Source organism: Pimephales promelas, chromosome 20 (assembly GCF_988280905.1).
Source record: "Pimephales promelas chromosome 20, fPimPro1.hap1.1, whole genome shotgun sequence".
Taxonomy (NCBI): Eukaryota; Metazoa; Chordata; class Actinopteri; order Cypriniformes; family Leuciscidae; genus Pimephales; species Pimephales promelas.
This window is the reverse complement of record NC_142788.1, coordinates 15,190,427-15,262,515: the sequence shown is the minus strand read 5'-3', so window position 1 is coordinate 15,262,515 and position 72,089 is coordinate 15,190,427. Positions and strand designations below refer to the sequence as shown.

Genomic DNA, 72,089 nt, shown 5'->3' with positions numbered 1-72,089 from the left:
CATGGGTCAATTTCTTTAAATGGATTTATACATCATTTATTGGCTTATACATCATCTGAAAGCGGAATAGATACGCTTTCCATTGATGTATGGTTTGTTAGGATAGGAAAATCTGGTATCTGAGGGTGCATAAATTCGAAACATTGAGAAAATCGTCTTTAAAGTTGTCCATTTATGTTCACAAAAACAAATGTTTTATATATTTACGGTAGGAAATTTACAACATATTTTCATGGAACATGTTTTTTTACTTAAAATCTTAATGATTTTTGGCATTAAAGAAACTTTGACCCATGCAATGTATTGTTGGCTATATTGCCACAAGACATGTGACTGGTTTTGTGATCCAGAGTCACATATTTTAAAATTGTCCGAAAAAAAATGTCGCCACATGTACATTTGTGAGCCTGGGTTGAAAAAATATGTTTCTTAAGATGAAAACTCATATTTGAGCAGCATACCTTAAAAATGTTTAATGCAGCTCTATTATTATTATTACACTGTAAAAAGTTAACAGTTGTCTTAAAAAAAGTGAGGAAACCCATTGCCTTAAAATTAAGTAATAAACTTTGTAATTGAAACATTGGTAATCGAAAAAAGTTACCACTTTACTTGAAGGGGGGTGCATAAGACTGACATGACACCTTCATAACCATGACATGACATGTCTTGAATATGAAGTAAGGTTCATGCATGTTTATGACAACTGACATTAAGGGCCCTATTTTAACGATCTGAAACGCAAGTGTCAAAGCACAAGTAACTTTGTGGGCGGATCCCGGCGCTGTTGCTATTTTCCCGGCGGGATAAATGCCTCTTGCGCCTGGTGCAAATCTAAAAGGGGTTGGTCTGAAGTAGCTTCATTATTCATAGGTGTGGTTTGGGCGTAATCAGAGCGTCATATCACATTCCCTTTAAGAGCATGATGAACGAGGTGCGCTTGTTCTATGGCGCGATTAACGGCGCATTTACCAGACGCGCTTCAGCATCGGTTCACAGCCGAGGAGATCGATGTTCTCGTCAGGGCCGTAAAAGAAAGAGAAGTGACATTGGGGATGCGACAAACCCACCCAAATTAGCTTTGGTTAAACATTTAATGATAATTTGGGTAAATGTGTAAGCTTTATGCCTATTTTTCGTCATGGACACAACAATGATTTCCCTCATGTTTATATATTTTTCCTTATAATAATGTATCATTTGCAAAAAGTAAAATGTATCAGTGTAGATGAGAGAATCATCAACAGAGTATGTGCGTTGTTCACACTCTGTATTGTGGCCAAGCATGCGCACTTAAAATAGCATCTGAATGTACGCGCAACGCGCCACTGACTTCAGTGGCGCAATTGTTTTCTGGAACTGCAAAATAGCACCAGGGGTTGTTTGCGCCGAAACACGCCTCTTTTTCATTTCCCAGTTTACCGGCGTGTGTCTGTGGAGGGAAAAGTCCGCTTTGCGCTGGTACAAAATAGGAATGATAAATGCGTTTGTGTATAATGTCATTTGCGCCGGGGGCAAGATAGAGCCCAAAGTGTCATTGGCTCAATAATGACATTTTGAATGCAAATATGACATTGTTTACGATGTCTTTGTTATGACACCTTGACATAAACCATAACATCATAACCTGCAGTGTCTTTTTCATGACAACTTGACATAAAATTTAGTTAAACTGTCATGTGGTTGGCTTTGACATTGGCTGTCATGAGGCCATTATAACTGTCATGAATATTTTCCGTGACCTCAACTATAGTGGTACTAATTGAATTTGTCATTAAAATGTTATAACGGCTTCATGACAGCCAATGTCAAAAGCATCCACCTGATAGTTTAATGTAATGTTAACCAATAAAGCTGGGTGGTTTCTTAAGTTTGATAATTAATCTGCTATGTCATGTTTATGACCGGTTGTGTTGTCTTAGTAATGTCAAGTTGATAAAGACACTGACAGGTTATGATGTATTGGTTTATATATTTTATATATGCATAAAACTTTCTTTATATTCATAACATATGGTTATGAAGGTGTCATGTTAGTCTTATGCACACCCCTTCAAGTAAATTGTTACCTTGAAGAGTTAAGTTGACAATTCCACATAACTTGAAGTTTTTCGCATGTAGTTTACTTAATAATTTTAAGGCAATGGGTTTCCTCAATTTCTTTCCAAGTTGTCAACTGTTCACTTTTTACTTTTTTACAGTGTATTATTATTATATTATTTTTTTTTATGTGAAGTTGTTACATAGACTGAATTCTACCTGTCCTGTCCCTTAAAAATTAGGGAATTTTTTAAAATATTATATTTGACTTGAATACTGTTGATTGCCACATTCAACATTCAGTTGATTGAATGTGTATTGTATTCTTATATTATATTTAATTTATTTATTCTTTTATTTTATTTTTACTTTAGCCATACTCGTTGTTGAGCTGTGAATAAAACCAACTAACTTAGCACCTGAAAAAACATTTTGTACAGTTTATATTTTTTCTTATTTTTATTACCGTTACTGACACCTTATTTCTCCCTATCAATACAATTTGGGTAGAAATACTGTATTTACTAAGCTTGTCATTTTTGGTAATTTTTTCAAATCAAAAAATCATCCTAATAAAGTATTAGAAATTACATTGAGAGTTAGAGAAAGAGAGAGAAAAGTGAAGCATGCATCTATAAATTGACTCAATTTATATGCTAATTACATCTGTTTAAGTGTAACAGAGATAGCGAGAGTAGTTGCAGAGGATTAGTAAAATGCATTACCATAAAATAGTCACATCATGATACACGACTTCCTTCATTTCATTATTTGTCCACTCATATATTTTCGGAGTGAACACCGACACCAAGAGCTTCTAGCGATTCTTCTCTGGGTTGCACACGTAACAATGGATTCGGCAGACCACACACCTGACTGCACACAAAGAGATGGCAACCACCTCGCTCTCATGTGCTGCCAGGAAACATTTCTCTGTCAAACTCACATTATGTCATGTGAAATTAATCTGCAACTTTAAATATCTCCCGTGTAATTAAACACAGTGAGGCTCTCTGATTTGGGATTTTCTCTCACAAACTACGTCCCATGTCAAACTAAAGAAAGCCACATTATACCAGCATGAAAACTTTAAGTAAAAACACTAATGCGCAAATGCACACACATTAATGAAGAGCTGTGGGCAAAGTTCCAGAGCCATAAAGCCAGTTTATAGAGCTTTAAGTGAATGAGGGAGAAAGAAAGGAGGAAATATTTGCCAAAAGTTTTCCTTATAGACCACAAATAACAGACTGCAGATGCATTCATAAAGCCCTAGAATAAATAAAAAGAGTCTATATATGAGTGCAGGTATGATACTAATAAAAACGTATAATCTTTTACAAATACTAATTTGCTGAAAATTCTAATTTAATTAAGTGAGAAAAGGGATTTTTGGCATCACTCTGATTTAACAACAACAACAAACTTAGATTAGATGAAAGTTGATGTGTTCATAATGTTGAACCTAAGCAATGAAACTAATAATTACACACTAATACACACAAAAAAACTGACCTTTACTTTTTTAATAACCACCCATGTTAAACAGAATATAATAAATATAAATCATTTTAAATATAATAATTAGTGGTTCAACGGATCACAAAACTCGGTTTGGATCCTTTTACGTTTGAATCACAGATCGATTTAGGTGCCAAATGTACATTTTCTTTCCATTTATTAATTAAAGCATACTTTATGTACTTCAAAACCAGACAAGAACTACTAGCCCAACTTATAAAGTTCAAACATTATTAAAGACAAGTGAATACAATCGATACAACAACTAAATACAATAGAACAAAGTTACAAATAATATAAGGTTCTCACAGTAGTATTCAGGTACAGAGTTCAGCCATAGAGTTCACTTTATAAACTAAAAGTCACCGGGATTTTGCCAAGACATGTTCCTGGATCAGCATATTTTGTTATTCCTGAAACAACATTCTTGTCGGGAAGTTTAATCCTCCCAACCCTATCCATAAAACTAACCCTACCCTAGGTTATCCCTAAAATCAGAGGGAAATGATAGGTGGATGTAGAAGCACCATCCCTGGTTGTAAACCTAAACTTGACATAAAATGCCAACTTGTCCCTCAAATCTGATGGTTGATTGCAATGTTGTTCCAAGATCAGCATCCAAATTGGTGAAATCACCTTAACCAATAAATTATATAAAGATTACTCTGTGTTAAAGATGTGTTTTGTTGTTTGATTAACAATAATGATATAGACACCAGTGGTATTTTAGGCTGCTGTCACTTTAACTTGCTAAATGCTTTTTTTTTGCGCCGGAATGATTTAAAATCGCTTAAATGTGTAAATTGGCAAGACAAAACATGCAAGTGATAAACTTTCACTCTATGGTAAAACTTTGCAATTAATCTGCAAATCACATGCGTGTGGGGCCTATTTTGATTAATTTAACCCCTAATAATAGTATTAAACCTATCCTATAAAGTAAAACTAGTTTGTTGCTTAATAGTTTTCTCAAGACATAAAAGCACAACTTTAAAGCTTTTTCCTGTCATAAACTTTCTCATATACAGAATGTGTAAATAATTCATTTTTATTTTTGCTATTCTGACTAAAGCATAGTAAATGTGATAAAAGTCAGTCCACACCACGACTGATAACTAAAAAGATAACGATATTAGCGTCCATGCCAGCAGACTATATAGCATTCCTTTTTTTTAACCATGTGCTACCGCTTTAAGTGCTTGCCAAAGCGGAATGGATTCTGATTGGCTGTCAATTTTTTATCATTCATCAACTGTAAAAGGTTGTTCAGCAATTGATTCCAACGATATCGCAGCTCTGTGCCGTTAGTTGTGGAGTGAACTTTGCTTCTCTTTAATATTTAGAATGATTTTAAAGAACTACATCTTTATCCTTATTGTTATAGTTATCCTTGGTGTGAACGCGTCTTTAAAAACACTGCAAGTTATGGTGTCACACACCAGCTTCTTATAAAGAACCTTTCTGTAAATGTTTGGTTGACGGCCATTAAATTTCATTTTAATACACGTCTGTGATTAACATTATCATATGCACAACTTTTAGTTTTTTCCCTTTTTCACAAGCAGAATCTGAACGGAAGAATCTAACATTGCACTGAATGACCAGCACACATCTTAAACAGGCCAATCTGTACATCAACAAACAACTAAACACATCCAAGCAGTTTCTTTCACCGCTTTAGTTATTTGCATGATGCAACTCAAAGGACTACATGAATCATAAATGTTTTTCTCAAGCCCTCTTCAGTGACTCTCTCCCTCATCATCCAGCTTTCTTTTTCCTCTCTGGGACTGAGTCATCTAATCACACTCAAGGTCTTGTGGATTCTCAGAATATGACTGAGAGCAATGTGGTAGCCATTTGAGGCTACACAAAGTTTTCAATATTAATCATCCAATTTCACATCCTTTAAGTTAAGTAACTTAAAATTTTAAGTTCATTACAATAAAAAAACTTGAGTTAATACAATGGAGATTGGTTTAATCAACAGAAACTCAAAATATTATGTTATCTGAACCACTTACATAATCTGATTTGACAAAAGAATGATTTGACAAAAGAAAAAAAATGCTGTGATAAATCATGAAAAATGCTATTTTACTCACGGATCATAACATCATGTTCATTTTTATTAGTGATTTGATTTGTGATGTTATTACAAAGTGATGCGTTCCAAGTAGATGGTCATTCATGTCAATTGTTGTCGTGCATTATCAAATTGGCAGAGTGAACAGCCAATCACAGCCTCTTCTCAAGTGTTTTATGTCTCCCTCTTCACAATGCGAACACATCAAGCTGACGTTCCTTCCTCTGAACCTTCCTGTTAAATGATTCCTTATTCGATCTCATAACAAAACCCTATTTTAGTTCTATTACTGTCAAATTACCCATCCAAATTTTGACAGATTTTTTGATCCAAGTGCAGGTCATTCGAAAGGTGCATCTTTCAATGATGAAAAACTACTATGTAGTAATACCTAAATGATCAAATTTTATTTAAGTCTATAGTATTTAACATTATAGAAGCTAAATGCATTAGGTTACACCATAAAAAAACAACAAGTTTTAAGGTTAAATCGATAGAAAATGATGCTTAAATAGATGATTCCCAGAGAGGGATTGTTTCTAGTGAGCTTCCAGCATAATTTAAACATTGAATGGCAGTTTCACTAATTTAAAAAACGTACAGAACCCATTATAACATCTTTCCTAACAGTGTGTTTTAGTGAGGGAATTGTATTTTAAGACATTAAGAATTTACAGCACAGTACATTTCCTTAAGAAAGACAATAAATTCACAACAAAGATAGCAGAGAGACAGTAAACGAGTGAGAAAGAAGCTCGGAGGGGAAGAAGACCCATCTTTGGGGTGGAAAAATGGACGAGGGGGATCTAAAGGAAGAGAAGGAGGGGTTGCAGCATAAGTGGTGTTCAGTGATGGATAGACTCGGGCCTTGAAAAGCCACACCTGGCTGACTGCTTTCAAAAGCACAGCTTTGCTCATGTACAGCGGTGCTATGCGTTTCAAACATCTAGCGTCTTCTTACTATCTTAAGGCGCCGCATACTGCAAGTGCAGTCAGAATGCGTGCCAGCGAAGGGAAAAAAGATGCTCTTTTCTTGTGCGTGTGCAACTTGGCTGTGGTGTGTGGCGTGTGTACTTTGTGTTTGGGCTTGTTTTGCAAATCTGTCAAGAACATTAGTGTGTATTTACACATGTACTGTTTATGTGTGGGTTTCTTTTCTGTTACTCTTTGTTCGGTTCACTTGACGAAGCTTTCCCCTATTAATGAGCTTGGATTTGCGATGGCTGAAATTGATTTTATACCCCTTCTGAAAGACATTCTGCACTCACAACATTATAACAATTATTTGTGAGAATTAAACATTTTTTTTAATCTTCTTCATTTAAAGCTTAGAGATGATGGAACTGAAAATAAAAAAAAAATCTTTTCATGATTGGTAATCACAACAGTTTATCTTTTGTCAAATCAACTTAAATAATTTATGTAGTTCAGATAACATATAATTTTGAGTTTCTGATGATTAAATCATTCTCCTTCTTTGTATTAACTCAATTTTTCCAGTTCAATGAACTTAACATTTTAAGGTAACCAGGTTACTTACTTACTTTAAGTTACACCAACAATTTTTTTTTTACAGTGCAGAAACATGTTTAAGTAGTGTGTTCACAAGTAAAATGCATCAAATAAGTTGTTTTTAACTAAGAAATTCATAATAATTAGATTTATAAATTTCCACACACTCAAAAAAAAACGATTTGTTGGCTGAACAAACATTACTTATAAAAGTAATTAGATTAAACACAAAAAATAAGTATTCATAACTTTTCCGATATTTGAGTTCACGCAACATTCTTTACTTAAAAATATTAGCATCGCATTACATATATTTTTAAGAATGTTGCGTAAACTCAAATATTTAAGTACATATAACAAATACATATTTTATTGTTAATTTTAAGTAAAATGATTCCGAATTGGGATTACTTAAAAAGTTTGATGCAAAAATTGTGCATATATATTTTAAGTAAATCCAACACATCATTTTTTAGAGTGCACAATAAAAACAAAACTATGTACGTTCAGGAGCTATGGGATTTGACAGTTAAAAAGTTTTTAAAACTTCAAAAATGTTGTCATATGTTTTGGCTTAGAATTTTCTTTTTATTAGTTTAGTTCACATTTTTTTAAGTTAACTGTAAAGTCCAAACAGGTCCAAATCAGTTTCTTGCAATTTTTTAATGTAATCAACATGTTTAACTTTATAAGACCAAAATCTTAGTCAATGTTTGTCACATTATCATTATTATCATCAATCTTGATTTTTTTTTTGGTTCTTTGATGTCATATAATTATCAAGTTAACCATATCTGCTAAGTTTAAAAATATTATATGTGAAAAAGAGTATTTTAATGGTTTCTTTTTGTGATGGCAATAAATTACAACTTTTAACACTTACAAAAAGGTTTTCACAAACAGTAAAAGCTTAAAATATTCAGTTCATAGTATCACATTATTTTACAGTTTCTTTGTTACACATCATGTTACATGTAGTTACTAATTACTAACTAACCCTAAACCTAATCCTAACCCTATAGTAAGCACATTCATAGTACTTAAATGTATAACTACACTGTAATATGGACACCTTAAAATAAAGTGTAACCCAGTTCATTTCTAAATCTATATGCATTCAATAATAAATGTAACACACATTTAACGTGCAATACTGTTGTTCTGACATGAACCATCTTCTGATAAGAGTCAAATCTGGTGTGTTGAGACACTCGGAGTTATAATGCCCTAGTGAACTTGTCCTGATTTTATCTCTCTCTATCTCTCCTCCCTTTTTTTTTTATGGGGCGACTGAGTGACCAGGTCAGCTACTGTTCATTCTGCCCACACAAACACTCCCCAGTGCCCATTTCAGACCTGGATTGAGCCAAAAAACAAACAGACATTTGATGCTCACAACTGCAAATACAATCAAACTCATCGGCTGATCCACAAGCCCGTATTATTGTCACGCAACTTTTAAATCATAACGCAAAATGAATAGCTATATCACAGTAACTTGGCACCAATTTCAGGCACAGCATCGTCCCCGTTCACTCCTCACTGCTATAAGTGGAGGATATAAGGACTCAGATGAGGGGCTGATCCCCATTCTACACTGGGTATTAAGTAGCGTTTGTGCTCTCCAAAGCCTGTCCTACCTATTAACCCCTCTGATGTGCTTTCTCATGATAATCAGCCTGTTACCCACCGAGGAGCAAGGAATTGTGGGATGCCCCCCCCCCCCCCCCCCCTTGATGCACATGCTCTCTCGCTCTCTGTCTCTCTCCCTAACTCACACACTGAATCAAGCATGTAAGACGCTTTTTCAGAGAACCCATGAGCAGCAATATGAAAAATAAACCGCTGAGATGTTTGTTTGAAACGCACCAAAACATCTACATCTCTCAAAGCAGACCAACAAAAAGAGTTATCTTAAAAGACAGCACATGTTGAGGAAAAAGTTTGAAATAAATAACTCGTTGAAGGATGTGCTCAACTTGGAACATGAACCAGAAATATTTGCAAGAGATATTTAAGTCATATACATATTTAATTATTAACACGCAAAACACTTTAAACGTGAAAATAAACAAGCTTTAATCGGTCAAACCATTGTAAAGTTCATCAGAAGCAAAATATCCTCCTAACCAGAGGCACTGCTGAAAAACTAAACGGTCTCACACATCACAATATGCGTTTCAACATGCAATGTCAATAACAAAAGCACTGTCTCGTGACGATCTCACTTCCATTTCCTTATTATGAAGCTCGAGGCAGTGGAAGTAGAGAGCCATGATGGAGCACAACCACCAAACAAGAGCTCGTCACAACCTGTTCTTTATCAATCACTGTTACAAAGACGTTTACAAGCTCTTTTTTTATGCAGCTTAAGTCAAATGTTTCGTTTAGATTCAGCATTTCAAAGCACACAGCAACACAAACAAGTGCAAGAGATAGAACAAACCAAAGCCAAATCAAACCTTTTACTCTTTTACTCAATAATGCAGGTTTTATTCATCAATACATCTATTTGAGAAAGAGATATCACACAGCTACAGGTGTTTGAGCATATAGTGCTGCAGGTACATCGACTGGTGAATTTAAGATTGGTCGCAGTTATGCTCAAAAGCATACAAAAGTAAAGGGCTCTCTGCAATGCAATGAAAAGAATGGGCAACACTTTAGTTTAAGGGACAATTCTGCTTGTTAGCATGCATATTAGGACATTGGCTGTTTATTAGTACTATAAATCACATATTAATGGATACTCCCTTATCCTAATGTCTAAACTTAACAACTACCTTACTAACTATTAATAAGCAGTTATTAGGAATTTATTGGGGCAAAAGTCAGACTTAATATAGTTAATTGTGAGAAGTGGACCCTAATGTGTGACCAAACAACGTGTAATTATTAAACTATTTCTGCAAAATTTCCCCACTTAATTTCACATGTTTTCAGTGTTTCAACTGCATTTTCGTTATTAGTAACAATGTTCAAAATGGCCCAAAGAATTGCAGATTGTAACTTTGCCATCGACTTTAAAGCAGCTATTAAACTTTATAGTGGGTTAATTTTTTAAAGAAAGATGTCACAGCTACTGGTTTTATGTGCCTAGTGTTGCAATGATCTTTACGGATGATTGATTAGTAGAGTTTATAAACATATTTGCAACCAAAGGTCAAAACTTTAAATTTGATCTCTTGAAACCTTTCTGTAAACATGCATTCATCATTCTAACAACATATTTGTGTGTCCATCAATGAGCTTGTTAATATAATAGTCATGAATTGCAGATTTCCTTCACTTATGACTGTATTAAATGGTTATAAAGGTATAATAAACTCTTCGCTTCAAGTGGCACGCTTTGATTTTAATTACGAAATGAACGCAGAACATAAACTTATGTTTTCAATTTGGTGGGTTAAATTTGTTTACAGTGTAAACAAAGTTCACTGGTGCCTCACAGTTGAACACAAACACACACTGGGATTATTTCTGAGCAGAAAGATTCTTACAAAATGTGCCACACATATGACCACAAAGTAAATGAACATTAAAACGAGGTTCCCCGCACCTCAAAGACACCGCTTGACACTCTTGTTTGTTAAGTACCTCTTCATAGGAGCACACAAACAAACATTATACAAAAGTCACAATCCGCCCAGGAACATCCGATCTGTAGCAAACAAATGACGAGTAGCAGATAAGCCATAGCAGCATGGAGGGAGAGCAACAGTTCAAGACAAACTACACACAAAATAGTTGTATATTTACAGCCCAGAAAGATTTTCTCATATCAAGGAGTGAACTATTAATAGACAGACGCGTTTGTATAAACGTAACTTAATGTTTGAAACTCAACAGGAACGGTGCTTCGGCTCGTGTGTGTGTGTGTCTACAGCACAGGCATAAATATTCAGAAATTACTTAAAATTCAACTATTCACTCCAAAGTCACACTGAACATCAACAGACACAGCCAAGCCGATGATCGATCAAACGCAAATGTATCAGTTTGTAAACAAATTCCATCCGCGCTGTATTTATCGATGAAGTTTGCGAAGCGCGAGCGAACGTGCAATTAAAAATTAAATACCCGGAGCCTCAACAATGTTTTACAGAAATATGCCAAAAATAAATGACGTCGGCTCGGGAGAAAATATCAAGGGTGTTATTACTACGAAGCACTCTTGTATCATCTGCCATATCGATCAGCGGCCGAACGAGCGGTATTAATTATCGGGATCTCATTAAAAAAACATGCACACATCAGACCGTGCAGCTACATTATGAGGACTTGCAGAAAAAAAAAACGAGCAGTTGCCACCAAAAACTTTCCAGCGCCGCATTAGTCAATTTCACAAGGAACCGCCGTCACATTCCAGCACCGACTAAGCGCAAACCTACCGTGGGAGCCCCACGCCACCGTTCCCGGTCTTTCTCCTCTTGATCTGTTGTTTTATTATTTTTTCCAATTTTTTTCTCTAATTTTTCTTTTTTCGGGGCCTGAGTGTCTCGCGCTCCTCAGGCTGCAGCAGCAGAGTTATGGGGCGCGCGAGCATTGTGGGAGTGTGACGTCAGGCCACTTTCACAAACTTTTCACAGGGGCTGGTAAACTGTTGTGCGCGCGCGTGTGTGCGTGTTGTGTGTTTTTTTGGGGTTGTAGTTTACACACCGTTATAATTAATGGTGGGTAGCGGCTGGACATATGAGTCTCGTCGCTATATATCGAAAGTAAAAGGATTGAGACAGCCGATAGCGTTTTTAAATTATTTAATGCAGGCATGTTTAATGCAAGGTGACTAAGTCAACAAGCTCTTTATTTTATACCTAGGACGCCGCGCTGTTTTGTAATGCAATACAAACTTTTATCGTGACTCTTTTGATTTAAGCAGTCGTCATAAGTAAATAAAACCTGGATTAAACGACTCATTTAATGTGTTGACATATGGAGGAAGTATAATGATTTGCATGTTTATTTAATGCTTTTCTAAATTTTGATTGGATCAAATTCTTTATTTTCAGGCAACCAGGTTACTTGATTTTTTTAAGTTAAACCATCAATTATTTTGCAGTGTAAGTTTGCTACACTTTTAGATAAAAAAGTTGTTAAAGTTTAGCTACACCTTAAAAACTTACCCTAGAGAGAAACGACAGAAATTATTGTGACAGGTTAAATAAAGGAAATATTTCACAGTGTATCATTTATACAAATATAGGAAACTTATTTTATAGGAGGTTATTGTTCTTATGTAGGCTAAATGTGTATGTTTTGGAAATATAAAATAAAAATGAGCATTGGTGTCACTGTTTATTTAAACTATTATTTCAGTCTAATTAATAATTAAATAGCCTATATATATTTAAAAAATAAAATAAATTAGAAATCAACCACACTTGAAATATAAATGGCCATACAACCTTTATTTACCAATCATAAACAAACTTCTTCAAAACTTTTATCAAAGTCCTGTTGAGGTTTTCTGCCCTGACATTAAAAACTATGCATCTATTTTTATTTTCCAAATGTTTGTGTTGTAGTCACAGTGACATCAGATCTTGTGGATAACAATGTACTAAGCAAAAACAAAAACACACAAAATAGCAACTAATCAAACAAAAGCATTGAGGGGATGATTGTTATATGGGAAATGCATGTGAAATGATTCTGTATAATATCAAACAGAAATCGAGATATCAGGCATAAACATGGTCATCCAACAGCAAACAAACTTTGGACTTGAAACGTCTGGAGTGTGCAGTTGATGTTTTCTCACTATAAATCTGGTCAGATTTAATTCTCAAATGATTATTGAACAAAATAACTTCTCAAAAGAGAATTAATCAAGTAGGCTATTAACATCAAGTAAATTCTACACTGCTTGAGCGATTAAATATGAGTGGTTGGACGCCTGAAGAGAATGTTTGATGAGGGCAGGTCCCACGTGTAGTTTCCGATGCTGCAATTCACCTTGTGTTTTGGGGGAAGAATCACTTCCAGGGCAAACCAGCCCGTTTCCTCACCACCCCAACCCCTCCGCCCAGCGGGTGTGTGTGTGTAGGGGGTGGGGGAGCAAGGGTCTTCAATAAGCCTCTCGACATGCTCAATGCAAAGGGGCGAAACCTTTCCGAGTTTTTATGTCTAAAAGAGAAGAAGAAAAGAAGAAACCCCTCCAGGAGCGTTTCTAGCACCTGAGTGAAATTAAATGTTTTCACGAAGGTCTCAGTGCTTTTTTTTTTGCTGAATGTGAAATAATGAGATTTGTTGTTAACTTGCTCAAAAAATATACACGGAAAATGTTTGGATACTGAATGATAATTTGGAGTGATAATATCAGGTAGTTTTGAAACGGAATTGTTGCGGGTTTGGTGAGTTGGACGTTCATGACATGGCAGTTGAAGATGAAGAGATGTTATCTGAATCGCTTGTAAAATATTTATGCTGAATTTCTTATTAGCCTTTTCCTTTTAATTCACACGTATCCTCGACTTCCTCATTAATCCTCGAAAAGTGCTATCTTCAATCCTCGAAAAGACTTCCTCGGTATCCTCGAAAATATCATTAAATAGCTAGGTTTTTCTTTGATTCTTGAATATCGGTAGCCTATTGAAACATTGTTTTTTTAGCCTTTTCTCAGATAAAACATGTTAGGCTTTAAAAAGATATAGCCTATATAAACAGAAAACTTGATAACGTTTCGTTAAAAAAATTATCCACGTCTATAACAGTCGGTTGAGAAGAACATGAAAAGCAACAGATCATTTCACAATTTGAACAATCAAAAGTGGAAAAACTGGCACTTAAAAAAAGACTTCTGTTGATGTAACCTTGCCTAATCTGGTTAAATCATATTACATTTTAATTAAATGACACTAATTTATTTAGATTGTAGGCTATACCACATAAATCACCATTTTACACTGTAAGTTATACAGCATAATTGACAAACAATGCAAAAGAATAACAAACTTGTAACAGTTTGTACACCACATTAAATGTAGACTAATTAGATAAAAAATAAGTCATATTTCAAAAGACGTTATGTGTGCAGTCATGGAAAAAAAAAAGATCAAAAGGGGAAACCCAAATGACTGTCAATTATATGTGGTATGAGATGATTAAAGGTTAAGGACTGGGGTTTTTATACAATTAAAAAAGACACAGAAAGAACCCCAAATTACTCATTGATCAAATAGCAAGTGGATGAACTTCTTGCAAGTTGCACCTATTTTTATTTTTCTAAATGTTTAAAGATGCTGAAGATCAGATGCATGGTGTTATGGCCATCAGATTTTTTTTAAGTAAAGAACAATTTAAATAGCAAGAACAAATGCATGTATTACCAGCTATTACACAGGATTACATTAGGCTAACTGAATGAACGTTCTAAAATTTGCTTAATGTGAGGGGCATTGAAATCATTTAAATGTGTTGTGGCCATTTTTTATTTTATGATTTTTTAGGAATTTGATTGAGGATGGACTGACTAAATTTTAGTAATTGTGCATTGCTTTAAAACAGCTGGTTTAGAAGAGGTGTTCATGCTAAAACAAAGCATTTTATAATAATTATATATTTTTGAATAAAGGTTATTTATTGGCCTTCCATCAATAATCTTTGGCATCCATGGAACCTTTCAATTGCACAAAACTTTCTTTAGGTTTTTCAAATGTTCTTCAAACTAATAAAATGTGGTTCTTTTTTTAAGAACTGTTGATTGAAAAGTTCTTTGAGTAACTCAGATTCTTTTTGGCATTGCTGTGAAACCTCCCTTTTGGAACCTTTATGTTTAAAGTGTTGCTTTTATATTTTTTCTAGACATTTTTAAAACGACACATTTTCCGAACACAGTTTATGTGATCCTGTACTGTTGTGTTCCTTTCTTCTTCTGCTAAAAAAATTCTATTGGTGAAATGCATCACTGTGTCTTTTTTTTAGGAAATAAAAAAAAAAACATAAATGTAAATATAAAGGAATGACGTGTTACTCATTGATAATTGATGAGTAATTCTTATGGTTCTTGGTTCTACCAAAATATCCATATTTCAGTCCCTGCACTCATCTCTTGCACTATGTGAAGAGAAGGTCAGGTAAACTTCACACGCCATAAAGTCAAGGTGAGAGGCTGCTGTTGTGAGCGAGCTGAGAGCAGCTCCAGACTTCAAATCTCTAAATCAGTCAATGAAATAGAATAGAATAAATACAAAGTTAACTGTATTAACAGCAGGTTAGGAAAACCAAACACATAACCTTTATTTCCAACATATTAAAGAGATGTATCATGGACCGGTCATCCATAAACATGCATTATTAAATTGAAACATCAAAGCCATGATCCTCAGAATTGTTTCTATTCCTCTGAGCAAAAGAGAAAGTTCTGATTGCTTTGTATAATTTAGAGAGACATTCACATTTAAGTGTACAAAGCAGTGATATTGAAATGATAGAGATAAGATATTCCGATATCATGGAATGATATGCAGTGAGGAATATCTCCTTACAGGTTATGAGATGATTCAGAAACTAACACTTTACAATAAGGTTCATTTGTTAACAGTTAATAACTAACTAACAATGTTTCAATTCATTTGTTACTGTATTTACGAATCTTTCTTAACGTTACTTAATAAAAAATACAGCTGTTCATGTTATTTCACAGAGCATTAACTAATGTTAACAAGATTTGAATAAAGTATTAGTAAAGGTTGAAACAAAGATTAATAAAAGCTGTATACGTGCAATTCATGCTAACTATAACATGTTCAACTGATGTTAACAAATGAACCTTATTGTAAAGTGTTACCGATTCAGAATGTTTGTCCAAGGACATATTCATATTCACCTCAGTACAGAGACTGATATTACCAGTAAGTTAATTGTTGAGATATTAGTTTTTATCATATTTTGCTGCATGGGAAAAAAAAAAGTAATGTAAGTTTCCTAAAATGTGGTGTGACGAATGATTCAAAAGTGCAGCATACAATGAAGTGACCGAATATTTAGGTGAATTTGAAGCTTGCCTAGTTTGAAAACCCTAAATAAATATGCTAAAGCCAAATGTAGAACACGACTTGATTGAGTCCAGAAGGATGTCGTTTAGAAATCAAAGAGTTCATTTAATTTGGGAAGTTGCTTTCTCTCTCTCTCTTTCACACACAAACAACACACACAGCTTCTGTTAGACATCAGCATCCGCACACATTTTGCTCAGAATGTTTTGACATCTTTGTCTTTTAGTTCTTAACCCGAACCCGTTTGACCCGCCAGCTGAGGACTCATGAAATGCTTGTATGTTTATTTATTTATGTTCCTTTTTTCTGGACTTTTGCGACTGGACTCGATTCAGGTTGATTACAGTGGAGTGGTGGTCTGTCATTTAGACGCTCCAGATCGATTTTAAAGTGCTCTGTGAAACGCCACACACCACACTGCCGGCCCAGTAAAACCTCTCCTCTCTCTCCACCTCAAAAGTGCTTGTAAAAAAAACCCTATTATGAGGAACAAGGGGAGAGTGAGTTTCAAAGCAAAGTCAACCCTCCATTCCTGCAAGACCAGCTCCTAATTGCTCTCTGATTAACCATGGGACTCACAAAGCCAATATTTGGCTCTTTATACGTATGCCATGATGACAGGAAACAGAACGGGGGAAACACGCACATGCACACTAAAAAAAGCCTGACAGAAGTGTTTGAAGGGCATTGGGAACATCTGTGGCTGTTTATGAGTAACTAGCCGGTAGTCAAACCTCTAACAGGTTTAGGTGTCATCCTAATTCCTCCCGTTTTCCTTCTGTTGATTCTTTCCTCTCGACACTACGCTTCGGTAAATTGGTTTTATACAAAATCCAACACATTTACCCCGTGGATCCTTCCACCTTCTACACAAGTTACCAAAGCCCTGCAAAAAAAAAAACATGACAACAATGGCAATTAAGCAAGGGGTGATTTGTACACATCTGGAGTGGATTTCCTCACCAGAACGTTCCCTGGCGCACAAAATCAGCTCTTTGGCTGCCTTCTCCCCCTCAATACCGTTGAATTGGGGACTGTAGCATGTTTTTTATGTGTTTGGTTAAAAGCAGATGGTTGGTTTATGTTAGCTCAGGAAGGCGATAAACAGCTTCGACGCACTGTCAAACCACCTCTCACGGAGCGCTCTGCGTTGGGTGATGACAATATTCAACACATGTGACAAAAGGTGCATCTGAAATCAAGTCTGAGTCGGTATACTACATGTGATGAGGAACAAACTTTGCGACCATTAAAAAAAGTTTGAATCTGTGTGGTGTGTCATGTGTCATGTGACTCATGACATCATAGTGTCTCTCCGCTGCCAGTGTTCAGGAATGCTATGAATTCGGACATACTATTTTAACTGTTTTTCACTAGCAATTAGGCATGTTCAGATATAGGGAAAGCCTGCATGTGTTTAATGCTTTTAAAAGGAATTTGAAAAATACTGTGAAGAGATTTTCTGGTAAATCTACAATATGTTCTTCATGTGACATCTGGTTTTATTGAAGTAATAACAGTCTTTAATATGAAAAAAAAATGGTCGGTTTCAAACTAATTTCTCAAAAACGAACCCAATTAACAGAATTTTTGAGACAATGTTGCTGTTAATGCCTCAACAAGAGTTAGTTTTTTCTTTTTTTCTTAATTTTTTGAGGTAAATCAATTTAGAAAGAGTTTCATTTAAGCTATTTTATTCTTTAAAAAATTAAATATTTTACATAAAAAGATTACATCACTTTACATTCTAAAAAAGAGCTGCCTTATATTTTTAAGTACAAACAACTTAGATGTTTAAGTCATTTCGACTTAAATTATGTTAAACTGACTTAAAAGGAGTTTACCTTACAAAAAAGTTTTTAAAAAATTGCTTAAATTATTTTGTTGAGTTTATAACAATGTAAAAACACATGTCGTAACTTATTGATCATATAATTGTTTTGCAGTGCAGAAGTAACAACTACACATTTTATTTTAAAGGGAAAGTTCGCCTATTACTGAAAATTATGACATCATATTTTTATATATTATTTATAGCCGGACTTTCATTTACTCACCTTCATGTTGTTCCATATAGACTTTCTTCTGAAGTCAGATATTAGATGAATGATTTTGGACCCTATATTTATTTATCTTTTGCGTTGAGCAGAAGAAAGAAAATCATTTTGGAAGTTTGGAATGACTTGAGGGTGGGTAAATTATAAATACATTTTCATTTTGGGCTGATTAAAGTAAAATAAGATAAAATAAAATATAATAAAATAATATAAAAATAAATAAAAATTAATCAAACTGACGACATGAGATTGCACCAAAGAAAGTAATTTCCGGGTCAGATGAGACATTGACTGCATGTTGTCATTTTTTTACACAACAACGAAATTAAGCAATCTTTTGCTGTTCCCTTGTTGTGTCAGCATTTGCTGTGGAAGTTTTGTATTTAATGGCTCTCAAATAAAGACCAGATAGCTAGAGGGACGTGTGTGGGAAGGTAAGTTCGACTAAACCCTAAGGTAACAGCAAGAACCTGCAGTATCAGCCGTCTAGCAGTCACTGCAGTGACTCTGTTCAGCACTGATAAGAGACTCGGGTGGACCCAGCAGATGCACATGCACACATAACCCGTCACACACTCTTAATAATCTTTAGAGACAGATAGCGTGATGTTCGTAAGATGATCCTGATCCAGCATTTGATGTGCCATATGATTTATCCCCTGGCGGTTTCCAAGCCATAAAGTCGTCACTAACACGAGTGTGAAATTATGTACAGGAAGGGATGAGCGCTTGCATTCTCATAGAGGAAACATTTGTTCTCTCTGAGTTGCTGTTCCCCTCTCTCATCAGAAGAATAAAGTGCAGGCTTGCTCGAGCACACAATGAGAATGAGAAGCGATTGTTTTAACCTCTATCTCGTGGCCTTTGAAGATGTGATTCGCTTCCTCACCTGAAAGAAGTTTCAGAACTCTGCACAGTTATGATGAGCGAGAGCAACCCAGGCCTGCTCTGCTTTGTTATCATCGCAGTCATCTCTAACAATGAAAAACAGTGTCTGCTGTGTGCACATGTGAACATTTCAATGGAGGGGGGGATGGGCCAGGTCATTAGAGCAGGAATAAAGGGAGGGCAGTAGACACAGGAAACAGAGAAACATGTTGACAGAGTGCAGGAGGAAATGTTGAGAGATTTGACAAGAGAATGGAGGTATATGTATAGGTATATATGTATACACAGTCTCAACGGCTTGCCCACCAAACCCCTACTGGTCATTCAGTGATGGCCATCTACTGACCAGACCCTGTTCAGTTGGACATTATTATATTTCCTGCAGAAGATATGCTTGACCAGTGGTGTTGGTTTGATTTTGAAATTGGTGGGGACGGGGACATCAATATATAAAAAAATTATTCGAAATAATCGAAATTATTGCTAGGGATATATCAGTGTCACTGGATATTGGTTGGGACAGGTCTCTAACATCCCTAATAAATTCTACGCCCCTGTGCTGGACCATGTTGCATCAGTGAAGTCATAGGTACCAGGTAGGGCCTAAAAATGTATGGTGCTTCATGTGGTAATATATAAATTAACTGGTTTTATTGGAGTTAAAATAGTCTTTAATATGAAAAATAAAGACTGGTTTCAAACTTGTTTCTCAAAAACTCTGTAATTGGTTGGCCAAACTGATAGCCCCTAAATGAAAACTATTGTTGGGCAGGTTGAGATGTTCAAACAGTGCCACAGGGCAACAGATTTTACATTTTTCAGGTAATTCAATCTAAAGGGTTTACTTTTAGTTCTTTTTACATATTAAGATAATAAAATGAAAGCATCTTGACATAAAAATATAAAGTTAGAATAATGACTGCACATTTTCTTTTAAGGGGAAAGTTTTCCTAAAAATACATAGTCTTTCATAATTTACTCAAGGCGTAAAGAGTACCTAAAAACTTGTAAAAGTACAGATAAGTATACCGCGAAACTGACTCACCTATTCTACGACATGAGTAAAAGTGTTAGATCTGATTTTAGCAGTACTTAAAAGCATAGTTCACATACATTTTTTTATTCTGTCATAATTTACTCACCTTTATGTAGAGGCGTAAAGTACCTGAAAACTTGAAAAAGTACAGATAAGTTACAGCGAAACTGACTCACCTATTCTACGACTTGAGTAAAAGAGTATCTGATTTTAGCAGTACTTAAAAGAATAGTTCACCTACATTTTTTTATTCTGTCATAATTTACTCACCTTTATGTTGTCACCCAAACCTGTCTGAGTTTCTTCTGTTGAACACAAAAGAAGATATTTTGAAAAAAATGTTGGTAACTAGACAGTTGATGGGCCTCATTGACTTCCATAGTCTGGTTACCAACATTACATGGGATTCACAAGTATACCTGCTCATGCACTCAAATTTGTGTAAAGTAGCCTTGTTGACAAGTTTGGGTGAACAAGGACAAAACGCACAAGTTCTACCTTTAATGCCGTGTAGATAGAGATATCACTTCTTTTGTAGCAGAAATAAAAATTTGGTGCCCTGCAAAATGTAAGGAGTAACTGGATTACTCATTACAAATATTGGAGTAGAGAGTACATATACTTATTCAAAAATGTCTTCAGTCAAACTACAAAGAAGCCAATAAGATTCTTTAGTACAGCAACTAATTAGGCTACATTTACACTACTGCCTTCAAATCGGTCCAAACCTGCTCGATTTTCTTTGTCAATACAATATCAACTGACAGCATTTTTATCCTTTTTATTGTATGAACAAAATACATAAAAACACTGAGACATATTTCAAAACTCTAATGGGGGATATATTTCCCAATAGCATTGTGAGCTAGATGATCGAATGGTCTCTTCATGATCAACTTGGGCTTAGAATGCTTTTGGGACTCAGTTCAGTTGGACATTATCATATTTCCTGCAAGTCGCTCCTGGTATGCTTGACCTGCATGTTGCATCAGTGATAACCTGATTGGCAATCATCACTGAATTTATAAGTACCAATTGCATCACTTTACTGTTATTTGACATGCACATTAGTGTGAGTGTCAGATTGACTTGTTTTATATTGATCTGATGGAAGTACCACATGTACATACCCACTCAAATTAATCAGTACATGCCAGGGCCATTTTTAGCCATGTGGAGTGCGTGTGTGAATTCCCGTGGAGGGGGGATGGATTATGACCATGTTGCACACACATGTTGCTTTTAATGACGGGTTTTAATAAAAGAGCTTTGGATTAGGCATAAACTCTTTTTTATTTATGGAATATCACATTATGATCATTGAATATCACCAGCACTCACCAGCTGAGCTTCACTGCAAATATGCTGCCCTAGTTGTGTTATCAGAGCAGATTGCTCAGAAAATAAAATAGATATATGAAGTCGCAGTTTAGTACATTTCAAATATACAAATTTTAAATGTAATATCAAATAACACACCACAGTTAAAATTATTATCAAGTACTTGTGCATGTGCTTTAGGCATCAAAATAAGTATGTGTTTAAAGCAAGGCAAAGGATCAATTAAGAATTATAATTTAGAATGTGCTCATATGTTAAATATATAGTATGTTTTGTCAAAAATAAACCAATCAACTGTTATCCAATGCAAGCTAATGCAATGCACATATCAAAATAAAGAATCCGAGATGGGTCCCTCTGATCTACAAGCAGATCAGAGTGTCTCAGAGCAACATTTCAGCTCAGGTTGGGGCGGCCTTAGACCGGTCTTTGGCCTTTGGTCAGACCGAGAGAAATGCCTTCACATGTCTGGAGATGCTGGCAGTCGAGAACGAGCTGAATCGCTTCCTCCTGTTCTTACAGGACCAATACGTTCTTACCCGCTTGGACAACATGTCTATTGTGTCCTTTACGTGAACCGTCAGGGCGGTATCAGATCCAGGAGCCTCTGTGATCTGACGGAACGCCTACTTGTTTGGTCCCAGCACTTTCTGTGCTCGCTGAGAGCGGCACATGTGCCGGGGAATCTGAACGATGGCTCGGACATACTGTCCAAGGACAATATTCCCCCCGGAGAGTGGTCTCTACAGCCCCAAACAGTCAAAGTAGATATGGCGTTAGGTAACCCAGTGAAGTACAAGTGTACATTCAACAAAATTAGGTACACTTCTTTTTCACAAGGATCTCCAAGTCCATTAACATTTCTAACATGTGAAAATTACAAAAATAGTCTTTAAAAGTGATATTCGTATACACCAGAATGAGAAGATGAACTGAAAGGCCAATGTCTTTTGACATTGTGTATATGTTAAATTGTCCGTGAGAGTTTATTTACTGTCAGTTTATTCACTTTAAAGTTAAATGCAATTGAGATGCATACTAGTAGTAAAGGCTTTATGTTTTAATTTATACTGCATGTGACATCCATTTAGTGCAATCAATGGCTTACATCACTTTTGAGTAGGCTAAATAACAGATTCTTATGACAGAAAGTAATCTTCTACAAAGCTAATAAAACAGTTAATTGCTCATCTCAGCAACTCAACACTTTCTGAGTTGGTCTAAGCAAACAAACAAACAAACAAACAAACAAACAAACAAACAATCAAACAAACAAACAAACAAACAAACAAAAAACAACAACAACAACACACCGGACAAAGCAAAAGAAACAAGAACTGTTGTTCTGGTTAAAAATCAGAAGTGCAATGAAGAAAATGTTCACCATTCAACAAAACATAAGGTTATTTAAAATGGTTATTTAATAAAACTAGTGCTGTTAAAACAAGTATTGATCTGTCTGACTCTTATATATCTATATATAGACTCTTATAGACTCTCTCTATATATAAAAGTCTATATATATACATTTATTTATTTATGCTATGCTTACATTGCATTCGAATTTCGCTAAAACTGTAACTAGTGCCTTTAAAGTTCCCCAAATGTATACCACAATTCTAATAAACTAAATGTGTCAAAAGTGTCCGGTAGGTGAAGAGTTAACCTTAGCTTCGCAGTGCATTGTGGGATAGCAAATGATCAGCGATGGCGGCGAGACCAAAGCTCCTGAAACTTTTCATTGTAACTTATTTGCATGTAACATTCCTTTCTCTGAACTACTTTATCGATGCTGCAGACGTGACGTGGGATGAAAACGGATACATTCTGTACTGCCCGTGCATGGGTAACGAGAGCATGATACATATGACTGAGACACTGAAAATCACACATACAGATATAAACTAAAGCGCCTGTATCTGCCTGTATGTGTTGTGTTGGAATAATAAACACATTTCTATGGTGTGTTCCTCTTTAGGTCGGTTTGGAAATCAAGTGGATCATTTTCTTGGATCACTGGCTTTTGCTAAAATGCTTAACAGAACACTCGCGGTTCCGCCGTGGATTGTTTACCGTCATCACTCCCCCCCTTTTAAAAACGTAAACACAACACACGTCACTACTTTGACTAACGTTACACATTTATTCTGTACCTCTACACTTTTGGAAAGTTTATCTTTAGCTGGTAGGGTTTTGAAAGTTTATAGCCTAGCTGCTGCAAGTTGTTCATTATCTTTCAAACCAATGTTAGCAGTTACCACTGTATTATTTGTTTAATTTTTATATATTAATGTTTTATTGTATTTAAGTTTTATTTTATGCTAGTGTTATTATTTTATGTTATTTTATCTTTATTTTAATTGAAGAATACTCCCAAGTCCAAACTGATTTTGAGTAGTTCCAAACTGTAGATCAACTAGCTACCAGCTGTAATGACCAGCTGTCACACTAATAGTGTAGTACATGGGGAAAGTACAATTCATTGATAATGTATGGTATGCTCCTGTGTCTCTCAAACAGGTGCACATCCCTTACAGTGAGTATTTCCAGTTGGAGCCAGTGAAGCAGTACCACCGTGTGGTGAGTCTGGAGGACTTCATGGAGCACTTGGCTCCTAAGCACTGGCCCCTTGGTCAGAGATTCGCCTACTGCTTCGAGTCCGCATCTCACAGGAGCGTGGACAAAAAGAGCTGTCCGATGAAGGTAATATGGATGTTCATTCTTCAAGGTGCTTGAAGTGCAATTGTTGGCGATTGCAATTAAAAATACTGTAAGTTTATGCTCTACTTTAGACTGCAGACATTTAACTGATGTGGAAATATAGTTCCCAGTATTAATACGGCTAAAACATGTCTGTGTCTCACATTACCTTGTTATTTGTACACTCTGTGACTATACACATCGCAACATGTAAATAGGAAAATGTTAGCATTATTTTGTCACTTATTTGGATTAGTATGCTAGCTGCAATCATTTACATCCAGTCTTTGTGCTAAGCTAGGCTAGCGGTAGGTGCGTCAAACAGACTTATAGCACGCACGGAGATGAAAAAGGTATGTATGAACTTTTCTAACTCTGAGGGATACGATGAATAAGCTAAAGTCCGAAAAAAGGCTGATCAACGATGGCACACACCATGGAAACACTGCCATCTGTTGGATTTTTAGCAGATCTGCATGTTGTTTCATATCGCACAAATGTCATGACAGTGTACTTGTAATACAGCCTGTTTTTCTGATGCAGGTTGGAAATCCTTTTGGACCGTTCTGGGACCATATTGGAGTCGATTTTGACCATTCCATTCTTTTCGGAGGTCTGTCATTTAGCTCCTATTACCAGCCGCACTGGATAAAGAGGTAAGATTAAGCTGAAATACTCACGTTAATCAAAATGATTGTACTCAAACTCCCTTCATCTTAATGTTCTCACTCTCAATCTCTTGTGTTTTTCTTTTTGTTTAGGTTTCCTCCAGCGGAGCATCCCGTTCTCGCTCTTCCAGGAGCCCCAGCTCAGTTCCCTGTACTGGAGGAGCACATCGGACTGCAGCAGTATGTGGTGTGGTCTGACAAACTGGTACAGGAAGGAGAAGGCCATATCAACACCCTGCTAAGCAGACCCTATGTGGGCATCCATCTGAGGATTGGCTCTGATTGGGTAAGCTCTGTGTCTGTAAGCATAAAGCAACCAAATATATAAATAAACAGGCTATGGTTGATCTGAGAAAACCAATGTAAATGATGTGAATCTCATCATTACATATTTGTGCTCCAACAGTATATCTGAATGAATGTGGCTGGTTTTATGAGATTCCTGAAGCACCAATATCAAGTGTAGGATATTAGAAGTGTAGATATTAACTAGTCTTTTTACCATTCCACACAGCAAAATGCCTGCAAGCTTTTGAATTCGGGTGATACTGGTCCTCACTTCATGGCGTCTCCACAGTGTGTGGGATACGACCGGAAAACTGCCCTGCCGCTGACCATGACCATGTGTTTACCGGATCTGTCCGAGATCCGTCGTGCTGTGAAACTCTGGGTGAAGAACACCAGTGCTCAGTCAGTATACATCGCCACCGACTCCGAATCGCACACCGCAGAGATTGAGAAACTCTTCGAGGGCAAGGTGAGGTTTTACATATTAACATTACAAAAGTGTGATCGTCTTTTAGGAAACAGAATATAATAGTGTTGACACGCTTTGTGCAGGTGAAGGTCGTGAGCTTGCAGCCGGACACTGCTCAGGTCGACCTGTACGTCCTCGGCCAGGCCGATCACTTCATCGGCAACTGTGTCTCGTCCTTCTCGGCCTTTGTTAAAAGGGAGAGAGATGTTCACGGGAAACCGTCATCCTTCTTTGGCATGGACTACCCAGGAAAAAGGCAAACAAAAGAGGAACTCTAATGAAATTAAGAGATTGCGTTTTTGTAACTGTGAAGACTGGTTGATGTTTTGCATGTTTCAGGTGTCATTTCATTAAGGGAGAACAACGGAAGTTAGTTCCTTATTGATTTCCCGGGACACACCATATCTCCCATTTTGCACTACTAGCCTAAATGTGAGCAACCAAACCAGAAACAAATGCTCCACTAGATCTTGCTCCCTGTTTCTTCAAGAAAGAAGTGGGTATTTATCATGGCATATCGATTACTGGTTTATGTTTGTATAGAGTGGCTGATTTGAGGATGGAAACTGACCCGTGTTAGGGTTTTGGAATTATGATCGAGAGACTAGTCAGGTGTAAGCGGTTAGAAATTGCACTAGAAATTGCAGCGGTTTCTGAAAATGTATTAAAAATAACATTGAATGCATGTCATACAGACTTTCTGGTGTAATATTGCAAATTATTTTGAAAGTCAGTGTGAAACCGAATGGCAGAAATGTTTTATAAGTGTTTTATGCTGTTTGTAATTGTTAGGAATTTTGTATTGGGTGACATTCCCCAAATTAGTTTATCAATTGAAAATAAAACAAGTGCATTTGTATCCTTTGTTTATCCTTCCACTTAAATGCAGTGATTACTATAAACTTTTCAAATGTTTAGGGTTGATGATATCTTTTTATGTTTTTGAAAGAAGTTTGTTATGCTCGGCTGCCTTAATTTGGTGATAATAGAGTTAAAGCTATATTTTAAAATGTATTTTATTCCTGTGATCAAATCTGAATTGTCAGCATCATTACTCCAGTCTTCAGTGTCAGATGATCATTCAGAAATCTAATTCTAATATGCTGATTTTATGTTTAGGAAACTTTTGTCAATTTGGATCAAGTTAATGTGTCCTTACTGAGTTTTAAATTAGTGTCAATTAATAGTAGTAAATATTCTTTAATCAAAAAAAACTTTGTCAGCAAATTGTTGTAAAAAGTTTTAAATAGATCTATTTAATTGTCAATTGTAAAACTGTTATTTTTAATAATACATTTTTCGTTCATTCATTCCTTTTTTTTAGCGCTTTATTGTTTTTCTATTACTTTAATAACAAAACAAAAAAATATACAAAGCTACAGTGGACATTTGAAACTGCTTTTGAAAAAAAATATGGCAAGCCGTTTTGACTTTTATTCATTTAGTTAAAATGCTAATTCTTGAAATCATGAATTTGATTTCTACTAGTAACAATGGCAATTTTTGATACCAGGAATTAAATTTTCCACTAGTAAAAATGTTATTTACACGACATCGCTGCTGTGGGATGGAGGTAGGGTGACCACCCGTCCCGCTTTGCGTTGTACTGCACAGCATTTTCACCCCTTGTCCCGCACGTCGCACGTCCCGCATTTTCATCAGTCTATTGTTTTTTTAATTATCATATTAAGAAATAATGCATGCGTTCTTTTGCCTTTTTAAGAAAGCATTTTACTTATTACTTTTGCTGTTGTTCAGCACTTCGTGCTGCTGCATCTTCTCTCTCTGCACTAGGCAAGCGCTTTTGCAGGTGTCGATACACACTCACGTTTAGGAGTCGGGACATGACAGAATATTCAATTGCACAATCGGGCCAGCATTGCATCGTAACCTATGATCGTAACTAACGTTTATCATTTTCACGTCTTTTTAAGTTTTACCAGTTTAAACATTCAAGCAACGTTAAACCATCCCGTGCTCGCGCACTCTCAGAGATGTCTTTCACTGCGTGCATATACAGTAAAGCCTAAATCCGCCTCACAAACAGCTCGCCAGAAACAAACGTTTTATCCCTGGATTATATCGCTTTAACAGTTAAAAACACGCAAAATTATGTCAAAACGCTGGCCTTGGTGAGTAACCTCGTAAAGACAGTCGGTTATGTCTTAAATTAGCATTAAATGCGTGGACTAAAAAGACTATCCAGTATTATTTTACATTGGATTTCTTTATTCAGTTTCTGTAGTATTTCTGACACACCAAAAATGGGGGAAATGTTTTTAGATAAACACTGAAAAAGTTGTCGGAATTCAGTGATGGTGACGTTGAAGTCCTGGGACCATGGTGTAGGCTAGTTCATTTATAGCCAGCTTTTAGCTTTTTACCTCTGGCGAAGTCTTCATTTAGGCATCAAAATTGTATGTTCACTAGTTACAAAAGAATGGGCTATATGCACGCATAAGTTCCGCATTTGACGTAAGGATGCTCGTCCATTTCCGGTTGTGTAGATTAAAGCGGAGGAAAACCGGAGAAAACGGGATTATGGCAGAGTCTTCAATATTTACGGTCCTCCTGTCTTTGAAACGAAACGTACATACGTTTAGATGTAATTTTATATATAGTTATGTTTATTTAATATAATTTTAAAAAGAAGCATAAACACAACGAGGGGTGTCTGTTTTATCTGTTTTTGTGACTAATGTTTCATTATTATAACCATGGAGTATAAAATTCAATATAAATTCTCGGTATTGCATTGGACTCTATGATCGGCGGAAGTTATCGAGCATCCTTAATCCTTCACCGGAAATAACGCCGTGCATAGAGCCCATAACGTTATTGTTGATATCAAGAATTCTTATCCTTGGCATGAAAGTTAAAACGGCTTGCCATAGGCTGGATTGATCCAGCAGCAGTAACGGTAGATCCATCCCGGCCTGCAGGGGGATCACCTCTCCCTTTCTCCCTCCCTCTCTCACACAACCACAGACAGCCACAGACATGGCTGACAGAGTTCGTGAGGAGAGATACGGGTAATTTTGCATATTTAATCTCTTGGCAGGTTTGAGGTGTATGCTTCTGACGGATATGAAGACGACTGCGTTTTTTGGTGTAAGTCGCAGGTTAAATAGTTGGGGATGGGAGAGGTGAGTCACATCATTTATGTCTAACGTTATATGTATGCGCTGCTGTATAAATGACACGGTTTGTTTGCCGTTGCCAGGCCGCTTGTTTTGAGTCTCTGAGGAGCGCCGTACGTCCTCGATGACCCGTTTGCACCTTTACAGCTAATATTAACGAAATGATATGATACGATGATTAAATAATTTAATTTCAGTTGAAACAATTACGTTTTCAACAAAAAAGACAATTCTTGTCTCTCGTATTTAACGTGACTCTTTAGTCTGTTGCCGTTATCTCTCGTTATTTCATGACAACCGAGACTGAGATTTACATACTTTAAACCATACATATATTTGAGATGAAATAATGTAAAATGGGCTCATGTAAATTAGCACTGATGCTACAGCTAATATTGCAGTTTATGGACTATGTAGCATCGTATAAATCATAATTGTGCGGTCAATGTTGGATGCCAAATTTGGGAATAATGTAACTTACTGAAGAATTTTATACTGTAACGTTAACTTTACTTGAACAAATTAGCAAATTATTTATTATGAACGTAATTATTTCTCGCAAGAAAACAAACAGATCGTTTTTACAATTGGTTTGGATATAGTGAGGTGGCTAAATTTGGCTCCTTTAAATATATTAATATGAGGCTACTTGTAAATTTTAGTCCAAGTTTGGTAAGGAAAATATTATTAAGGAGTGTCAAAAACAACTTTACATGTCTGTAACGTTAGAAATGTTGGTTGTATATTCTAGCAACCGATTCATCATAATCAAGCTGGTCACTTTCTAGCCTCTGCTCTACACTTTATTTGGCTTGTTGTAAAACTACAAAAACTTAGCATAACTCTTAAAACTTAGCATAACTCAAAAACATAAGTCCTAGAATAATATCACAATGTTTATTAGCTTACAGCAAATAAACATTGTGATATTATTTTTGGAGTACAAATAACTGGCTACAGGAGATATGCTATTTTGATATACAGCCAACCATAATATTGAATGAATGTGATATTGAATGTGATATTGAGGTACCATGGCATTTCTAGTATTCAAAGTTCTTGACCATTCTTAATTTATTGGAATATTGCAGTATTTATAAATTGTTTATCTGTGCACATCATATATATATATATATATATATATATATATATATATATATGTATATATATTATTATTTTTTTTATTATTATTAATATGTCCACATAATCTTTATTAATACAAATAACTTCCCTTCCATCTCTGATGACGAGGGCGGGACAGCCTGTCACTCTCATGAGATCACAGCAATAGCAAGCGACAACCATCTGATCAGTTTCCCATGGACAAAATCAAGTCCCGCCCTACTTTTTTCTTGTTCGAGAAGCCATTTCACTTGGATATGTCACAATAGGAAAGAAAAGACTATCGCAACTTTCATGCTGATAAAAAACTAAAAAACATGGTATACATGTCCAAAAAACAACAAAACAAACAAACAAAAAACATGAATGTTTTTTTTTCTAGTCAGTTTGTTTAATTGAATTTGGAATTCGACATGAAGTCAAATTCTTATAATGGCGACGTCCGCTTGATTTAAAATTGCTGACTCAATTTTTGTTAGCCTACCAAATATGTTTTTATCATTCTGTCTTTTTTTAAAAAAATGATTACTACAGTTGCCTTAAGTTAACTAGACAAATATTTGCTATGTTTGTTTGCTGTAACCATAACGCACGTTATTCATATTTATCTTTTGGCTTTGTGCATGTTTCTGTCATTTCACTGAGTTGCATCATATTTTTCAGGCTCTGATGCTGGCAGCACCATTACTGTGAAATAAACTCCAAACTCAGAAGATATACCAAAGCACTACAGAAGGCTACAAAATGTCCAAAAGCAAGAGCTCTGAATCCGTTAAGGTAGTGGTGCGTTGTCGCCCCATGAATGAGAAGGAGCGAGTCGCCAACTTCGATAGAGTGGTCTCTGTGGATGTGAAGTTAGGGCAAGTGGCCGTGCGCAACCCTCGAGCTGCATCCTCCCATGAGCACCCCAAAGTGTTCACCTTCGATTCCGTTTATGACTGGAATTCAAAGCAGATGGAGCTCTACGATGAGACTTTCCGCCCATTGGTAGACTCTGTACTGTTCGGCTTCAATGGGACCATCTTTGCATACGGCCAGACGGGCACCGGAAAGACTTTCACAATGGAAGGGGTACGAAACGACCCCGACAGGAGGGGTGTCATTCCGAACTCCTTTGAGCACATTTTTACGCACATCTCCCGCTCTCAGAACCAGCAGTACTTGGTCAGGGCTTCATACTTGGAGATTTATCAAGAAGAAATCAGGGACCTCTTATCGAAGGACCAGATGCACCGATTGGAGCTCAAAGAAAGGCCTGATACGGGCGTCTACGTTAAAGACCTCTCTTCTTTTGTTACTAAAAGCGTTCGTGAGATTGAGCATGTGATGAATGTGGGGAACCAGAACCGATCGGTTGGTGCAACTAACATGAATGAGCACAGCTCTCGCTCTCACGCCATCTTTGTCATCACCGTTGAGTGCAGTGAGTTGGGTCCCGATGGAGAGAACCACATTCGGGTTGGGAAACTCAACCTCGTTGACCTGGCAGGAAGTGAACGACAGACCAAAACTGGAGCGCAGGGTGAGCGCTTGAAAGAAGCCACCAAAATCAACCTCTCCTTGTCAGCTTTGGGCAATGTCATCTCAGCGCTGGTGGACGGGAGAAGCACCCACATCCCGTACCGTGACTCTAAGCTTACGAGGCTGCTGCAGGATTCCTTGGGTGGAAATGCCAGGACGGTTATGGTGGCCAACATCGGACCTGCTTCCTACAATGTGGAGGAGACTCTGACCACGCTACGCTATGCAAACCGCGCCAAAAACATCAAGAACAAACCCCGCGTCAATGAAGACCCCAAGGACGCCCTGCTCCGGGAGTTTCAGGAGGAGATCGCCCGCTTGAAAGAACAGTTGGAGAAAAGGTCTGGCAAGAAGAGGAGAAAAAGGAGGAGGAGGAGGGTTGGAGAGGGAGGAGAGGAGTTAGAGGATGGGGAGGATTTTGATGATGAGGACGATGATGAGGACGACGAAGAGGAAGAAATGGGTGCGGATAAGAACATCTCTGATTATTGGCGTGAGCAACAGGAGAAACTGGAGAAGGAGAGGAGGGCCATCATGGAGGACCACAGCCTGGTGGCAGAGGACAAACAGCGGCTGCTGAAAGAGAAGGAGAGAAAGATGGACGATCTTCGCAGAGAGAAGGACGCTTCCGAGATGCTGACGGCCAAAGTTAAGGTTAGACCGTCCAAACCTTGCTATGCTCATTAAGGCCACGTTTACACAAAGCCGGGTATTTAGCAAAACGAATATTTTCCCCCTCTCCGTTGTCAAAAATAACATTGTTTACACACCCGCATAAATACGCCGTCGAGCACCCCAAAGTGTTCACCTTCGATTCCGTTTATGCCAAACTATGCCAAACCTATTGGCGGCAGTGTAGGGGTTAAGGATAAAGCCATCCAAACCGTTTAGAATCCGCAGAATCGACAAGAGAGAACCTAAAACGCCGTTTCTCCCAGTTTACACGACAACACATAACCGCCGTTTTCAGAAATCTCCACTTTGGCCGGATTTTTTAGAAATAATCGTTTTCAGTGATAAAAACTGAGTGTAAATGAGAGGGCAAAACGCAGAGAAATATCTGCGTTTTCCCATCGTGTAAATGGGGCCTAAGGCTGCATTTATTTGATATAACACAATTTTACTGTTTACTGTATTATCAAGTATTATTATAAATGTTTTCTATTTTAATGTAATTTAAAATGTAATTTATTCCTGTAATATCGAAGCTGAATTTTCAAAATCATTACTCCAGTCTTCAGTGTCACATGATCCTTCAGAAATCATTCTAATATGATGATTTGATACTCAAGAATCATTTCTTATTATTATCAATGTTGAAAACAGTGTTCTGCTTAAGTATCTTTTTGTGGAAACCATGATTCATTTTACTGGAACTGTTGATCAACTTAATGTGTCCTTGCTAAATTAAAATATTAATTTCTTTTTATAAAAATCTTAATGACCCCAAACTTTCGAATGGTTATGTTTTTTTTTTAAACCTCGTGAAATTATTGCAAATTTCTTTGTGATAAACATAATGAGTCCCCAAAATATTTAATGTGTAAAAAAAGAAAAAAGAAGAAAAAAACTACAATATTTGTAAAATTATTTAAAAAAAATGAATGTAAAAAATTAAAGGTGTATACTTGGAAAAAATATACATGTAGATATGTTTAAATTAGAGCTGTCAAACGATTAATCATGATTAATTGCATCCAAAATAAAAGTTTGTGTTTACATAATATATGTGGGTGCACTGTGTATAATTATTTTGTTTATATAAATACACACACATGCATGTATATTTAAGAAAAAATATAATTTATATATAAAATATATTTATATATAATATAAATTATATATAAATCTATATACATGAAAATATTTCTTAAATATATACATGCACCCACATATATTATGTAAACACAAACTTTTATTTTGGATGCGATTGATCATAATTAATCGTTTGATAGCCCTAATTTAAATACATCATTTTAAATGTATTATTATTATTTTTTTTTGCATTGGGACAATGGAGACAATGTCATGGAAATGACTAGTCTGGTCAGTCAAACAAAAAAATATACTTTATGCAGCCCAAGAGTCTTTTAACAGATTCATTAAAAGAACCAGCTCATAAGAGTCATGTTTTCATATTAAGATAAGATAAGATAAGATAAGATAAGATAGTACTTTATTGTCCGTGTACACGGAAATTTGTCCGTGTACACGGAAATACTACTCATTTATTTTCTCTGCTCACATTCAATTCCGGCTGCAAACTTGCATCTTTTATAAAATTTAGGAAAGATTCAATAGCATTTGTTTTAAATACATCTGGCTTATCTGATAAGCAGTTAATTGTTCTCAGGCCATGGAGAGCAAGCTGCTGGTGGGAGGGAAGAACATCGTTGACCACACCAATGAGCAGCAGAGGATTCTGGAGCTGAAGAGACAGGAGATCGCTGAACAGGTACAGTTTCCAGTAACACACCGTATAGGGATTGAGCTGGACTGTGTTTCAGTCCTCAAGGTTGCTTCAAAGGAGACGGTTATTTTAGTCTCCTGATCGTTTGTGATGTGGATATTCTGGGAGGCTGGATTATAAATGGAGAAAAAAAGCTGACTTAAGCATTTTTCTACCTTACAGTCCTGTCTGTGTTAAGTTGGAGCTACATTTACAAACCTTACTTAGAAATTCTGATGCAATATGTAGCCACATCTAAAATGTGATTGGCTAAAAATGTGTATGGTAATTTTCTTGCCGTGGTGATGTTATTAACTTTATATGAGCACTTCTACTTGGGCATATAATATTTAAACATTTATAATGTGTGTGTGTGTGTGTGTGAGAGTAGAAAAGGCGGGAACGGGAGATGAAGCAGGAAATAGAGTGTCGTGATGAAGATACACTGGAGTTGAAAGAGACGTACAGCTCACTGCAGCAGGAAGTGGACATCAAGACCAAGAAACTGAAAAAGGTATTATAGCTTTTACTCATAACAATCTTTATGTTAATTGGACATTTCTTTTTTTTTATTCTGCTATGTTTAGTGTTGCTGCCTAATAGTGGTGCAGGAAACATTATGGTTTATAGGAACTGTACAAATGAACATGTCAAAGTTACAATGGCAGTAGAAAAGCTGCTTGTGCATGTTATCAGATGTATTTTTAGAGTCTAGCTGTATTCTCTGCAGTCATTAGCAGTAGGACAGCTCTCATGACAGATCTCCATTCTCCTGGTTGAGAATCATCCATACATGACTGAATGTGACCTCCATTTGCCTGTGTTTAGAGCATATGAGTGATTCTATAATTGGAGATACATTTTGCAAGAAGTTAAGGAAAAAAACTGCTCACTAACAGGAATTCTTTCCAGTATCTTATTGAAAACATATTCCATTTTAATAATTCAGTGCTTGCCAAATACAGGTTTCTTCCTTTTTTTTTTTTGTAGCAATGTTTGTCAATTCTGTAACTGTTAATTCTGTTACATACCGTCAAAATTGTTATGCTACCATGGTAACCATATTGACAATTTTAAAAGTTTTAGCCCAAAACTCCACTTGCTAGGACAAGTGCCAAGATCACATAGCACTAATGAAATCATGGTTAAAGGGGTCATGAACAGGCTTTTTAAATTTTATTATATTGTTGTCTGAGGTCAACTTATGATGTTCGCTTGGTTTTTGCATTCAAAAACATCAAAATGAATAAGTAATAGGCTATTTTCTACCCTAGTTTTGAGCCTAGGTTTTAATGGGCGTCTCACACTGAAGACTTGGAAGTAAACGCCCACTGCTGTGAGTGGATAACAGTTTTGCATTTTATAATGAGTTTCAACTCACTTGTCAGTGCACGTGGGGGAAATTGTTTTGAAAACGTCCAATATTGTAAAATGGCAACCGGAATGATTCGCCCGTACATGTTCGACCCAGAGTCCGTGTGTTGCACCATTCCTGTCGGATCCAATATAGACGGCACAGCACCGTTCTTTACTTTTAATCGGTCTGCAAATCCAGTCTTGTTTACAAAACAATCCTCAGTGAAATGAAGCGAACAGACGGACAATGTTTTACACTCAGCAGCTGGAACGTCATTAAAAATAAAGTTTAACCATGCAGTCCTATTGGAATCCAGAGGAAGCATATTCAGCAACTGTCTTTTTCCACAACCAGGTACTGCACAATATTCTGTATTGCTCGGTAGCTTGATCCGGTTTGTCATCACGAGGTAGGCCTATGTTATTTAGCTATGCGTGTAATGCGCGAATCGGTGGGCGGGGCTATACCGGCTGTTGTAGCCGGTTGAAGTAGGCGTTGATCTTCTTCTGCGGGGGTGGTGTTTTATCCTCTTTGATGTCATAGTTTCCCACTTTGAAAAACGAGTCGTTTGCTGGGGCTGGTGTCAATAAAAGCTTTTTATTGGACTAACAAGGACGTTTTCAGTTTTTAAAACTTACTGGAGATTCTTATAATATGATGACATCTTAGATGTCAAAAGCTCAAGGAAAATTAGATTTCTCAGTTCATCACCCCTTAATAAGACTTTTAAACAACCTACTATGTGATCAGTGATAAATTCTGTTTTCCTTTTAATATTGTGGTTACAATTTTGAGGTTTAACAAAATAACTTTTAGATTTTAAATTCAAATATTTTCTCAGAGAGAGCACACATACCTTTCAGTGCTTCAGGTCTTATCAGTGAGGGAAAGTGACACCATTTCCTGTATTTTACATAGTTGTGGGAGATTATTCCACCAATTTAAAGGCAAAGTACGGTACGGTAACAGAATTAACAAAAGATTTATGGAGACATTTTTATAAGATAAAAGTTATTTTGAAACAATTTAACATTGGAGAATAAGGACAATGACTATTTAGGGTTTTTATAAATAAACTAAATTAAATATTACTAATAGAAAAGTAAAAATATATTTTGATCACACAATGATACATGATGGAAAAATACACTAATTCGGACAAGAAATCATTATATTGTTAAATATTATGCACGATATTATATTGTTATGGCCTGTAACATCTTGAACCATGATAATAAGCAACAAATTATTAAAGTATTTTAAAATATAACAAGGACAAAAATATGATGACTTTGGACACCAATGTATCTGCAATTATAGAATCACCCATATGCCTTACCCATTCCTATAAAGAGCTTAATCTTATTTGAATGTCTTGTCTGTTTCTGTCTCCTTCATGTAGCTCTTTTCCAAGCTCCAGTCCGTGAAGGCGGAGATTCAGGATGCCCAGGATGAACATGTCAAATACAGGCAGGAGCTGGAGCAGACTCAGAACGAGCTGACCAGAGAACTCAAACTCAAGTATGTCAACCCAGAATCCGCATTACCAGAATTTAGGCATCATTCAAAATGCTGATGTTGGCTTCTAAATGAAAATGGATATTCGTTTTGAGGTTTGATAAAGATTACATTTAACAGTAGCGTTTTTAAATCATCTTATCAGAAAGCTCAAACATGCCGATAAAGAAATGATAGATTTAATGGTTTTGTTTCTATTGTGTGTAGTGTGTTCTGACCTAAGTTGTGTTGGCCTGACTTCTTGTAACTTTGGACTCAGCACTACTGCATTACAGATGTCAACAGTTTAATGCACACTCACTAAGACTCTAGTGTACTGAGCGATCTCTAAAGTGGAGTATCCATTAAGGAAGATTCACCTGACAGGCTGCTTTTGAGTGCGGTTGGCAGAATGAGTTTAAGGTTAATGGGAAATATCTTGAGTGTTCAAGATAAAAAAAGGAGAGATGTTCCAACTTCTTGATGTGGCTTTCAAAAAACATTTTTAATAAAGGTTTTTATCTTATGAAATATAAAAATATCATGTGATACTGTATAACCATCAAGTATTAAAAAAGTAATACAATTTTCCTTAACTCCACCACATGTGAATGCCCACATCTGTTTCATTATCTGAAATTTTCAAAGTGTAAAAGTATCAAATCATTTTCTACCCTGATGAGTCATACAATCATACAGTCATGAGTGCTTATAGGTGTGTTTTTTTGTCATATAACTTACTGTTTACTTTCCCAGCTTGATGGTCATACACTTTATTTTTCGGTGTTGTTATTTAACATGTAATTACTGTAGTAATAACAGCAAATTATGCATAATTACATGAAACTAACCCTAAATCAATCCCTATTCCTAACCCTATTGTAAGTACACGTTGTTAATTGATATTACTTAAATGTAATTACACTGTAACAAGGACACCTTTTACCTATACCTTTTCAAATATTAATATTTTAAGAAATTTTCTTCACTGTTTTTAATAATAATAATAATAATATTATGCCAAAACTTCAAGGTTTAATAGTTTAAGGTATTTTTTCTTCATTTTGAGGACAGTTGTATCAATCTCCAAAAACATTCAGAAATTAAAAGCATGTTTTCATGGAAGGGGTCATTATATAAGGCATTTTGAATAATGAAAAGATCCTCAACATCATGTCATTGACTTGTTAACTTTTCTGTCATACCCACCAGACATCTGATTATCGAGAACTTCATCCCACTGGAGGAGAAGAGCAAGATTGTGACTAGAGCCACTTTTGACGAGGAAGATGACCTCTGGAAAATGACCCCTATCACCCGCATTCAAAAGTATGTCGGCTGATTTTGGAAATTTGAACCTTGGAAATGATTTGTTAAGTGTAATTTTATGGCCACCAACATCCTTGCTTCACTGTAACGTTTGTTGTTTTTCTCAGTGATCAGCAGATGATGAAAAGGCCTGTTTCTGCAGTCGGCTACAGACGGCCTCTGAGTCAGCATGCCCGTATGGCCATGTTGATGCGGCCTGATGTCAGATACAAGGTATGCTGACACTGTTCCCATAATCCTCCACATGGCACTACACAACGCCTTTAGTTACAACACTCCCTCACTCTTTACAGTGACACAGATGAGCTCAAGAATCAAACGCACATTGTATCCTTGATCTTGTGATTGTCTCCCCGCCCGTCTTCCAGGCTGAGAACATCCTGCTGCTGGAGTTGGATTTGCCCACACGTACCACAAAAGACTACGAGGGACCGGTGATAGCACCTAAAGTGGCTGCGGCTCTGGAGGACGCTCTGAGAGAGGAGGACGAAATCCAGGTGGACGCCTCTGGCCTCCGTGCCAGCCTTGGCTCCAGTCCAGGCCTCAGCGCCACCGCTGCTGGGTTTTCCAAGAAACCAAAGTCAGGGTGAGAAATGGTCCCTCGAACTAGGGCTGCACATTATATTGAGAAAAAATACGATATTGCCATATGGCTTGATGCTATTGTCAAATCATGCAGATTGCCGAGTAGGGATGCAAACGGTTAATCGATTATCGATTAATTGTCGACAAGAATTTACTCAATTAAATTAATTGTCAGCTAATTGAACATTGCGAACGTGACACGATGTTCTCACTCGAGAGAGCCGACACAAACTTGAGGCGGCAAAAAAGAAACTAAACATGAGGCGGTCATTGATATTGACTACCAACTATACAGCGTGCTAACCTCGAAAATCCAGCTGTATTGTAACAATAAATCAGCTTATACCCGTCAACGCTCCCGTTTTCCCAGGTTTCTCCCGTTTTTTTTTAAGCCCTATCTCTCGACGCCTTACGGTTTGTTATTTTTCCCGGGAAACTAGTCTAACTGTCTGTCACACTTTCATACATGGTGTGTTCACTTCGTGTAGACAGCAAAAGGGGTGTTTGTCAAGGCGCACGGCACATGCAATAGTTCAACAGGGAGCGCGCCGCGCTGCTCTTAAAGGGGCCACACCTTATTTCCACTCGTTACAAGTTGTACATTTGACTTCCCCCTCAGCCTATATTATAAATGGTGCTGTTAATGTTTCAAGTTTTTTTTTATACAAGTATTTTAGCAGATAGATTATTGTAAGTAGGCTTAATATAGTGTTGGAAGGATAAGCTTACCCATATAGATTTTTATTTAAAATTTATTTTATGTTGCTTAATGTTTCACATGCAACAGGTGAGCCAATGCACAATTATTTTTTATGTATTTAAATTTTCTGTGCATAATCTATTTTGTTAAACTACATAAATGCCATTATTCTGTGACGTATCCCAACTGTTATATAACATGCATTTTTATTCAGTATAAGCAATATTCGAGGGCTTGGAGCCAGAAGGGCGTAAGTGGCTTTTAGCAAACTTTACAGGAAAGACAAAACAAAATTTTGACCACGCTTCAATCACCTGTATTATTAACCTTAAACCACAAACATTGCAACCACAGGCATACTTATATGAAACTAGTATTTAAGTAAAAATCTATGGCATATTAACACAATGAATATGTTCTAAAACCTCAAATAAGTCAGATACGCCTTTTTGTTGCTTTATTCAATACAGTTTGATCTCAGATAGGTATTTTTGGCACCATTGAATAGAGCTCATCGAGACCTTTATTTTTATATTAAGAACTCATATTCGCCCAAAATGCCACTCTGGCTCCAAACCCTCGTATTTAGCTTTTTATGTTAATTTGATACCGTGAGAAATTTACATTCTCAGGAAAATAGGCGATTATCAGTTAATCGTTAATCGATCGATAAGGTTGACTAATGATTAATGAATTAATTGATAATTTGCATCCCTATTGCAGAGTTTCACTTATTTTACAGTACAACAGTTACAATATATTTATTTTGTTTAATATATCATTTAATAATAACTATTAAAAAATCATTATTATTTTATACTGAATTGGTCAAGAACAGTGGGAATATACCATATGCTTATTTCTAGTTTTATTTTTATTTTTTTTAACCTCTGGCCACTTTATGGTTGCTGAAAGGTATGTGTTAGTTCTGGTAAATAGTAAACTCGAGTGTGAACACACAAATTTTAACAGAATGGAATGAAGCAATGAAATGATAAAATAAATAAATGAAAAAAACTAAATTAAATAAAGTAAAGAAAAACAAATGATTCAGTTTTAAAGGATTATATCTTTTTTTTTTTTACAATCAATTTTTTTTTTACAATTTTTTTTTTTTTTACAATTTTTTTTCTCCAATGATTCTAGAATGATTACTTCTTACCTAATAATATATAGCTATTTTAGTTGTCTGATGAGTATTCATGTATTTCTTCATATCGCAGAAAAAAGAAATCGCAATGTCAGTTTTTTCCAATATGGTGCAGCCCTACCTTCAACCTCTTCCCTTTTATTATTCACCTTTATTTATCCTACCTTAATATACTTTTTTGTTTTCCCCCATTATCATCTTACAGCCGCCCAAAAACTGGCAAGAAGGTGAGCACTCCAACTTCAGCTCACAGCCCTTTGTCCGGCTCAGGGTCCCCTCTTTACCCACAATCTCGAGGCCTTGTGCCTAAGTGACCCCGGCCTTCGCTGCTACGTATGAACTAACCAGCTTTGGCATCAATGCTCTTAAATGCCAGGCAAAATCAGTTGCATTAAAGACGGTGGAACGTCTCATCGAGCTCCTCCTGGTGTGGCATTTAAACCAATCGGCATCCACTTAATGCTTGATCTTTCATACCACCTTGTTTTTAGATGTCCTTTTGACGTCATATTTATCGCACAAAAAAAAGTTACATTTGGCAACCTTCAAAGTCTTAAAGCTCACCTCAAGATGACCTTCCACAGATTTAGATTGCACTTGAACAAAATGTTACATGTGTGTATGTGTGAGGTCATTGAGACAGCAGATGGTCTCGGCATTGTGACCAAATGTGTTAGATTCGTCATTGTGTGTATGCTTTTGTGTGTGTCTACCTTTTCCATTTGTGGGAATAACGTTTCCCACAAAAAAGTAGTCGAAGACGATATTGTTGAGGGAGCTTAAGGACATTTTGCGATTGCCCGAGACCCAAAACAACTTCTAAGCCTTTCTCAAAGACTATTTGAGTCTCTTTGGCTGTGGGAAGGGTCGCTGTATCCAGTTAAGAAAGGATTTGGGAAGTTTGAAGGTCATCACACACTAAGATTATCAGGGTTCCAAGGTGCCTTAGATTCTCATTGAGTACATAAGGGGGTCTCCTGGTGGGCTGAGAGTCCCTTGACCTGAAGAACCTGTAATCCAGTCAACATCCCCCAGTGGATGTTTCCTGAATGCTTTGATTTACACTATAAGTCTGTTGTGTTGGGCAGGCTTGTATTTAATGGTTAAATGTTACACACAGAGATCTGTAAACATGAGGAAGTCTTATATCGGTCTGTAAAATTGTCAAACCGTCACTAGCCCTCCTTGAACTAGTGAAGGTAATACCAATGCCTGCTGCTGCTGTAGGGTTCTTTTACCCCGTGTCATAGCATACGGCTTATGTATATTGAGAGATGTTAGTAAATAAATCTGCATTACTATTGCAGTTGTATTAAAATAGTAATAAAAAAAGAATAATAAATGCGTCTGGGAGTGACATTTAAAAGGCTAACTTGTTAGCATACTCGTTGGTTTTATATTCAAGCAATTGTAGATAGTTTTTAACAGTTGTTTTCTTTGCTTAGATTTATATGGTTTATTTTGGAATTTTTGTATTTAAAGTTCTGTACAAATTTATTTTTGCATTCGAGATTTAAGTATAATTTCCATGTGATTTACTAAATTCTTCTGTTTTAAGCAGATTAAATTAAATAGTAAACCGTTTTTGGATTATCAGAATGTGTACTGCAAATCCTGGTGCTGGTATTCTCATTGAAATGTGTGTATTTCTTCATTTAAATATGCATATTCTAATTCATATTACTGGCTGTATTATTGCATAGTCTATACTATTTTTAAGGTTTTAGTATACATGAACATCTAAAGCATTATAGACTAAATGAAACTATATGTCTGCACTAATACTCCACTTAGTTACACCTTACATGTGATGCATGAGTTTAGTGCTGATAAGCAACAAATATTTTTAATGTTTAGAAATACTGATGTTCTTATATTTTAATTAAATTATGAGTAATATGTTTGACTGTGCAGGAGCTGATCCCCTTTTATTCAGATTTAATTTTTAATTTCTTATTCCACCAAAAATCATAGTTTAACTTCCATAAGTAATAAATAATCCAAACTTTGCATTGTTTCACCCTAACGTCCTCCTGGGGCCCGTTCTTCGTATGTCGCTAACTCAGCAGGATTTGATTTTTGGCGATTTGCCATGATCTTGGAATGTTTGGTTCTTCGACGCTCATCCTTGACTTGCTGTCATAGCAAAAGGTCCGTCAGCTTGAACCTGCTCGCGAGCAGGTTTATTTCATGTTAGCAGGAGTAGATCGTGGCTGATACGGGAAGTCCTTTAGTGCAGCGCAATATTGTAGCGTAATTTCTGAGATTTATTTCTTTTTTTCTCGTGAAATGATCGTCGTGACTCGTGAGGGTGACGTTTATACATTATTATTTTGTTGGAAATGCACATTAATGTTCGATTTGATGTCGGGCTTCAACAACAGCACAAAATGTTCAACCCGGTATCACGACAAGACGTGAAATAATCACGTTGGTCCACTTTGGAAAACGTGTAGATGTCACGGTTTAACCCCCTCAAACGTGAAATTTACACGTTTGCGTAACACGTTCCAGTGGAGAGATACCCGGATGTTAACCTATTCTAAAAGTATAACATTACAAATGCAGCGAACACATACTGTCTCCTAATCTGTAAGCACTAAGGTGCTAATCTATAGGTGTGTTCCATTCGACCGTAAGTGGACTGCGAAGTGGACTTTCGCCATCTTAAGTGAGATTCCAATTCGAAGGGAACGAACATGTTCAGTTCGAAGGGCACTGCAAACGGCATAGGGAATAAGGGAACATCGATACATCACTTCACAGGAAGTCAGTGAAGTCCACTTCAACTGATATACCATGTTCAGGGAGTAGGGAGCAGTGAACCCTGCATAGGGACCCTGTCGAATGGAACGCACCTTATGGCACTAAAGTTACAGGAGTTTCTTCCCGTTGCTAAGCAACGGAACTAGGTCGAGTATTTAAAAGGTTATGGTTCACACAGTTAACGTGGTTTAACGTTGATAATACGTTGTTTTAGCGTACCTTTTTCTTAACCCCCTCAGACCTGAATTATGTTTCAAGTTTCTGAAAAATATAAAAGTACATTTTCCCAGCTCATGAGGTTTCTATAAATGAAAACAAATGGAAAACAAAAATATATATATATATATATAAATGCTTCCATTGTGATTTTTTTTTTGTCCATTCCAATGGACATCAGGTCAAAACAGGTGTACTTCCCAAAAATGTACAAACGCCCTCTGATCTTAGACCTGAGTGCAAAAATGGAGTCTCTAGACCCTTCCAGAGCTGAGATATTGAGATTCCACGTAGCATGTAGGCCATTATAAAAAATAGTGGGTTCGCGGACGGTGGAATTTTTGCACCAAATGCGATCCCATAATTCCACTGTCCAAGAACCCACTATTTGTCCAATAACCGACTATATTTGAAAAGTACTAACCCTGGCCTTCATGTAAAAAGCTGCAATTGGACGGAATCCCGCCTGCAATCTATTGAATGGGGATTTGGGTAGTGTTTTTTTTGGACATTTTAATTAAAATTTCTTTCATGATAAAAACTATTTTACTGCACTCAGGAGGCTCCCCTGAGTCTATAGCACCAAGCGCCATCCCATAATTCCACCGTCCACGAACCCACTATTTTTGTAATGGCATAAATGCTACGTGGGATGTCCATATCTCAGCTCTGGAAGGGTCTAGAGCCTCCATTTTTGCACCCAGGTCTAAGTCCCATCAGATTGGAGATTGGAGAAACTTATTTTTTTCGCACCCAAGGACCTCTATCAGAATCCAGAGTTTCAAGAAGATTGGAGAAACTTATTTTTTCGCACCCAAAAAAAAGAAAAAAAAAAAAAAACGACGGGTACCACTGTCGTTTTTTTTCTGGTCGAAATTTTGAGTTGCTCTGATCTCCTTGAAACTCTGGATTCTGATAGAGGGCCTTGGGAGTTAGACCTGAGTGCAAAAATGGAGTCTCTAGACCCTTCCAGAGCTGAGATACGGACATCCCACGTAGCATTTATGCCATTATAAAAATAGTGGGTTCGTGGACAGTGAAATTATGGGATGGCGCTTGGTGCTACTGACTCAGGGGAGCCTCCTGAGTGCAGTAAAATAGTTTTTATCATGAAAGAAACTTTAATTAAAATGTCCAAAAAATACTCAAAACCCCATTCAATATATTGCAGTCGGGATTCTGTCCATTTGCAGCTTATTGCATGAAGGTCAGGGTTAGTACTTTTCAAATACAGTCGGTTATTGGACAAATAGTGGGTTTTTGGACACGTGGTTTTTAAGCTTAGCTTTCAAAATATTTGGATGAAAACCATTTATCTGCACTCAGGAGGCTCCCCTGAGTCCGTAGCACCAAGCCACATCCCATAATTCCACCGTCCACGAACCCACTATTTTTATGGCATACATGCTATGTGGGATGTCCATATCTCAGCTATGGAAGGGTCTAGAGACTCCATTTTTGCACTCAGGTCTAAGTCTCATGGCCCTCTATCAGAATTTGGGAAGATTGGAGAAACTTAATTTTTCGCCCAAAAAAAAAACGTAAGGGGTACCACTGTCGTTTTTTTTTTCGGGCCGAATTTTTGAGTTTCGATATCTCAGCTCTGGAAGGGGCTAGAGCCTCCATTTTTGCACTCAGGTCAAAGTCTCATGGCCCTCTATCAGAATCCAGAGTTTTGGGAAGATTGGAGAAACTTAATTTTTCGCCCAAAAAAAAAAAACGTAAGGGGTACCACTGTCGTTTTTTTTTCGGGCCGAATTTTTGATTTCCGATATCTCAGCTCTGGAAGGGGCTAGAGCCTCCATTTTTGCACTCAGGTCTAAGTCTCATGGCCCTCTATCAGAATCCAGAGTTTTGGGAAGATTGGAGAAACTTAATTTTTCGCCTGTCGTTTTTTTTTCGGGCCGAATTTTTGAGTTTCGATATCTCAGCTCTGGAAGGGGCTAGAGCCTCCATTTTTGCACTCAGGTCAAAGTCTCATGGCCCTCTATCAGAATCCAGAGTTTTGGGAAGATTGGAGAAACTTAATTTTTCGCCCCAAAAAAAAAAAACGTAAGGGGTACCACTGTCGTTTTTTTTTCGGGCCGAATTTTTGAGTTTCGATATCTCAGCTCTGGAAGGGGCTAGAGCCTCCATTTTTGCACTCAGGTCTAAGTCTCATGGCCCTCTATTAGAATCCAGAGTTTTGGGAAGATTGGAGAAACTTAATTTTTCGCCCCAAAAAAAAAAACGTAAGGGGTACCACTGTCGTTTTTTTTTCGGGCCGAATTTTTGAGTTTCGATATCTCAGCTCTGGAAGGGGCTAGAGCCTCCATTTTTGCACTCAGGTCTAAGTCTCATGGCCCTCTATCAGAATTTGGGAAGATTGGAGAAACTTAATTTTTCGCCCCAAAAAAAACGTAAGGGGTACCACTGTCGTTTTTTTTTTCGGGCCGAATTTTTGAGTTTCGATATCTCAGCTCTGGAAGGGGCTAGAGCCTCCATTTTTGCACTCAGGTCTAAGTCTCATGGCCCTCTATCAGAATTTGGGAAGATTGGAGAAACTTAATTTTTCGCCCAAAAAAAAACCGTAAGGGGTACCACTGTCGTTTTTTTTTTCGGGCCGAATTTTTGAGTTTCGATATCTCAGCTCTGGAAGGGGCTAGAGCCTCCATTTTTGCACTCAGGTCTAAGTCTCATGGCCCTCTATCAGAATTTGGGAAGATTGGAGAAACTTAATTTTTCGCCCAAAAAAAAAAAAAACGTAAGGGGTACCACTGTCGTTTTTTTTTCGGGCCGAATTTTTGAGTTTCAATATCTCAGCTCTGGAAGGGGCTAGAGCCTCCATTTTTGCACTCAGGTCTAAGTCTCATGGCCCTCTATCATAATTTGGGAAGATTGGAGAAACTTAATTTTTCGCCCAAAAAAAACCCGTAAGGGGTACCACTGTCGTTTTTTTTTCGGGCCGAATTTTTGAGTTTCGATATCTCAGCTCTGGAAGGGGCTAGAGCCTCCATTTTTGCACTCAGGTCTAAGTCTCATGGCCCTCTATCAGAATTTGGGAAGATTGGAGAAACTTAATTTTTCGCCCAAAAAAAAAAAAACGTAAGGGGTACCACTGTCGTTTTTTTTTCGGGCCGAATTTTTGAGTTTCAATATCTCAGCTCTGGAAGGGGCTAGAGCCTCCATTTTTGCACTCAGGTCTAAGTCTCATGGCCCTCTATCATAATTTGGGAAGATTGGAGAAACTTAATTTTTCGCCCAAAAAAAACCCGTAAGGGGTACCACTGTCGTTTTTTTTTCGGGCCGAATTTTTGAGTTTCGATATCTCAGCTCTGGAAGGGGCTAGAGCCTCCATTTTTGCACTCAGGTCTAAGTCTCATGGCCCTCTATCAGAATTTGGGAAGATTGGAGAAACTTAATTTTTCGCCCAAAAAAAAACGTAAGGGGTACCACTGTCGTTTTTTTTTCGGGCCGAATTTTTGAGTTTCGATATCTCAGCTCTGGAAGGGGATAGAGCCTCCATTTTTGCACTCAGGTCAAAGTCTCATGGCCCTCTATCAGAATCCAGAGTTTTGGGAAGATTGGAGAAACTTAATTTTTCGCCCCAAAAAAAAAAAACGTAAGGGGTACCACTGTCGTTTTTTTTTCGGGCCGAATTTTTGAGTTTCGATATCTCAGCTCTGGAAGGGGCTAGAGCCTCCATTTTTGCACTCAGGTCTAAGTCTCATGGCCCTCTATTAGAATCCAGAGTTTTGGGAAGATTGGAGAAACTTAATTTTTCGCCCCAAAAAAAAAAAACGTAAGGGGTACCACTGTCGTTTTTTTTTCGGGCCGAATTTTTGAGTTTCGATATCTCAGCTCTGGAAGGGGCTAGAGCCTCCATTTTTGCACTCAGGTCTAAGTCTCATGGCCCTCTATCAGAATTTGGGAAGATTGGAGAAACTTAATTTTTCGCCCAAAAAAAAACGTAAGGGGTACCACTGTCGTTTTTTTTTTCGGGCCGAATTTTTGAGTTTCGATATCTCAGCTCTGGAAGGGGCTAGAGCCTCCATTTTTGCACTCAGGTCTAAGTCTCATGGCCCTCTATCAGAATTTGGGAAGATTGGAGAAACTTAATTTTTCGCCCAAAAAAAAACCGTAAGGGGTACCACTGTCGTTTTTTTTTCGGGCCGAATTTTTGAGTTTTGATATCTCAGCTCTGGAAGGGGCTAGAGCCTCCATTTTTGCACTCAGGTCTAAGTCTCATGGCCATCTATCAGAATTTGGGAAGATTGGAGAAACTTAATTTTTCGCCCAAAAAAAAAAAACGTAAGGGGTACCACTGTCGTTTTTTTTTCGGGCCGAATTTTTGAGTTTCAATATCTCAGCTCTGGAAGGGGCTAGAGCCTCCATTTTTGCACTCAGGTCTAAGTCTCATGGCCCTCTATCATAATTTGGGAAGATTGGAGAAACTTAATTTTTCGCCCAAAAAAAAAACGTAAGGGGTACCACTGTCGTTTTTTTTTTCGGGCCGAATTTTTGAGTTTCGATATCTCAGCTCTGGAAGGAGCTAGAGCCTCCATTTTTGCACTCAGGTCAAAGTCTCATGGCCCTCTATCAGAATCCAGAGTTTTGGGAAGATTGGTGAAACTTAATTTTTCGCCCAAAAAAAAAAAACGTAAGGGGTACCACTGTCGTTTTTTTTTCGGGCCGAATTTTTGAGTTTCGATATCTCAGCTCTGGAAGGGGCTAGAGCCTCCATTTTTGCACTCAGGTCAAAGTCTCATGGCCCTCTATCAGAATCCAGAGTTTTGGGAAGATTGGAGAAACTTAATTTTTCGCCCCAAAAAAAAAAACGTAAGGGGTACCACTGTCGTTTTTTTTTCGGGCCGAATTTTTGAGTTTCGATATCTCAGCTCTGGAAGGGGCTAGAGCCTCCATTTTTGCACTCAGGTCTAAGTCTCATGGCCCTCTATTAGAATCCAGAGTTTTGGGAAGATTGGAGAAACTTAATTTTTCGCCCAAAAAAAAACGTAAGGGGTACCACTGTCGTTTTTTTTTTCGGGCCGAATTTTTGAGTTTCGATATCTCAGCTCTGGAAGGGGCTAGAGCCTCCATTTTTGCACTCAGGTCTAAGTCTCATGGCCCTCTATCAGAATTTGGGAAGATTGGAGAAACTTAATTTTTCGCCCAAAAAAAAACCGTAAGGGGTACCACTGTCGTTTTTTTTTCGGGCCGAATTTTTGAGTTTTGATATCTCAGCTCTGGAAGGGGCTAGAGCCTCCATTTTTGCACTCAGGTCTAAGTCTCATGGCCATCTATCAGAATTTGGGAAGATTGGAGAAACTTAATTTTTCGTCCAAAAAAAAAAACGTAAGGGGTACCACTGTCGTTTTTTTTTCGGGCCGAATTTTTGAGTTTCAATATCTCAGCTCTGGAAGGGGCTAGAGCCTCCATTTTTGCACTCAGGTCTAAGTCTCATGGCCCTCTATCATAATTTGGGAAGATTGGAGAAACTTAATTTTTCGCCCAAAAAAAAAACGTAAGGGGTACCACTGTCGTTTTTTTTTTTCGGGCCGAATTTTTGAGTTTCGATATCTCAGCTCTGGAAGGGGCTAGAGCCTCCATTTTTGCACTCAGGTCAAAGTCTCATGGCCCTCTATCAGAATCCAGAGTTTTGGGAAGATTGGAGAAACTTAATTTTTCGCCCAAAAAAAAAAAACGTAAGGGGTACCACTGTCGTTTTTTTTTCGGGCCGAATTTTTGAGTTTCGATATCTCAGCTCTGGAAGGGGCTAGAGCCTCCATTTTTGCACTCAGGTCTAAGTCTCATGGCCCTCTATCAGAATCCAGAGTTTTGGGAAGATTGGAGAAACTTAATTTTTCGCCCAAAAAAAAAAAAAAAGGGGTACCACTGTCGTTTTTTTTTCGGGCCGAATTTTTGAGTTTCGATATCTCAGCTCTGGAAGGGGCTAGAGCCTCCATTTTTGCACTCAGGTCTAAGTCTCATGGCCCTCTATCAGAATCCAGAGTTTTGGGAAGATTGGAGAAACTTAATTTTTCGCCCAAAAAAAAAAACGTAAGGGGTACCACTGTCGTTTTTTTTTCGGGCCGAATTTTTGAGTTTCGATATCTCAGCTCTGGAAGGGGCTAGAGCCTCCATTTTTGCACTCAGGTCAAAGTCTCATGGCCCTCTATCAGAATCCAGAGTTTTGGGAAGATTGGAGAAACTTAATTTTTCGCCCCAAAAAAAAAAAACGTAAGGGGTACCACTGTCGTTTTTTTTTCGGGCCGAATTTTTGAGTTTCGATATCTCAGCTCTGGAAGGGGCTAGAGCCTCCATTTTTGCACTCAGGTCTAAGTCTCATGGCCCTCTATCAGAATTTGGGAAGATTGGAGAAACTTAATTTTTCGCCCAAAAAAAAACGTAAGGGGTACCACTGTCGTTTTTTTTTTCGGGCCGAATTTTTGAGTTTCGATATCTCAGCTCTGGAAGGGGCTAGGGCCTCCATTTTTGCACTCAGGTCTAAGTCTCATGGCCCTCTATCAGAATTTGGGAAGATTGGAGAAACTTAATTTTTCGCCCAAAAAAAAACCGTAAGGGGTACCACTGTCGTTTTTTTTTCGGGCCGAATTTTTGAGTTTCGATATCTCAGCTCTGGAAGGGGCTAGAGCCTCCATTTTTGCACTCAGGTCTAAGTCTCATGGCCCTCTATCAGAATTTGGGAAGATTGGAGAAACTTAATTTTTCGCCCAAAAAAAAACGTAAGGGGTACCACTGTCGTTTTTTTTTCGGGCCGAATTTTTGAGTTTCGATATCTCAGCTCTGGAAGGGGCTAGAGCCTCCATTTTTGCACTCAGGTCTAAGTCTCATGGCCCTCTATCAGAATTTGGGAAGATTGGAGAAACTTAATTTTTCGCCCAAAAAAAAAACGTAAGGGGTACCACTGTCGTTTTTTTTTTTCGGGCCGAATTTTTGAGTTTCGATATCTCAGCTCTGGAAGGGGCTAGAGCCTCCATTTTTGCACTCAGGTCTAAGTCTCATGGCCCTCTATCAGAATTTGGGAAGATTGGAGAAACTTAATTTTTCGCCTAAAAAAAAAAAAACGTAAGGGGTACCACTGTCGTTTTTTTTTCGGGCCGAATTTTTGAGTTTCGATATCTCAGCTCTGGAAGGGGCTAGAGCCTCCATTTTTGCACTCAGGTCAAAGTCTCATGGCCCTCTATCAGAATCCAGAGTTTTGGGAAGATTGGAGAAACTTAATTTTTCGCCCCAAAAAAAAAACCGTAAGGGGTACCACTGTCGTTTTTTTTTCGGGCCGAATTTTTGAGTTTCGATATCTCAGCTCTGGAAGGGGCTAGAGCCTCCATTTTTGCACTCAGGTCAAAGTCTCATGGCCCTCTATCAGAATCCAGAGTTTTGGGAAGATTGGAGAAACTTAATTTTTCGCCCCAAAAAAAAAACCGTAAGGGGTACCACTGTCGTTTTTTTTTCGGGCCGAATTTTTGAGTTTCGATATCTCAGCTCTGTAAGGGGCTAGAGCCTCCATTTTTGCACTCAGGTCTAAGTCTCATGGCCCTCTACCAGAATTTGGGAAGATTAGAGAAACTTAAATTTTCGCCCAAAAAAAAAAACCGTAAGGGGTACCACTGTCGTTTTTTTTTTTCGGGCCGAATTTTTGAGTTTCGATATCTCAGCTCTGGAAGGGGCTAGAGCCTCAATTTTTGCACTCAGGTCTAAGTCTCATGGCCCTCTATCAGAATCCAGAGTTTTGGGAAGATTGGAGAAACTTAATTTTTCGCCCCCAAAAAAAAAAAAACGTAAGGGGTACCACTGTCGTTTTTTTTTCGGGCCGAATTTTTGAGTTTCGATATCTCAGCTCTGGAAGGGGCTAGAGCCTCCATTTTTGCACTCAGGTCTAAGTCTCATGGCCCTCTATTAGAATCCAGAGTTTTGGGAAGATTGGAGAAACTTAATTTTTCGCCCCAAAAAAAAAAAACGTAAGGGGTACCACTGTCGTTTTTTTTTCGGGCCGAATTTTTGAGTTTCGATATCTCAGCTCTGGAAGGGGCTAGAGCCTCCATTTTTGCACTCAGGTCTAAGTCTCATGGCCCTCTATCAGAATTTGGGAAGATTGGAGAAACTTAATTTTTCGCCCAAAAAAAAAAAACGTAAGGGGTACCACTGTCGTTTTTTTTTCGGGCCGAATTTTTGAGTTTCGATATATCAGCTCTGGAAGGGGCTAGAGCCTCCATTTTTGCACTCAGGTCTAAGTCTCATGGCCCTCTATCAGAATTTGGGAAGATTGGAGAAACTTAATTTTTCGCCCCCAAAAAAAAACGTAAGGGGTACCACTGTCGTTTTTTTTTCGGGCCGAATTTTTGAGTTTCAATATCTCAGCTCTGGAAGGGTCTAGAGCCTCCATTTTTGCACTCAGGTCTAAGTCTCATGGCCCTCTATCATAATTTGGGAAGATTGGAGAAACTTAATTTTTTGCCCAAAAAAAAAAACGTAAGGGGTACCACTGTCGTTTTTTTTTTCGGGCCGAATTTTTGAGTTTCGATATCTCAGCTCTGGAAGGGGCTAGAGCCTCCATTTTTGCACTCAGGTCAAAGTCTCATGGCCTTCTATCAGAATCCAGAGTTTTGGGAAGATTGGAGAAACTTAATTTTTCGCCCAAAAAAAAAAAACGTAAGGGGTACCACTGTCGTTTTTTTTCGGGCCGAATTTTTGAGTTTCGATATATCAGCTCTGGAAGGGGCTAGAGCCTCCATTTTTGCACTCAGGTCTAAGTCTCATGGCCCTCTATCAGAATTTGGGAAGATTGGAGAAACTTAATTTTTCGCCCCAAAAAAAAAACGTAAGGGGTACCACTGTCGTTTTTTTTTCGGGCCGAATTTTTGAGTTTCAATATCTCAGCTCTGGAAGGGTCTAGAGCCTCCATTTTTGCACTCAGGTCTAAGTCTCATGGCCCTCTATCATAATTTGGGAAGATTGGAGAAACTTAATTTTTCGCCCAAAAAAAAAAACGTAAGGGGTACCACTGTCGTTTTTTTTTTCGGGCCGAATTTTTGAGTTTCGATATCTCAGCTCTGGAAGGGGCTAGAGCCTCCATTTTTGCACTCAGGTCAAAGTCTCATGGCCCTCTATCAGAATCCAGAGTTTTGGGAAGATTGGAGAAACTTAATTTTTCGCCCAAAAAAAAAAAAACGTAAGGGGTACCACTGTCGTTTTTTTTCGGGCCGAATTTTTGAGTTTCGATATATCAGCTCTGGAAGGGGCTAGAGCCTCCATTTTTGCACTCAGGTCTAAGTCTCATGGCCCTCTATCAGAATTTGGGAAGATTGGAGAAACTTAATTTTTCGCCCAAAAAAAAACGTAAGGGGTACCACTGTCGTTTTTTTTTCGGGCCGAATTTTTGAGTTTCGATATCTCAGCTCTGGAAGGGGCTAGAGCCTCCATTTTTGCACTCAGGTCTAAGTCTCATGGCCCTCTATCAGAATTTGGGAAGATTGGAGAAACTTAATTTTTCGCCCAAAAAAAAAAACGTAAGGGGTACCACTGTCGTTTTTTTTTTCGGGCCGAATTTTTGAGTTTCGATATCTCAGCTCTGGAAGGGGCTAGAGCCTCCATTTTTGCACTCAGGTCTAAGTCTCATGGCCCTCTATCAGAATTTGGGAAGATTGGAGAAACTTAATTTTTCGCCCCAAAAAAAAAACGTAAGGGGTACCACTGTCGTTTTTTTTTCGGGCCGAATTTTTGAGTTTCGATATCTCAGCTCTGGAAGGGGCTAGAGCCTCCATTTTTGCACTCAGGTCTAAGTCTCATGGCCCTCTATCATAATTTGGGAAGATTGGAGAAACTTAATTTTTCGCCCAAAAAAAAACCGTAAGGGGTACCACTGTCGTTTTTTTTTCGGGCCGAATTTTTGAGTTTCGATATCTCAGCTCTGGAAGGGGCTAGAGCCTCCATTTTTGCACTCAGGTCAAAGTCTCATGGCCCTCTATCAGAATCCAGAGTTTTGGGAAGATTGGAGAAACTTAATTTTTCGCCCCAAAAAAAAAAACGTAAGGGGTACCACTGTCGTTTTTTTTTTGGGCCGAATTTTTGAGTTTCGATATCTCAGCTCTGGAAGGGGCTAGAGCCTCCATTTTTGCACTCAGGTCTAAGTCTCGTGGCCCTCTATCAGAATTTGGGAAGATTGGAGAAACTTAATTTTTCGCCCAAAAAAAAAAACCTAAGGGGTACCACTGTCGTTTTTTTTTCGGGCCGAATTTTTGAGTTTCGATATCTCAGCTCTGGAAGGGGCTAGAGCCTCCATTTTTGCACTCAGGTCTAAGTCTCATGGCCCTCTATCAGAATTTGGGAAGATTGGAGAAACTTAATTTTTCGCCCCAAAAAAAAAAACGTAAGGGGTACCACTGTCGTTTTTTTTTCGGGCCGAATTTTTGAGTTTCGATATATCAGCTCTGGAAGGGGCTAGAGCCTCCATTTTTGCACTCAGGTCTAAGTCTCATGGCCCTCTATCAGAATTTGGGAAGATTGGAGAAACTTAATTTTTCGCCCAAAAAAAAAAACGTAAGGGGTACCACTGTCGTTTTTTTTTTCGGGCCGAATTTTTGAGTTTCGATATCTCAGCTCTGGAAGGGGCTAGAGCCTCCATTTTTGCACTCAGGTCTAAGTCTCATGGCCCTCTATCAGAATTTGGGAAGATTGGAGAAACTTAATTTTTCGCCCCAAAAAAAAAAACGTAAGGGGTACCACTGTCGTTTTTTTTTCGGGCCGAATTTTTGAGTTTCGATTAGGGATCGACCGAAATGGATTTTTTAGTGCCGATACCGATACCGATTTTTTTCCCATCAGCCTTAGCCGATGACCGATACGGGCTGCCGATTTTCTTGAGCCGATATTTGGAGCCGATACATTTTGCTCCCTCAATTTACATCTTAAAAATAACATGATGTTAACAAATGTTACAGGTCTCAATTTAATAAAAGTAACATTTAACTAACTTCAAAAATTTATATTTAACAAATAGTAAAAACATGTGAGGTAGAACAAGAACAAGTAGATAAACAATTTAAAAAAATATTAAAAACATGAAGTAGAACAAAAAAAGTTCAGTGCTGAAAATGAATATTTAAGCATAAATTAAATAATTACACTATTGCACACAGTAGCAACCAGCATAATAAAGTGCACAGTGCACACTGTACTTCATTTTAAAAGAAACAAACTATGTACTGCATGGTTTCAATTTTCCTACATAAAATAAAATGAGCATGTCTAGTCTCTAATATTACTGCGATTGCGAGGGAGACAAACTCCACACGCCCCAAACCTCAGCCAGGTGAGCGCTGAATAAATCTCCCACAAAAAGCACAGAATAACGTTGGCATTCCTTAATCCTATGACCAGAGTTCGTTACCGTATGCATACTAGGGCTGTCAAAATTGCTCAAATGGCGTTTGCATATTCCCTCTAAAAAACATATTCGAACATCCCGTTGCGCGTTTTGTTGTTGACGCGCATTACATCAATAACAGGACACATTAATAAAAAGAGACATAACTACTAGTATTAGATGGTTTATTTGAGTTTAAACATATTTGACAACGTATTAAAAAGCAAGTAAATCAACTAATGGCCAAGACCGCAGAGCTCACTCTGTCTCGCCCTGGACTCGCTCAGGCACTCTCTCTCTCGCCCTCACGCTCTCTGCGCGTAGGTTAAATGAACAACAAACAAATGTTGAGTGCTAAACAAGAGTTTTGTGCAAGCAATTTAAGGTTGCGAGTCGCGACTCTTGTCCCAAATATAGCAGGCTTCAGTTCATTCAGTGATTGAAGTTTCACAGTATAGAACCAACAGTGAGCGCTCCGAGCGAGCTGTGCAGCTGTGGTAACGTTACAGTCTGCAACCGCGGGCGTGTTTTTCCACATTCAAATATTAATTTTCACCTTCAAAATTAATAGATATTCGAATGTAGAATATTCATAGACAGTCCTAATGCATACTGAACGGATAACCTACACCTTAACTATTTGCAGCTTCTTAATACAATGGCAAGCAGTTAAGTTTTATAGACGAGGCATTCGCGTTTTCCATTTGGACCCACAAACTTGCTTAGTTGCAAGCACATAACAGTTATAGGGCGACGTGTTTCCATTTTCAAAGTGTTTGACAATATTTCAGGAGTCAAACATTTAAAAGATCCTTTGAAAGTTTAAGTTACCATTCTCGTGAAGAGCAGGTTGCACTGATGCACTCTGTTAGTGGAGGAGGGCGGGGCACGTGAACTGCAGCATCTCCAGCAGCACGGAGCTGCCCGTGGCCACCTGTCTATAAATAACGGCGGGAAAAAAAAAAACTATCGGCGAACGCGCAGCGGTGTATCGGCCGATTCCGATACACGTAAAACCCTCAAATATCGGCCCGATATATCGGCCGGCCGATATATCGGTCGATCACTAGTTTCGATATATCAGCTCTGGAAGGGGCTAGAGCCTCCATTTTTGCACTCAGGTCTAAGTCTCATGGCCCTCTATCAGAATTTGGGAAGATTGGAGAAACTTAATTTTTCGCCCCAAAAAAAAAACGTAAGGGGTACCACTGTCGTTTTTTTTTTCGGGCCGAATTTTTGAGTTTCGATATCTCAGCTCTGGAAGGGGCTAGAGCCTCCATTTTTGCACTCAGGTCTAAGTCTCATGGCCCTCTATCAGAATTTGGGACGATTGGAGAAACTTAATTTTTCGCCCAAAAAAAAAAACGTAAGGGGTACCACTGTCGTTTTTTTTTCGGGCCGAATTTTTGAGTTTCAATATCTCAGCTCTGGAAGGGTCTAGAGCCTCCATTTTTGCACTCAGGTCTAAGTCTCATGGCCCTCTATCATAATTTGGGAAGATTGGAGAAACTTAATTTTTCGCCCAAAAAAAAAAAACGTAAGGGGTACGACTGTCGTTTTTTTTTTTCGGGCCGAATTTTTGAGTTTCTATATCTCAGCTCTGGAAGGGGCTAGAGCCTCCATTTTTGCACTCAGGTCAAAGTCTCATGGCCCTCTATCAGAATCCAGAGTTTTGGGAAGATTGGAGAAACTTAATTTTTCGCCCAAAAAAAAAAAAACGTAAGGGGTACCACTGTCGTTTTTTTTTCGGGCCGAATTTTTGAGTTTCGATATATCAGCTCTGGAAGGGGCTAGAGCCTCCATTTTTGCACTCAGGTCTAAGTCTCATGGCCCTCTATCAGAATTTGGGAAGATTGGAGAAACTTAATTTTTCGCCCAAAAAAAAAAACGTAAGGGGTACCACTGTCGTTTTTTTTTTTCGGGCCGAATTTTTGAGTTTCTATATCTCAGCTCTGGAAGGGGCTAGAGCCTCCATTTTTGCACTCAGGTCAAAGTCTCATGGCCCTCTATCAGAATCCAGAGTTTTGGGAAGATTGGAGAAACTTAATTTTTCGCCCAAAAAAAAAAAACGTAAGGGGTACCACTGTCGTTTTTTTTTCGGGCCGAATTTTTGAGTTTCGATATCAGCTCTGGAAGGGGCTAGAGCCTCCATTTTTGCACTCAGGTCTAAGTCTCATGGCCCTCTATCAGAATTTGGGAAGATTGGAGAAACTTAATTTTTCGCCCAAAAAAAACCGTAAGGGGTACCACTGTCGTTTTTTTTTCGGGCCGAATTTTTGAGTTTCGATATCTCAGCTCTGGAAGGGGCTAGAGCCTCCATTTTTGCACTCAGGTCTAAGTCTCATGGCCCTCTATCAGAATTTGGGAAGATTGGAGAAACTTAATTTTTCGCCCAAAAAAAAAACGTAAGGGGTACCACTGTCGTTTTTTTTTTCGGGCCGAATTTTTGAGTTTCGATATCTCAGCTCTGGAAGGGGCTAGAGCCTCCATTTTTGCACTCAGGTCTAAGTCTCATGGCCCTCTATCATAATTTGGGAAGATTGGAGAAACTTAATTTTTCGCCCAAAAAAAAAACCGTAAGGGGTACCACTGTCGTTTTTTTTTTCGGGCCGAATTTTTGAGTTTCGATATCTCAGCTCTGGAAGGGGCTAGAGCCTCCATTTTTGCACTCAGGTCAAAGTCTCATGGCCCTCTATCAGAATCCAGAGTTTTGGGAAGATTGGAGAAACTTAATTTTTCGCCCAAAAAAAAAAAAAACGTAAGGGGTACCACTGTCGTTTTTTTTTCGGGCCGAATTTTTGAGTTTCGATATATCAGCTCTGGAAGGGGCTAGAGCCTCCATTTTTGCACTCAGGTCTAAGTCTCATGGCCCTCTATCAGAATTTGGGAAGATTGGAGAAACTTAATTTTTCGCCCCAAAAAAAAAACGTAAGGGGTACCACTGTCGTTTTTTTTTTCGGGCCGAATTTTTGAGTTTCGATATCTCAGCTCTGGAAGGGGCTAGAGCCTCCATTTTTGCACTCAGGTCTAAGTCTCATGGCCCTCTATCAGAATTTGGGAAGATTGGAGAAACTTAATTTTTCGCCCAAAAAAAAAAACGTAAGGGGTACCACTGTCGTTTTTTTTTCGGGCCGAATTTTTGAGTTTCAATATCTCAGCTCTGGAAGGGTCTAGAGCCTCCATTTTTGCACTCAGGTCTAAGTCTCATGGCCCTCTATCATAATTTGGGAAGATTGGAGAAACTTAATTTTTCGCCCAAAAAGAAAAAACGTAAGGGGTACGACTGTCGTTTTTTTTTTTCGGGCCGAATTTTTGAGTTTCTATATCTCAGCTCTGGAAGGGGCTAGAGCCTCCATTTTTGCACTCAGGTCAAAGTCTCATGGCCCTCTATCAGAATCCAGAGTTTTGGGAAGATTGGAGAAACTTAATTTTTCGCCCAAAAAAAAAAAAAACGTAAGGGGTACCACTGTCGTTTTTTTTTCGGGCCGAATTTTTGAGTTTCGATATATCAGCTCTGGAAGGGGCTAGAGCCTCCATTTTTGCACTCAGGTCTAAGTCTCATGGCCCTCTATCAGAATTTGGGAAGATTGGAGAAACTTAATTTTTCGCCCAAAAAAAAAAACGTAAGGGGTACCACTGTCGTTTTTTTTTTTCGGGCCGAATTTTTGAGTTTCTATATCTCAGCTCTGGAAGGGGCTAGAGCCTCCATTTTTGCACTCAGGTCAAAGTCTCATGGCCCTCTATCAGAATCCAGAGTTTTGGGAAGATTGGAGAAACTTAATTTTTCGCCCAAAAAAAAAAAAACGTAAGGGGTACCACTGTCGTTTTTTTTTCGGGCCGAATTTTTGAGTTTCGATATCAGCTCTGGAAGGGGCTAGAGCCTCCATTTTTGCACTCAGGTCTAAGTCTCATGGCCCTCTATCAGAATTTGGGAAGATTGGAGAAACTTAATTTTTCGCCCAAAAAAAACCGTAAGGGGTACCACTGTCGTTTTTTTTTTCGGGCCGAATTTTTGAGTTTCGATATCTCAGCTCTGGAAGGGGCTAGAGCCTCCATTTTTGCACTCAGGTCTAAGTCTCATGGCCCTCTATCAGAATTTGGGAAGATTGGAGAAACTTAATTTTTCGCCCAAAAAAAAAACGTAAGGGGTACCACTGTCGTTTTTTTTTTCGGGCCGAATTTTTGAGTTTCGATATCTCAGCTCTGGAAGGGGCTAGAGCCTCCATTTTTGCACTCAGGTCTAAGTCTCATGGCCCTCTATCATAATTTGGGAAGATTGGAGAAACTTAATTTTTCGCCCAAAAAAAAAACCGTAAGGGGTACCACTGTCGTTTTTTTTTTCGGGCCGAATTTTTGAGTTTCGATATCTCAGCTCTGGAAGGGGCTAGAGCCTCCATTTTTGCACTCAGGTCAAAGTCTCATGGCCCTCTATCAGAATCCAGAGTTTTGGGAAGATTGGAGAAACTTAATTTTTCGCCCAAAAAAAAAAAAAACGTAAGGGGTACCACTGTCGTTTTTTTTTCGGGCCGAATTTTTGAGTTTCGATATATCAGCTCTGGAAGGGGCTAGAGCCTCCATTTTTGCACTCAGGTCTAAGTCTCATGGCCCTCTATCAGAATTTGGGAAGATTGGAGAAACTTAATTTTTCGCCCAAAAAAAACCGTAAGGGGTACCACTGTCGTTTTTTTTTTCGGGCCGAATTTTTGAGTTTCGATATCTCAGCTCTGGAAGGGGCTAGAGCCTCCATTTTTGCACTCAGGTCTAAGTCTCATGGCCCTCTATCAGAATTTGGGAAGATTGGAGAAACTTAATTTTTCGCCCAAAAAAAAAACGTAAGGGGTACCACTGTCGTTTTTTTTTTCGGGCCGAATTTTTGAGTTTCGATATCTCAGCTCTGGAAGGGGCTAGAGCCTCCATTTTTGCACTCAGGTCTAAGTCTCATGGCCCTCTATCAGAATTTGGGAAGATTGGAGAAACTTAATTTTTCGCCCAAAAAAAAAAAACGTAAGGGGTACCACTGTCGTTTTTTTTTCGGGCCGAATTTTTGAGTTTCGATATCTCAGCTCTGGAAGGGGCTAGAGCCTCCATTTTTGCACTCAGGTCTAAGTCTCATGGCCCTCTATCATAATTTGGGAAGATTGGAGAAACTTAATTTTTCGCCCAAAAAAAAAACCGTAAGGGGTACCACTGTCGTTTTTTTTTTCGGGCCGAATTTTTGAGTTTCGATATCTCAGCTCTGGAAGGGGCTAGAGCCTCCATTTTTGCACTCAGGTCAAAGTCTCATGGCCCTCTATCAGAATCCAGAGTTTTGGGAAGATTGGAGAAACTTAATTTTTCGCCCAAAAAAAAAAAAAAAACGTAAGGGGTACCACTGTCGTTTTTTTTTCGGGCCGAATTTTTGAGTTTCGATATATCAGCTCTGGAAGGGGCTAGAGCCTCCATTTTTGCACTCAGGTCTAAGTCTCATGGCCCTCTATCAGAATTTGGGAAGATTGGAGAAACTTAATTTTTCGCCCCAAAAAAAAACCGTAAGGGGTACCACTGTCGTTTTTTTTTTCGGGCCGAATTTTTGAGTTTCGATATCTCAGCTCTGGAAGGGGCTAGAGCCTCCATTTTTGCACTCAGGTCTAAGTCTCATGGCCCTCTATCAGAATTTGGGAAGATTGGAGAAACTTAATTTTTCGCCCAAAAAAAAAAACGTAAGGGGTACCACTGTCGTTTTTTTTTCGGGCCGAATTTTTGAGTTTCAATATCTCAGCTCTGGAAGGGTCTAGAGCCTCCATTTTTGCACTCAGGTCTAAGTCTCATGGCCCTCTATCATAATTTGGGAAGATTGGAGAAACTTAATTTTTCGCCCAAAAAAAAAAACGTAAGGGGTACCACTGTCGTTTTTTTTTTCGGGCCGAATTTTTGAGTTTCGATATCTCAGCTCTGGAAGGGGCTAGAGCCTCCATTTTTGCACTCAGGTCAAAGTCTCATGGCCCTCTATCAGAATCCAGAGTTTTGGGAAGATTGGAGAAACTTAATTTTTCGCCCAAAAAAAAAAAAAACGTAAGGGGTACCACTGTCGGTTTTTTTTCGGGCCGAATTTTTGAGTTTCGATATATCAGCTCTGGAAGGGGCTAGAGCCTCCATTTTTGCACTCAGGTCTAAGTCTCATGGCCCTCTATCAGAATTTGGGAAGATTGGAGAAACTTAATTTTTCGCCCAAAAAAAAACGTAAGGGGTACCACTGTCGTTTTTTTTTTCGGGCCGAATTTTTGAGTTTCGATATCTCAGCTCTGGAAGGGGCTAGAGCCTCCATTTTTGCACTCAGGTCTAAGTCTCATGGCCCTCTATCAGAATTTGGGAAGATTGGAGAAACTTAATTTTTCGCCCAAAAAAAAAACGTAAGGGGTACCACTGTCGTTTTTTTTTTCGGGCCGAATTTTTGAGTTTCGATATCTCAGCTCTGGAAGGGGCTAGAGCCTCCATTTTTGCACTCAGGTCTAAGTCTCATGGCCCTCTATCAGAATTTGGGAAGATTGGAGAAACTTAATTTTTCGCCCAAAAAAAAAACCGTAAGGGGTACCACTGTCGTTTTTTTTTTCGGGCCGAATTTTTGAGTTTCGATATCTCAGCTCTGGAAGGGGCTAGAGCCTCCATTTTTGCACTCAGGTCAAAGTCTCATGGCCCTCTATCAGAATCCAGAGTTTTGGGAAGATTGGAGAAACTTAATTTTTCGCCCAAAAAAAAAAAACGTAAGGGGTACCACTGTCGTTTTTTTTTCGGGCCGAATTTTTGAGTTTCGATATCTCAGCTCTGGAAGGGGCTAGAGCCTCCATTTTTGCACTCAGGTCTAAGTCTCATGGCCCTCTATCAGAATTTGGGAAGATTGGAGAAACTTAATTTTTCGCCCAAAAAAAAAACCGTAAGGGGTACCACTGTCGTTTTTTTTTTCGGGCCGAATTTTTGAGTTTCGATATCTCAGCTCTGGAAGGGGCTAGAGCCTCCATTTTTGCACTCAGGTCAAAGTCTCATGGCCCTCTATCAGAATCCAGAGTTTTGGGAAGATTGGAGAAACTTAATTTTTCGCCCAAAAAAAAAAAACGTAAGGGGTACCACTGTCGTTTTTTTTTCGGGCCGAATTTTTGAGTTTCGATATCTCAGCTCTGGAAGGGGCTAGAGCCTCCATTTTTGCACTCAGGTCTAAGTCTCATGGCCCTCTATCAGAATTTGGGAAGATTGGAGAAACTTAATTTTTCGCCCAAAAAAAAACGTAAGGGGTACCACTGTCGTTTTTTTTTTCGGGCCGAATTTTTGAGTTTCGATATCTCAGCTCTGGAAGGGGCTAGAGCCTCCATTTTTGCACTCAGGTCTAAGTCTCATGGCCCTCTATCAGAATTTGGGAAGATTGGAGAAACTTAATTTTTCGCCCAAAAAAAAAACCGTAAGGGGTACCACTGTCGTTTTTTTTTTCGGGCCGAATTTTTGAGTTTCGATATCTCAGCTCTGGAAGGGGCTAGAGCCTCCATTTTTGCACTCAGGTCTAAGTCTCATGGCCCTCTATCAGAATTTGGGAAGATTGGAGAAACTTAATTTTTCGCCCAAAAAAAAAACGTAAGGGGTACCACTGTCGTTTTTTTTTTCGGGCCGAATTTTTGAGTTTCGATATCTCAGCTCTGGAAGGGGCTAGAGCCTCCATTTTTGCACTCAGGTCTAAGTCTCATGGCCCTCTATCAGAATTTGGGAAGATTGGAGAAACTTAATTTTTCGCCCAAAAAAAAAACGTAAGGGCTACCACTGTCGTTTTTTTTTCGGGCCGAATTTTTGAGTTTCGATATCTCAGCTCTGGAAGGGGCTAGAGCCTCCATTTTTGCACTCAGGTCTAAGTCTCATGGCCCTCTATCAGAATTTGGGAAGATTGGAGAAACTTAATTTTTCGCCCAAAAAAAAAAACGTAAGGGGTACCACTGTCGTTTTTTTTTTCGGGCCGAATTTTTGAGTTTCGATATCTCAGCTCTGGAAGGGGCTAGAGCCTCCATTTTTGCACTCAGGTCTAAGTCTCATGGCCCTCTATCAGAATTTGGGAAGATTGGAGAAACTTAATTTTTCGCCCCAAAAAAAAAAACGTAAGGGGTACCACTGTCGTTTTTTTTTCGGGCCGAATTTTTGAGTTTCGATATCTCAGCTCTGGAAGGGGCTAGAGCCTCCATTTTTGCACTCAGGTCTAAGTCTCATGGCCCTCTATCATAATTTGGGAAGATTGGAGAAACTTAATTTTTCGCCCAAAAAAAAAAACCGTAAGGGGTACCACTGTCGTTTTTTTTTTTCGGGCCGAATTTTTGAGTTTCGATATCTCAGCTCTGGAAGGGGCTAGAGCCTCCATTTTTGCACTCAGGTCAAAGTCTCATGGCCCTCTATCAGAATCCAGAGTTTTGGGAAGATTGGAGAAACGTAATTTTTCGCCCCAAAAAAAAAAACGTAAGGGGTACCACTGTCGTTTTTTTTTTGGGCCGAATTTTTGAGTTTCGATATCTCAGCTCTGGAAGGGGCTAGAGCCTCCATTTTTGCACTCAGGTCTAAGTCTCGTGGCCCTCTATCAGAATTTGGGAAGATTGGAGAAACTTAATTTTTCGCCCCAAAAAAAAAAACCTAAGGGGTACCACTGTCGTTTTTTTTTCGGGCCGAATTTTTGAGTTTCGATATCTCAGCTCTGGAAGGGGCTAGAGCCTCCATTTTTGCACTCAGGTCTAAGTCTCATGGCCCTCTATCAGAATTTGGGAAGATTGGAGAAACTTAATTTTTCGCCCAAAAAAAAAAAAAACGTAAGGGGTACCACTGTCGTTTTTTTTTCGGGCCGAATTTTTGAGTTTCAATATCTCAGCTCTGGAAGGGGCTAGAGCCTCCATTTTTGCACTCAGGTCTAAGTCTCATGGCCCTCTATCATAATCTGGGAAGATTGGAGAAACTTAATTTTTCGCCCAAAAAAAAAAAACGTAAGGGGTACCACTCTCGTTTTTTTTTTTCGGGCAGAATTTTTGAGTTTCGATATCTCAGCTCTGGAAGGGGCTAGAGCCTCCATTTTTGCACTCAGGTCAAAGTCTCATGGCCCTCTATCAGAATCCAGAGTTTTGGGAAGATTGGAGAAACTTAATTTTTCGCCCAAAAAAAAAAAACGTAAGGGGTACCACTGTCGTTTTTTTTTTCGGGCCGAATTTTTGAGTTTCGATATATCAGCTCTGGAAGGGGCTAGAGCCTCCATTTTTGCACTCAGGTCTAAGTCTCATGGCCCTCTATCAGAATTTGGGAAGATTGGAGAAACTTAATTTTTCGCCCAAAAAAAAAAAAACGTAAGGGGTACCACTGTCGTTTTTTTTTCGGGCCGAATTTTTGAGTTTCGATATATCAGCTCTGGAAGGGGCTAGAGCCTCCATTTTTGCACTCAGGTCTAAGTCTCATGGCCCTCTATCAGAATTTGGGAAGATTGGAGAAACTTAATTTTTCGCCCAAAAAAAAAAACGTAAGGGGTACCACTGTCGTTTTTTTTTTTCGGGCCGAATTTTTGAGTTTCTATATCTCAGCTCTGGAAGGGGCTAGAGCCTCCATTTTTGCACTCAGGTCAAAGTCTCATGGCCCTCTATCAGAATCCAGAGTTTTGGGAAGATTGGAGAAACTTAATTTTTCGCCCAAAAAAAAAAAAACGTAAGAGGTACCACTGTCGTTTTTTTTTCGGGCCGAATTTTTGAGTTTCGATATCAGCTCTGGAAGGGGCTAGAGCCTCCATTTTTGCACTCAGGTCTAAGTCTCATGGCCCTCTATCAGAATTTGGGAAGATTGGAGAAACTTAATTTTTCGCCCAAAAAAAACCGTAAGGGGTACCACTGTCGTTTTTTTTTTCGGGCCGAATTTTTGAGTTTCGATATCTCAGCTCTGGAAGGGGCTAGAGCCTCCATTTTTGCACTCAGGTCTAAGTCTCATGGCCCTCTATCAGAATTTGGGAAGATTGGAGAAACTTAATTTTTCGCCCAAAAAAAAAACGTAAGGGGTACCACTGTCGTTTTTTTTTTCGGGCCGAATTTTTGAGTTTCGATATCTCAGCTCTGGAAGGGGCTAGAGCCTCCATTTTTGCACTCAGGTCTAAGTCTCATGGCCCTCTATCATAATTTGGGAAGATTGGAGAAACTTAATTTTTCGCCCAAAAAAAAAACCGTAAGGGGTACCACTGTCGTTTTTTTTTTCGGGCCGAATTTTTGAGTTTCGATATCTCAGCTCTGGAAGGGGCTAGAGCCTCCATTTTTGCACTCAGGTCAAAGTCTCATGGCCCTCTATCAGAATCCAGAGTTTTGGGAAGATTGGAGAAACTTAATTTTTCGCCCAAAAAAAAAAAAAAACGTAAGGGGTACCACTGTCGTTTTTTTTTCGGGCCGAATTTTTGAGTTTCGATATATCAGCTCTGGAAGGGGCTAGAGCCTCCATTTTTGCACTCAGGTCTAAGTCTCATGGCCCTCTATCAGAATTTGGGAAGATTGGAGAAACTTAATTTTTCGCCCAAAAAAAACCGTAAGGGGTACCACTGTCGTTTTTTTTTCGGGCCGAATTTTTGAGTTTCGATATCTCAGCTCTGGAAGGGGCTAGAGCCTCCATTTTTGCACTCAGGTCTAAGTCTCATGGCCCTCTATCAGAATTTGGGAAGATTGGAGAAACTTAATTTTTCGCCCAAAAAAAAAACGTAAGGGGTACCACTGTCGTTTTTTTTTTCGGGCCGAATTTTTGAGTTTCGATATCTCAGCTCTGGAAGGGGCTAGAGCCTCCATTTTTGCACTCAGGTCTAAGTCTCATGGCCCTCTATCAGAATTTGGGAAGATTGGAGAAACTTAATTTTTCGCCCAAAAAAAAAAAACGTAAGGGGTACCACTGTCGTTTTTTTTTTCGGGCCGAATTTTTGAGTTTCGATATCTCAGCTCTGGAAGGGGCTAGAGCCTCCATTTTTGCACTCAGGTCTAAGTCTCATGGCCCTCTATCATAATTTGGGAAGATTGGAGAAACTTAATTTTTCGCCCAAAAAAAAAACCGTAAGGGGTACCACTGTCGTTTTTTTTTTCGGGCCGAATTTTTGAGTTTCGATATCTCAGCTCTGGAAGGGGCTAGAGCCTCCATTTTTGCACTCAGGTCAAAGTCTCATGGCCCTCTATCAGAATCCAGAGTTTTGGGAAGATTGGAGAAACTTAATTTTTCGCCCAAAAAAAAAAAAAACGTAAGGGGTACCACTGTCGTTTTTTTTTCGGGCCGAATTTTTGAGTTTCGATATATCAGCTCTGGAAGGGGCTAGAGCCTCCATTTTTGCACTCAGGTCTAAGTCTCATGGCCCTCTATCAGAATTTGGGAAGATTGGAGAAACTTAATTTTTCGCCCCAAAAAAAAACCGTAAGGGGTACCACTGTCGTTTTTTTTTTCGGGCCGAATTTTTGAGTTTCGATATCTCAGCTCTGGAAGGGGCTAGAGCCTCCATTTTTGCACTCAGGTCTAAGTCTCATGGCCCTCTATCAGAATTTGGGAAGATTGGAGAAACTTAATTTTTCGCCCAAAAAAAAAAACGTAAGGGGTACCACTGTCGTTTTTTTTTCGGGCCGAATTTTTGAGTTTCAATATCTCAGCTCTGGAAGGGTCTAGAGCCTCCATTTTTGCACTCAGGTCTAAGTCTCATGGCCCTCTATCATAATTTGGGAAGATTGGAGAAACTTAATTTTTCGCCCAAAAAAAAAAACGTAAGGGGTACCACTGTCGTTTTTTTTTTCGGGCCGAATTTTTGAGTTTCGATATCTCAGCTCTGGAAGGGGCTAGAGCCTCCATTTTTGCACTCAGGTCAAAGTCTCATGGCCCTCTATCAGAATCCAGAGTTTTGGGAAGATTGGAGAAACTTAATTTTTCGCCCAAAAAAAAAAAAACGTAAGGGGTACCACTGTCGGTTTTTTTTCGGGCCGAATTTTTGAGTTTCGATATATCAGCTCTGGAAGGGGCTAGAGCCTCCATTTTTGCACTCAGGTCTAAGTCTCATGGCCCTCTATCAGAATTTGGGAAGATTGGAGAAACTTAATTTTTCGCCCAAAAAAAAACGTAAGGGGTACCACTGTCGTTTTTTTTTTCGGGCCGAATTTTTGAGTTTCGATATCTCAGCTCTGGAAGGGGCTAGAGCCTCCATTTTTGCACTCAGGTCTAAGTCTCATGGCCCTCTATCAGAATTTGGGAAGATTGGAGAAACTTAATTTTTCGCCCAAAAAAAAAACGTAAGGGGTACCACTGTCGTTTTTTTTTTCGGGCCGAATTTTTGAGTTTCGATATCTCAGCTCTGGAAGGGGCTAGAGCCTCCATTTTTGCACTCAGGTCTAAGTCTCATGGCCCTCTATCAGAATTTGGGAAGATTGGAGAAACTTAATTTTTCGCCCAAAAAAAAAACCGTAAGGGGTACCACTGTCGTTTTTTTTTTCGGGCCGAATTTTTGAGTTTCGATATCTCAGCTCTGGAAGGGGCTAGAGCCTCCATTTTTGCACTCAGGTCAAAGTCTCATGGCCCTCTATCAGAATCCAGAGTTTTGGGAAGATTGGAGAAACTTAATTTTTCGCCCAAAAAAAAAAAAACGTAAGGGGTACCACTGTCGTTTTTTTTTCGGGCCGAATTTTTGAGTTTCGATATCTCAGCTCTGGAAGGGGCTAGAGCCTCCATTTTTGCACTCAGGTCTAAGTCTCATGGCCCTCTATCAGAATTTGGGAAGATTGGAGAAACTTAATTTTTCGCCCAAAAAAAAAACGTAAGGGGTACCACTGTCGTTTTTTTTTTCGGGCCGAATTTTTGAGTTTCGATATCTCAGCTCTGGAAGGGGCTAGAGCCTCCATTTTTGCACTCAGGTCTAAGTCTCATGGCCCTCTATCAGAATTTGGGAAGATTGGAGAAACTTAATTTTTCGCCCAAAAAAAAAACGTAAGGGCTACCACTGTCGTTTTTTTTTCGGGCCGAATTTTTGAGTTTCGATATCTCAGCTCTGGAAGGGGCTAGAGCCTCCATTTTTGCACTCAGGTCTAAGTCTCATGGCCCTCTATCAGAATTTGGGAAGATTGGAGAAACTTAATTTTTCGCCCAAAAAAAAAAACGTAAGGGGTACCACTGTCGTTTTTTTTTTCGGGCCGAATTTTTGAGTTTCGATATCTCAGCTCTGGAAGGGGCTAGAGCCTCCATTTTTGCACTCAGGTCTAAGTCTCATGGCCCTCTATCAGAATTTGGGAAGATTGGAGAAACTTAATTTTTCGCCCCAAAAAAAAAAACGTAAGGGGTACCACTGTCGTTTTTTTTTCGGGCCGAATTTTTGAGTTTCGATATCTCAGCTCTGGAAGGGGCTAGAGCCTCCATTTTTGCACTCAGGTCTAAGTCTCATGGCCCTCTATCATAATTTGGGAAGATTGGAGAAACTTAATTTTTCGCCCAAAAAAAACCGTAAGGGGTACCACTGTCGTTTTTTTTTCGGGCCGAATTTTTGAGTTTCGATATCTCAGCTCTGGAAGGGGCTAGAGCCTCCATTTTTGCACTCAGGTCTAAGTCTCATGGCCCTCTATCAGAATTTGGGAAGATTGGAGAAACTTAATTTTTCGCCCAAAAAAAAAAAAACGTAAGGGGTACCACTGTCGTTTTTTTTTCGGGCCGAATTTTTGAGTTTCAATATCTCAGCTCTGGAAGGGGCTAGAGCCTCCATTTTTGCACTCAGGTCTAAGTCTCATGGCCCTCTATCATAATCTGGGAAGATTGGAGAAACTTAATTTTTCGCCCAAAAAAAAAAACGTAAGGGGTACCACTCTCGTTTTTTTTTTTCGGGCAGAATTTTTGAGTTTCGATATCTCAGCTCTGGAAGGGGCTAGAGCCTCCATTTTTGCACTCAGGTCAAAGTCTCATGGCCCTCTATCAGAATCCAGAGTTTTGGGAAGATTGGAGAAACTTAATTTTTCGCCCAAAAAAAAAAAACGTAAGGGGTACCACTGTCGTTTTTTTTTTCGGGCCGAATTTTTGAGTTTCGATATATCAGCTCTGGAAGGGGCTAGAGCCTCCATTTTTGCACTCAGGTCTAAGTCTCATGGCCCTCTATCAGAATTTGGGAAGATTGGAGAAACTTAATTTTTCGCCCAAAAAAAAAAAAACGTAAGGGGTACCACTGTCGTTTTTTTTTCGGGCCGAATTTTTGAGTTTCGATATATCAGCTCTGGAAGGGGCTAGAGCCTCCATTTTTGCACTCAGGTCTAAGTCTCATGGCCCTCTATCAGAATTTGGGAAGATTGGAGAAACTTAATTTTTCGCCCAAAAAAAAAAAACGTAAGGGGTACCACTGTCGTTTTTTTTTTTCGGGCCGAATTTTTGAGTTTCTATATCTCAGCTCTGGAAGGGGCTAGAGCCTCCATTTTTGCACTCAGGTCAAAGTCTCATGGCCCTCTATCAGAATCCAGAGTTTTGGGAAGATTGGAGAAACTTAATTTTTCGCCCAAAAAAAAAAAAACGTAAGGGGTACCACTGTCGTTTTTTTTTCGGGCCGAATTTTTGAGTTTCGATATCAGCTCTGGAAGGGGCTAGAGCCTCCATTTTTGCACTCAGGTCTAAGTCTCATGGCCCTCTATCAGAATTTGGGAAGATTGGAGAAACTTAATTTTTCGCCCAAAAAAAACCGTAAGGGGTACCACTGTCGTTTTTTTTTCGGGCCGAATTTTTGAGTTTCGATATCTCAGCTCTGGAAGGGGCTAGAGCCTCCATTTTTGCACTCAGGTCTAAGTCTCATGGCCCTCTATCAGAATTTGGGAAGATTGGAGAAACTTAATTTTTCGCCCAAAAAAAAAACGTAAGGGGTACCACTGTCGTTTTTTTTTTCGGGCCGAATTTTTGAGTTTCGATATCTCAGCTCTGGAAGGGGCTAGAGCCTCCATTTTTGCACTCAGGTCTAAGTCTCATGGCCCTCTATCATAATTTGGGAAGATTGGAGAAACTTAATTTTTCGCCCAAAAAAAAAACCGTAAGGGGTACCACTGTCGTTTTTTTTTTCGGGCCGAATTTTTGAGTTTCGATATCTCAGCTCTGGAAGGGGCTAGAGCCTCCATTTTTGCACTCAGGTCAAAGTCTCATGGCCCTCTATCAGAATCCAGAGTTTTGGGAAGATTGGAGAAACTTAATTTTTCGCCCAAAAAAAAAAAAAAACGTAAGGGGTACCACTGTCGTTTTTTTTTCGGGCCGAATTTTTGAGTTTCGATATATCAGCTCTGGAAGGGGCTAGAGCCTCCATTTTTGCACTCAGGTCTAAGTCTCATGGCCCTCTATCAGAATTTGGGAAGATTGGAGAAACTTAATTTTTCGCCCAAAAAAAACCGTAAGGGGTACCACTGTCGTTTTTTTTTCGGGCCGAATTTTTGAGTTTCGATATCTCAGCTCTGGAAGGGGCTAGAGCCTCCATTTTTGCACTCAGGTCTAAGTCTCATGGCCCTCTATCAGAATTTGGGAAGATTGGAGAAACTTAATTTTTCGCCCAAAAAAAAAACGTAAGGGGTACCACTGTCGTTTTTTTTTTCGGGCCGAATTTTTGAGTTTCGATATCTCAGCTCTGGAAGGGGCTAGAGCCTCCATTTTTGCACTCAGGTCTAAGTCTCATGGCCCTCTATCAGAATTTGGGAAGATTGGAGAAACTTAATTTTTCGCCCAAAAAAAAAAAACGTAAGGGGTACCACTGTCGTTTTTTTTTCGGGCCGAATTTTTGAGTTTCGATATCTCAGCTCTGGAAGGGGCTAGAGCCTCCATTTTTGCACTCAGGTCTAAGTCTCATGGCCCTCTATCATAATTTGGGAAGATTGGAGAAACTTAATTTTTCGCCCAAAAAAAAAACCGTAAGGGGTACCACTGTCGTTTTTTTTTTCGGGCCGAATTTTTGAGTTTCGATATCTCAGCTCTGGAAGGGGCTAGAGCCTCCATTTTTGCACTCAGGTCAAAGTCTCATGGCCCTCTATCAGAATCCAGAGTTTTGGGAAGATTGGAGAAACTTAATTTTTCGCCCAAAAAAAAAAAAACGTAAGGGGTACCACTGTCGTTTTTTTTTCGGGCCGAATTTTTGAGTTTCGATATATCAGCTCTGGAAGGGGCTAGAGCCTCCATTTTTGCACTCAGGTCTAAGTCTCATGGCCCTCTATCAGAATTTGGGAAGATTGGAGAAACTTAATTTTTCGCCCCAAAAAAAAACCGTAAGGGGTACCACTGTCGTTTTTTTTTTCGGGCCGAATTTTTGAGTTTCGATATCTCAGCTCTGGAAGGGGCTAGAGCCTCCATTTTTGCACTCAGGTCTAAGTCTCATGGCCCTCTATCAGAATTTGGGAAGATTGGAGAAACTTAATTTTTCGCCCAAAAAAAAAAACGTAAGGGGTACCACTGTCGTTTTTTTTTCGGGCCGAATTTTTGAGTTTCAATATCTCAGCTCTGGAAGGGTCTAGAGCCTCCATTTTTGCACTCAGGTCTAAGTCTCATGGCCCTCTATCATAATTTGGGAAGATTGGAGAAACTTAATTTTTCGCCCAAAAAAAAAAACGTAAGGGGTACCACTGTCGTTTTTTTTTTCGGGCCGAATTTTTGAGTTTCGATATCTCAGCTCTGGAAGGGGCTAGAGCCTCCATTTTTGCACTCAGGTCAAAGTCTCATGGCCCTCTATCAGAATCCAGAGTTTTGGGAAGATTGGAGAAACTTAATTTTTCGCCCAAAAAAAAAAAAAACGTAAGGGGTACCACTGTCGGTTTTTTTTCGGGCCGAATTTTTGAGTTTCGATATATCAGCTCTGGAAGGGGCTAGAGCCTCCATTTTTGCACTCAGGTCTAAGTCTCATGGCCCTCTATCAGAATTTGGGAAGATTGGAGAAACTTAATTTTTCGCCCAAAAAAAAACGTAAGGGGTACCACTGTCGTTTTTTTTTTCGGGCCGAATTTTTGAGTTTCGATATCTCAGCTCTGGAAGGGGCTAGAGCCTCCATTTTTGCACTCAGGTCTAAGTCTCATGGCCCTCTATCAGAATTTGGGAAGATTGGAGAAACTTAATTTTTCGCCCAAAAAAAAAACGTAAGGGGTACCACTGTCGTTTTTTTTTTCGGGCCGAATTTTTGAGTTTCGATATCTCAGCTCTGGAAGGGGCTAGAGCCTCCATTTTTGCACTCAGGTCTAAGTCTCATGGCCCTCTATCAGAATTTGGGAAGATTGGAGAAACTTAATTTTTCGCCCAAAAAAAAAACCGTAAGGGGTACCACTGTCGTTTT

The 72,089-nt window shown here is 38.6% G+C and overlaps 2 protein-coding genes across 3 annotated transcripts; both read left to right on the top strand.

Moving 5' to 3' along the window:
* Window positions 1-23,144: 23,144 nt before the first annotated feature.
* On the top strand, window positions 23,145-26,461 carry pofut1 (protein O-fucosyltransferase 1). Its single transcript, XM_039652918.2, has 7 exons — window positions 23,145-23,323; window positions 23,456-23,577; window positions 23,998-24,180; window positions 24,721-24,833; window positions 24,939-25,131; window positions 25,360-25,602; window positions 25,686-26,461. Exons 1-7 carry the CDS (start codon window positions 23,185-23,187, stop codon window positions 25,878-25,880), a joined length of 1,188 nt encoding a protein of 395 aa, XP_039508852.2. The 5' UTR covers window positions 23,145-23,184; the 3' UTR covers window positions 25,881-26,461.
* A 2,013-nt stretch (window positions 26,462-28,474) lies between these two features.
* kif3b (kinesin family member 3B) lies at window positions 28,475-40,913 on the top strand. 2 transcript variants are annotated; one of them, XM_039652707.2, is made up of 9 exons: window positions 28,475-28,634; window positions 30,528-32,039; window positions 33,739-33,840; window positions 34,226-34,348; window positions 36,594-36,712; window positions 37,901-38,017; window positions 38,125-38,230; window positions 38,386-38,603; window positions 40,658-40,913. In XM_039652707.2, exons 2-9 carry the CDS (start codon window positions 30,609-30,611, stop codon window positions 40,764-40,766), a joined length of 2,325 nt encoding a protein of 774 aa, XP_039508641.1. In that variant the 5' UTR covers window positions 28,475-28,634; window positions 30,528-30,608; the 3' UTR covers window positions 40,767-40,913. The 2 variants fall into 2 exon arrangements, with proteins under 2 accessions (XP_039508641.1, XP_039508640.1); XM_039652706.2 differs by having other exon boundaries at window positions 28,595-28,748.
* Window positions 40,914-72,089: the final 31,176 nt, after the last annotated feature.

Coding starts and splice junctions, on each gene's coding strand:
- kif3b (XM_039652707.2), top strand. CDS start 30,609: ATGTCCAAAAGCAAGAGCTCTGAATCCGTTAAGGTAGTGGTGCGTTGT. Junction 38,018..38,124: donor CCTATCACCCGCATTCAAAA/GTATGTCGGCTG, acceptor TGTTTTTCTCAG/TGATCAGCAGATGATGAAAA. Junction 38,604..40,657: donor TCCAAGAAACCAAAGTCAGG/GTGAGAAATGGT, acceptor ATCATCTTACAG/CCGCCCAAAAACTGGCAAGA.
- pofut1 (XM_039652918.2), top strand. CDS start 23,185: ATGGCGGCGAGACCAAAGCTCCTGAAACTTTTCATTGTAACTTATTTG. Junction 23,578..23,997: donor ACTCCCCCCCTTTTAAAAAC/GTAAACACAACA, acceptor TCTCTCAAACAG/GTGCACATCCCTTACAGTGA. Junction 24,181..24,720: donor AAAAGAGCTGTCCGATGAAG/GTAATATGGATG, acceptor TTTCTGATGCAG/GTTGGAAATCCTTTTGGACC.